At 36.6% G+C, this 54,571-nt stretch overlaps 2 protein-coding genes across 2 annotated transcripts; one reads left to right on the forward strand and one right to left on the reverse strand.

The window, feature by feature from the left end:
* Window positions 1-2,757: 2,757 nt before the first annotated feature.
* On the forward strand, window positions 2,758-20,273 carry LOC121426655 (polypeptide N-acetylgalactosaminyltransferase 1-like). The gene is made up of 10 exons (XM_041623026.1): window positions 2,758-3,364; window positions 5,891-6,068; window positions 8,066-8,232; window positions 9,752-9,968; window positions 11,834-11,912; window positions 13,074-13,286; window positions 15,412-15,723; window positions 16,335-16,424; window positions 18,498-18,629; window positions 20,065-20,273. Exons 1-10 carry the CDS (start codon window positions 2,758-2,760, stop codon window positions 20,221-20,223), a joined length of 2,154 nt encoding a protein of 717 aa, XP_041478960.1. The 3' UTR covers window positions 20,224-20,273.
* Window positions 20,274-21,411: 1,138 nt separating this feature from the next.
* Window positions 21,412-30,498, reverse strand: LOC121426715 (3-oxoacyl-[acyl-carrier-protein] reductase FabG-like). Its single transcript, XM_041623089.1, has 9 exons — window positions 30,317-30,498; window positions 27,796-27,935; window positions 27,143-27,235; window positions 26,593-26,731; window positions 25,917-25,957; window positions 25,456-25,525; window positions 24,757-24,793; window positions 24,123-24,171; window positions 21,412-23,052 (listed from the first exon to the last, which is right to left on the reverse strand). The coding sequence occupies exons 1-9, from the start codon at window positions 30,354-30,356 to the stop codon at window positions 22,891-22,893; spliced, it is 771 nt and encodes a 256-aa protein (XP_041479023.1). The 5' UTR covers window positions 30,357-30,498; the 3' UTR covers window positions 21,412-22,890.
* Between the last annotated feature and the right edge of the window lie 24,073 nt (window positions 30,499-54,571).

The raw sequence follows: 54,571 nt of genomic DNA on the forward strand, positions 1-54,571 counted from the left end.
TAGTTGGAGTTCTCCCATTGTAATGGTTCCAAAGCCAGACGGCTCTCAGAGATTTTGCATTGATTACCGGAAGGTAAATGCAGTAACTAAGACTGACTCGTATCCAATTCCTAGGTTAGAAGATTGTATTGATAGGGTTGGAAATTCTGCCTATATCACAAAGATAGACTTGCTTAAAGGATATTGGCAAGTGCCACTGACTGACCGAGCCAAAGAGATATCAGCCTTTGTCACACCTGAAGGCTTATTTCAATGCAAAGTCATGCCTTTTGGAATGAAAAATGCACCAGCAACCTTCCAAAGGTTGACAAATCAAGTGATTGCCGGACTTGACAATTGTGTCGTATACATTGACGACATCCTAGTATACAGTGATACTTGGAATGATCATCTGAATCATTTGCGAGCACTGTTTGACAGGCTGGACAAAGCCAATCTAGTAGTGAATCTGATAAAGAGTGAATTTGCCAAGGCAAAGGTCACATATCTTGGTCATGTGGTTGGTCAAGGGCAAGTGCTACCAAGAGAAGCCAAGATACAAGCTATCTTAGACTTCCCAATTCCCACAACTAAGAAAGAATTGCTCAGATTCTTAGGTATGAGTGGCTTCTACAGGAAATTTGTTCCAAATTACAGTACTGTGGTTAGTCCTCTGACAAACCTGCTGAAGGCAAAAGTGAAGTATGTTTGGTCTGACGAATGTCAAAGATCGTTTGAGAAATTAAAGGCCATTTTGGTGAATGAGCCTATTTTGGCAGCTCCAAACTTCACAAAGCCATTCAAAGTAGCAATTGATGCATGTGATGTTGGAGTAGGAGCAGTATTGCTCCAAGAAGATGAAAAAGGCATCGAAAAACCAGTGTGCTACTTCTCTAAGAAACTCAATCAATTTCAGAAGAAGTACTCAACTATTGAAAAAGAGGCCTTGAGTCTCGTACTAGCCCTTCAGCAGTTTGAGGTGTATCTAACCAATGGAGAGATTACAGTCTATACAGACCACAATCCTCTTGTGTTTTTGGAGAAATTCAAAACAAAGAATCAAAGACTGTACAGATGGAGCCTAATGCTCCAACCATTCCCTTTGAAAATTGTACACATAAAGGGAAAGAATAATGTAATTGCTGATGCTCTATCAAGAGTATAAAAAGTGAAATTATTCATGATTTTGACCAAGTGTGTCATTTGAAGAAAACATCTTTGATGTTCATTTATTTTAACATGTTCTTTAAGTACTATATCTTTGTACACGATAAATGTAAATGATTTATCAAGATGACTTTGAACAGTTAAAAGAAAAAATAATCATAAAGAAACCTTTACTACGGTAAAGCTTTCTTTTCCCCGGTGGGGGAGGTGTTACATATATGAATAATTGTAGAAGAATTTTGAAAGCAGTTACATTAATCTATTAGTTATTTCCTCTTTAAGAATAGCCTAGAATGATCAAGTACATTCCACAGCATGTTTGTAAGAACTTTCCAGATGTCTTTTTATTATGCAGGCCTTGCCTATTTAAAGGCCAAGGAGTTTTATTGTTGAATAAGGAAAAGCCAAACAATAGAATTGTATTGGTAGTGGAAATGAATAGGCTTAGGTATTTTGTTTACACTGTTGATTTCAATGAGGTCATTCAAGAGTGTTCTGGATTTTGACTGCTCCTGAAAGGAGAAAGTTCTTTTGGAAGACAATTCTAGAAGCTTCTAGATTAGTTGAAACTTAGTATATATAGCTGCAGTTTCTTTAAGGACATCATCACATCATCACATCATATTAGATCACACCATCACATCATATGAGATCACTTCACCAGATCAGATCAGAGCAGTTTATGCATCAAAGAACTGTTTGCAGTTATTTTGAGAGAGAAATTATCAGTTCTCATCGAGATCATCAACATCATCAACCTGTTCAATGAACACGCTTCAACCCATGGATTGCTGAAATTGACTGTTAATCATCATCAACATCGTCTTCACGGACATTTCAACTCGTTGCAGTGACTCTTATTATTCATCGGACTTCAACATCAGTTTCATCATCGCCATCATTGTGAATTTTCGCCAGTCAACTGGGATTTTATCATTTGGATTATTACTTGGATATAGTATCATCACTTCGGGATTTTACATCGGACACTTCAAGAGATTTATGTAAGATCATTATTTGTTTTATTTATGTATAATTATTTCCTGTAATAAAAAAAAAAGGAAATTAAACACAAAGAAGAAATTAAACACTTGTTATTTGTTGCAGTATCGTAACAGTACCATGTTTAAAGCCATGTTCAAGTCTAGCCATCAATCAATGTCATCTGATAGTGATTTGGCGTTGATATAATATGATAATGAGCTAACGCTATAGCATGATGCATATTACATGTATTAGGCATCTAACGACGGGCTGCGTGCTTGCTTGTGCGTTGGGTTCGGTTTGGCGGCAATTTATGATGAAAAAACTCATCGCATACTCGTCAATCGATCCGTTGTGAATTAAACAGGTGGAGATACGAACAAATTAGTGAAAGATAATAGTGTGTAATAAATGTATAGTATTTTCAAAGCAAACCAGGAAGGGTTAGCCAATGTGTGTAAATACTAATACGTTTTTACTATATTGTGACTTATCTTTATCGTGATAAGCGCTGCGAATTAAGGATTAACCTCTTGTGTCGAATTGGATTTAGTATATAACAGAATGATAATGAGGAAGCTTCGCCTGCGGAAATTGTTCAACTACGGTGTGTTTGCAATATTAATAATGTTCGTAGTATCGCTCTATACCGTTGGAAGAGAGTTGCTAAAGAGGAATGGCGTTGATGATGGGGACGCTGACATGGGTTTCGAGCATGAGCTCGACGACTTCAGAAGACAAGACACGCTGCTCGGTAACCATGGCAACGTCGAGCGACTCGTAAACAAGGCACCTCGCCACAATGCGGAGGACCTAGAAATGAAGCCGAACGTGCTCGACGAACACATGGGTCGACTTCACGAGATGCGTGCTATCAAAGACGATATGAATCCCAAGGAAGGGGGGATGGACGACCCCTTGATTGATGAACAGTTGATGTTACTTAACAATCCACCAAAAGTTGCTAAGCATGATGAATTAGTGAGAGTTGAGCTGAAGGAAAAGGCAAAGTCTGGTGTCAACCCGCAGTCACCTGACAATCGACCAGGTGATGTCGTCCGTTTGAACATCACCAATGTTATGGATGCGGAAAAGCAAAGTCTTCGCAAGCATCTAGCTCCAGACCTTCTCAAACCTCCAGGAAAGAACATATCAGTTCAGGATCAGAATGGGAAAGACTCAACAGAGATTGTTATTATAATGGTTGATCACGATAAGTTTAAATCTGAAATAGGTAAATGGCAGATAACAAAAATTAAAAATACGATACTCGGGGTTTTTTTTCAGGGATCGAAAAGGCACATTTTTTATGTGCTGTGATGGATCCCCCCCGCGCGCCATGATTTTTAAGTAATCGAAAGCATGGGATGAGAACAAAGGCGAAAAATAGACAAATGTGACGAAATAAGTGGGATGATGTGTACCTATATACACACTGGAATACAGATGGGGCCCATGCCTCCACCTTAATTTTCAAGACCAAGAAAAAGTAAAAGAGAAAAGGGTGCAATATGATATATTTTTTTGAATAGTATGCCAAAATCTATCACAAAACCAGAGTTTTGTCTTAAAAATGTCTAAAATGTTGCTCGCTCGCGGCTTTTCAAAATGTTGCCCCATTCGCCATGTCCGACCCCCTTTTTTTTGGCTCAGTAAGCCACTTTTTACACATAACCCCTAATGTTTTTTATTTGAAGAAGAACAAAAAATTGTCACATTAAGTTCACCTTGCGCCCCCCCCCCATAATACTCTAGAACCATTTCGTCGAGCTATGCGAGGTATTAATATCATTTAAGTATGATTACTTAGTGAATTATTTATCAACTATGGTGGAGACAGATTGTAAAAGAATTTCATATGTGATGTACGACAAAATAACGATGAATCGAATGAGGGGACTGGGGTAAAAAACACAACTCATTTTATATATAGTGTGCATGTGTTAATTTTGTTTATTACAATGGGGCGGAAGTAATCTCTAATGTAAATGATAAAAAAGGGCTTTCACCTCTAAACCCTTTGAAATCCTCTTTTCTCCCCGATCTTTTGATCTGCACTTTTCATAGCTCTCACCTCATTTACATGGAGATGCAGCAGAGCCATAATTCTCTGTCTTTTATAAGAACGGAAAACAATTAAGGCGACGCTGCACAACAGGGCTTTATTCTTTATTATATCCATTTTAACTGTAGTTCTATTTAGGAGTGCCTCACTGCAACTAGATGATATTCCCAATACCATCTATACCATTTATACATAATTAATCATATTGGCTTTATTTGGTTGCCATGGCAATACGTGAATAATGGACACGCCGAAACGACCTATACACATGTATGTGCAATGCAAACAAATCTATAGGCCATTGTTAGCAAAAGGTTCGGGGAAATCATAAAGCACTAAAATGCTAGCAGACAATAATACTTAGTACACGTGAAAGTGGTTTTGGCGATAAAACGTACATGTGGTGTATTATCCATTCTAAACCCCCAAAATTCAATTTCATTCTTTTTTATCAAATTTAGACGCAGACAAAAGATTATGATCTGAATTAACAACAGTTAAATAAATGGGATGTAATATATTCTAGTCTAATAATTTTTAGTTGACCATGCATGCATGACGGTCTTTATGATCGGATAGGTTTGAATGGGCGGCGGCCTCTGAAAAACAAGATCATTCCAACATGATAAATAAACCACTTCACAACAAAAAAAAATAGATCAAATTATATAGAGGACTCTTGATAGTGTGTTGGGGGAGGGTGGGGAGGATGTGCATTTATGTGTGTGTGTGTAATTGAGTTTTTTTCAGACGGATCGTATCAATCAGATATATTTTTTAACGTCAGGGGCCGCCTTTTAAAGTCACTATTAGAAAGACATGACAAGGGCTTGGACCTCGAACCTCTGCATCAATTTGTAACTTCCCCTCATAGCTTGTATTACTGACAGGCGCACGCCATAACGCGTTGCAACATCCAGCTCATAGAAATATTTTTTCGACATGTTCGAGGCCCTACTCAGTTCAAGATATTTTACTCATAATACTGACAGGTATTTTCATGCCAGTTGTCTGAAAAAAAGTTATGTTACCGTCTGCATATCGTATGTGTATAGAATTTGTCCTTTGTCCATCATGTCCATATGGTTTATATCAACGCAGTCGATAATTCGTGGCCCAACGTTTTCGAGAGATTTGATATTTATTTTGTAAAGTTCATTGCTTCTCCTTTTTAGTGCTGTACAAACGTTCTTCTCAAATGTTTATTCCCTCAGTTCCCCATATTTTAAAGTGTCTGTATAATTATTTGTTTAATGAAAGAAAAATGCAAATATTTCAGGCGAAACTGTTTTTTTTCGCCCCTTTTTTGAAAAAAGAAATCGGGAAAATTATGATGATGAACAAATAGAATGGGTGGTATTGGTCTTGCACTAATTAACCATTGAATAAAGAATTATAAAAATACTTTTTAAGAAATCAGTTAATATTATGGTGGCCCCAAAACAGATCGTCTAGAGAGAGCTTTGATCCCGCCAATCCTCCAGGCGAGACCTGAGTAAATTCATTCTAAAAGACGATAATAATCCTTTTTAAAACTCATGTAATATTATGTTTTGGCCCCAAAACAGACCGTCTATGGAGATCTTTGATCCCGCCAATCCTCCGGGCGAGACCTGAATAAATTCATTCTAAAAAATGATAATATAAATAACTCCCTTTTTAAAATTCATGTAGTTATTTTTCGCCCCAAAACAGATCGTCCAGAGAGAGCGTTCGACCCCGCCAACCCGCTTGGTGAGATGGGTAAACCTGTCGTGTTTGAAGGAGAGATGAAGAAACTAGCTGATGTACTCTACCCTCGTAATGCATTCAATCTCTTAGCCAGCGATAGGATTGCATTCAACAGGACACTGCCTGACGTCAGACCTAAACAGTAAGTTTGAATCGGAATTGGATTTGATTTCAACGATATTTTTAAATCAAGTTCCGATAAAAAATTTATGTTTTATGCGGTCTCCATAACTGTATAATGATTCACCTTCATCGAATTTAAGAAGTATAAAAAGAAATGGATAAAGAAATGAATAATAGATAAAAGATGTAGAAATTAAAGGGATGGTCCAGGCTGCAGATATCTATATCTCAATAAATATAGTAAAATTCACAAAGCAAAATTCTAAAAATTTTGCATTTTTCCAGTGAAACAGTTCGAGGCATGTATTTATGAATATTCATTAGGTGGGTTGATAATGTCATATCCCCGCATGTTCTTTTGTATTTATTATATGAAATTAGGTTTATTCAAAAATTTTCTACCAAGAACTAAAACAATCGGATTTACAACTGATAAAATGAATTAGATATCTATTGCCGCAACTTATTTCATCATAATGGAGACACATCATTTACACATGTATGAAAAATGAAACATTCATAATTCCATGTAATAACATAAGAAAGGATGACATCATCAACCCATCTAATGAATATTCTTGACGATGTGCACATAACTGTTTTCACAAAATATTGGTAAATTCAATAACATCGTTATTTGTTGTCCGATTTTGATGAAATTTTCAGCATTTTGCTATGAATTTTACCCTATTTATTGAAATAAAAATATCTTCAGCTCGGACCATCCTTTTAATGAAAATAATATGAATTAAAACAGTAAAACCCAAAATGTGAAAATAAATATTATAAAAATAGAATGTATCGAGAGAGAATATATTTACATAGAGAAGAAGAAGAAACAAAAGAAGGAGAAGAAGGACAAAGAGAAGAAGAAAGAGGAGAAGAAAACAGAATAAGAAGAAGGAAGGAAAGAAAGAAAGAAAAAAAGAGAGAAAGAAAGAAAGAAAAAGAAGGAGGAGGAATAGGAGGAGAAGAGAATAGGAGTAGTGTACGCTGTGGTGCAAATAAGACCAGAATCGAGTAATTAATCGATTAGAAAGTTTCCTGTAATATTTAGAGTAAACTGTTAGGTCCTATGGATCAAATATTTAAACCATCTGTTTATTCCATTGATTATGTCTAATGGTGACGTGACAAGCTGATTGCTGGCGAATACAAATAAAAACCCTTTTTCCAATGTGACACCAACGACATGTTTCCAAAGGTGAATACCCAATCACCCCCAAAATATTCTAAATGTATTAATCTATATATTTGTTTATTCATTCATTTCAAAATCTGTATTTGAATTCAAGTAAACTGAGCTAAACATGAATTGAATCACAAACTATAAAAAGCAGAATATATATTTATTATTGATATCACCGATCTCTGCCATTGATGATGGTTGGATGGAGTTAGAAGAGGGGCGAAACATCGGAATTATGTCCGCGGGCATTTTGGGTGTTGTCGAAACTGCAACGGGGCGGATTCAAGAACACAGTAAAGGTATTGAAAATTCCCGTCAAACGACAAAGAACAGCTAGGAGGTCTTTGTCAAAAGTTGGTGAACCGGAACATCGGTTACGTCCCAGATTTCTGAGTTACACGAAACATTGTAAATATAATCATTTGTCCGGCGTCCAGGGGGCGTTTCATGAAAGGACTTGTCGGACGTTTTATCCGACAAGTCCCATTTTATCTGACAGTTACCATAGTAACAGCACCTCTCAGCCAATCACCATCAGAGGAAGATGTCAGATCTGAAAATTTATCGGATGAAAATGTTGATGAAACGCTCCCCTGGACTTGGGCAAAACTGCTGTTTTGATTCACCTTTTTTCTACAAAGACTTCTTAAGGTTGCTCTTTGTCTTGAACTTATGCATTTTGCAATAGATTTTCTATGTTCTGAAATCCGTCATGCCTCCTGGAAGCAAAAAATTCTTTCATGAGTGACCCAGAGGGTGTTTATGTGTTTGCATTAAAATAGGGTGGAAATACACGTTTTTTCTTCTCCATTTATCTCTTCTTTCAGATGCAAGTCTGTTGTGTTCCCCGATGGTCTACCGACGACCAGCGTTATCATCATCTTCCATAACGAAGCATTCAGTGCGTTACTCCGTACAGTTCACAGCGTTGTCAACCGGTCACCAAGGCATCTTCTCAAGGAGGTCATTCTGGTCGATGATGCCAGCACTCAGGGTAATAAGGAGTTTTAAAAACACGATGAGAGACAGAGTGGACGGAAGGTTCAGATAAAAGTCGATCTGCGCATGCCCGAACATTAATTTAAGAGGGTTGAGCATGCGCACAGAGATTTGATTGTATCCCCGTCCTCTTTTTGTTCCGTCAATGTTTTGAAAGGATTGAAAGGTCCAGTCAAGACCTTTTTCAGCCGCAAGAGATTTTTTTAAAGATGTGTATCTTAAAAAATGGCATTAGTACATTTTGAAGGTCTTATTCGATATAAATAATCTGTAGAAACCAGGGCCCCCTTATTGTTAAAAAAATAATATTTTTATTTTTGTTAATATATTAAATCTCCAATGCTATTTGTGACCCGTTTAAAGTTTTTCATTCAGTGACGACAAGTTATAAGAAATCAGGACCCGCTCTGAATGAAGGGTTGTTATTACATTGGCAGGGTTGATGGACACCCGGCGTTTAAGAGAAGGCAACCTTCTAGAGGATGGTTAGGAGACCAAACATTCATCAACCCAACAGAATACCCTAGAACGCTTCCGCACTCCTTGTTCCTGGTGTTTCATGACATGTTTTATATAACGTTGGTTCTGTTAAAAATTGCCTTGGATCTTTTAGTTCAAGAGTATGCAATCTCCTCGAGAGCTGTTAAGGAAACAATGAAAATGTGCATCCATCCTACGGAAGAACGCTACCACACTCCGTGTTCTTGGTTTTCAAAACATTGTTTAAAAGGAAATACTGTCTGTTGGTTCTGTAGACAGAACATGATGATGCAGGGCAAGTGCATTGAATATTTTCGTAGAATGTGAGCAAAGGGAAAAATCAAGCTGCATTCATTTGACTTCATGTTTGAAGCCGGGGACGAGTAATGAGCTAAAATAAACCTACATCTGTTAACCAGCTGGTCAAATAGTAGAACACATGAATCCTAAGTGTTCGAAGCTCTAATATCATTATAGCATCGTAGGTCGGCAACTGTTCGCTGTCCCTTTTAATGATTTTTCATCGATTGCCAAATGTGCAGTGCCTTTCATGATCAAACACAAGCTTTTGTCATTTAATTTCCTTTTAACTACAAAAACAAAAATCTCGCGAAAAAAATGTACGTGTCCCTACGCAATACATTTTGGAGAAAAATGTACAGAAGTGATCAAAACAGACTAAAATATTGATTTTTTTTATTGTAAATTGTATGTAATAGAACACTGAAGATTTTTTTTTTTAATTAAACACTATGGAAGTGCAATAATATTTTGAACCAGGGTCCATGGAATGAAAGATTCATACAATTTAATATTCAGTGTTCTATTCCTAACAACAACAAATACATGAAATGAGCTTTATAATTATATTGTAACAAATAACGGGCCGTTGTACTGTTTTGAAAAGGGGAAAGTGATACAAAAAAGTTAACGGGCTGCAGAAATCACAATCAGATGTTAAGTTTTTGCCCACATGTACGAAAAAATGGAGTCTGAAAGTAAAATGAGCATACTATATTCATCCTTATTTGCAGATCATTTAAAAAGGAAACTTGATGATTACCTTTCGCGCCATTTTCGATCGTCTGCTCTGGTACGTTTGGAACGATTACCGATACGCTCGGGGTTAATAAGAGCGCGTATACACGGTGCATTGGCTGCCACTGGTGATGTGCTGACTTTTCTTGACTCTCATTGTGAAACTACGGATGGATGGCTAGAACCTCTTCTAGCTGTAATCGCTAAAGACAGGTTCGTTTTGGGTATTTTAAACAGCATTTTAACATCTATTTTAGGTCTGACCAAAAAGAAATTATTCAAACGGTCAAACATTTAATTTTGTCTGAAGAAGACAGCAATATATAGACATTCTACTTTGATCGATGAACAGGCTTAGTCCTACGACATCGTTGGAGTAAACTAAACCAAACTAAACTATTTACATTACATTGCAATCAATATTGTTGTTTCCAAAGTGGTATGAATCTTTATCATTCACAAGTAATATATCTTTATGATGATTTCCTTCGGTTAGAATGAAGCAATTTAATGCTAGGTTTTGAAATAAAGGCAATCAAGTCTTCTTTGTTCAATATTAGTTTACTACTTTGAATGTTGATCACTCATCTTCTTTACGTGCGAGAGATTAGCATATTTAATGTACCTCCGTGAATATATAATAGCAAACAGAAACATCAGGAAGAATTTGTTTCTATTTTACTATGTTTTCTTCAAACTGCAAAATACTGCCGCTCGCATCGTTTCTCTATCCACCAGGCGCACTCGCATTACTCCTATTTTAAGATCCTTACATTGGCTCCCTGTAAAACTGCGTATTATGTTCATATTTTGTTGTTAACTTTCCACTGCGTTCATGGCTCATCTCCCCAGTACCTTATTTCACTGATCAAAAGTTATACCCCTTCAAGATCCTTACGTTCCTTCTTTTTTAATTCTCTTGTTACCCCCAAACTTTCCAAACCTCGGGTGAAAGATCATTTGTTTACTCATCCTCTAAGCTATGGAATAGCCTCCCTCAAAACATCAAACAGTGCTTGACCTCTGAAACTTTCAAACATTAGGGGAAGGCGGGGTAAGTTGAGCATAGGGGCAAGTTGAGCCACCAGCCCCAGGCCAATAATGAATGAGTCAGACATTGTGGTGGTGTCATGTATTGATGACCCATAGCATAACCCCTAACCCCACCACATTGTTTTCAACTTTGAAACAAAAAGTAGCTTTTTAGAGGGAAAAACATGAATTTCAGCCAAAAAAGTAAAAAAGAGTGTGAAATAGATAAGTGCTTTATAAACACATTTGTCTTTAAATATAATAAAGACATGATAACAACATTATTAGTCCAGGTATGGATCTTCATTCGTGTCATAGTCTTTTATATGATGGATGCATAATAAATGTGTGGATTCAAAATTATCGCACTAAGTTCGGACTGGGGTAAGTTGAGCCAAACAGCATGGGGCAAGTTGAGCCATGGTAATTCCTATGGTAATGTATCTTAAAAAACAAACAAACCATAAAAATCGATTGAAATGCTGGCTGAAAGGAGCAAATTTACATGACTGCTCTTTTCCTTTTAAAGGATGTTAGTATTTATAGATAATTAGCAAGTGAAAAGACTTTAAACAAAAAATTAACATGCTGGTTCTCCCCTCATACATTTTGTACATAGTTTTTGTGGCTCAACTTACCCCAGAAGGTGGCTCAAACTTACCCCATATATGGGGCAAGTTGAGCCATTTGACATCGTTTTTTCAAAGGTCACGATGACTTTCAGTGTGGGGATAGAAAGTTATATATAGGTGGAAAATATTTCAGAAGAATTAAATTTCAAGGCAAGGTACTTATTTCGACAAGATTATTAATCATATCAATTCGAACATGCAAAAAGCAAAAACAGTCACAACTTACCCCGCCTTCCCCTACCTCAAAACATTTCTGTTCAATTCTTCTTAATTTCCTAAAAAGCGCATTGAGCACTCTACGGTGTGGATTTGGCGCGATATTAGTCTAATTATTATATTTACTATTATTTTCAATATTCATGTTCACCATGTATATACATTGTAAAGATCTTCTGTTATCCTTGTTGTTTATAGGAGAAACGTTGTGACCCCTACAATAGATGTTATAAACGACAGGGACTTTGCATTTCAAGGACATGACGATCTTCCTTATGTAAGATATTCTTTCTTTCACTTAGATAAAATGTATGAAATAAACTTGGATATAGCCTTCCTGCGTAACTTTACTAAAAAAAAAGATTTATGAAACACCCACACCAGGGGAGCGTTTCATCAATATTTTCATCTGACAAGTTGTCAGATCTGACATCCTTCCATGATTTTGATTGGCTGAGAGGCACTCTTCCTATGGTAACTGTCGGATAAATGGGACTTGTCGGATAAAACGTCCGACAAGTCCTTTCATGAAACGCCCCCCTGGGTTCCTTTGTTTCCATAGGACTGTCTACCCTATCTACACCCCCCCCCGGGGGAGTCCCCCCCCCATATCTCAGTAATGTCACACCATTATATCTACCTCTCTTCCCCTCTATGTATCTCACTTTCTCTCCCACTCCCCCCCCCCCCCTCCCCGTTCTTTGTATCTGTTGTTTTGCTTCCCCTCTGCCTCCTGTTTTACTATTTTCATGCTGTCATGTTGTTTTTTTTTCATTGCAAATTCAGTTTAGTCTTTTTCTCTGTCTCGTATTCTCTACCCCATATTCCCCCTTTTTAAAGTTGCCTCATTCCTATGCAGCGCATCCCCCGACAAAAGTCCCTCTTATACGCAGCTAAATTACTTCAAAAAATGAAAAATTTTCCCTTGTAGAGTTCCTTTTTTCGCAAGATGTACTTGTGTATTCCCCCTTTAATTTTCAGCTTATTTTCTCATCCATCATTCACATTTTCTTTCCTAGTTGGTGCTATGATTCTCCATATCAATCATAAAACAGACTTAATTTTTTTATGTTACTTGTCCTTCTGAATATGCCCAAGTTTATGATTTGATGAGCCTGCATATGACTAGAAAAATGTCCCTGCTCAGATCCTGGATGAGCAGAAATTCACCACTGTTACGTAAGAGAGTGTGTATTCAAAACCGCTAAAGCACGACTAATGAAATTTTCATAGAAGTTAGATGATGAAATGAGCTTTTTACTCATGAACATTTATTTGAGAAAACTACCACATTTTATAATTGATTCAGATATATGTCAGAGGGACAATTTGGGGGGACTCGCTATATATTCTTCACTGTTTGCACTTCTCTCAAAATTTTATTGCTTTACAAGTCAGGTATCCAAAATGATGTACTCTCTATTTCATTTTTATCAAGGTGGGCAGTTTCGATTGGTCGATGTATTTCCGATGGACTCCGATACAAAGAATGGATTTAGAACAAGCGAAGCAAGACCCAACCCTGCCCATCAGAACGCCGACAATGGCGGGGGGACTGTTTTCGATTGATAAGGGATACTTCATGGATATAGGCATGTATGATCCGGGACTGCAGACATGGGGCGCCGAGAACTTGGAACTTTCTTTCAAGGTAATCCTCTTTCTCTTAAAACATCTAGGCCCGTATTCTGAAGTCAGGTTTAACTTAAACTCAGGTTTAAAGTTGTTGTTTATGTATGGGAAGCCAAAAGTATCAATTTTTTTATGAAGTTGTATGTTTCTTATGTTTACTGTGCTCTTTCCTGATTTATCGATGGTGAAGACAATCATCTATTTATACTTCCTAGACAATTATGAATGATTTGAGAGCCAAATGAGCTGAAGTATGATATATCTATACTGTTAGTGATTTATGTAACAATTGGCTATCCATACTTACACCACAACTTTAAACCTGATTTTAAGTTAACCTGCTATCAGAATATGGGCCTTATACTCTAGTTGATGAATTCATTTGTGAGTGTTGGCAAGGCAAGAATGATCTTTTGAGGTTCTTGTCCTCCGCTCGCTGCCGTTCTTAAATCTCAAAACCGATCAATGACAATGTAGGTAGCATATATAATTAGTGTTACTTAATTGCAACTATACATAATGAAAATGTAAAGCGTTTGTTTGTTTGTTTTGTATTGTATGTTGTGTATTTCCCCGAATGAAATAATGATGATAATAATATGAATAATGTTGATAATATTAATAATAATAAAGTAAAATAAAGTTTTTAGTTGCACTTGAATTTACTTGGTGCTTTGTGTTCGAGCAAGGTAACTCAAGGAAATAATTGGATTTGATCCTGGTCAGAGGAATAATAATTGTAGCAGTAATAATGATAATGATCATGATGATGATAATGATGATTAGCGTAATGATAATAGCGAAAATGATGATGAGAATAATGATCATGATAAAAATGATGATGGTGATAATGATAATAACAATGATGATAATAATAACAATTGTGATGATGATGATGGTGATAATGATGATGATGATGATGGTGATGATGATGATGGTGATGATGATGATGATGATGGTGATGATGGTGATGATGATGGTGATGATGATGATGATGATGAGAATAATGATCATAATAAAATGATGATGATGATAATAATAATAACAATGATGAAAATAATAACAATTATGATGATGATGATGGTGATGATGATGATGATGGTGATGATGATGGTGATGATGATGATGATGATAATGATGATGATGATGATCAAGATGGTAAGGCTGAAGGTTAAAACAATAAGTCATAAGATAAGATGTTTGGGGGAGGATTTCCTCTTTTCTCTGGATGCAAGAAAAATACCCAATCTAAGTTAGATATGAACAGACTGCAATCACTGTGTGACTATAGAACCGTTTTGGAAGTGTAGCTGGACGGCTAACCATACATAAATCAAAATAGGTTGGTATTGGCTATGTTTTTGTACATTTTTTTAACAAGTGCACACCTAGTTACCAATAATGCATATAGCATTCCTATTTATTTGAAAGCAGGATAAAAGAGCATTACAGATTAAGTGCCTTGCTCACGTGCATACGAGATGAGGATGATGATGAAGAAGAAGATGATGAAGATGGTAATGATGGTAAAACAACAAGACATAAGATTTGATATTAGTACTGAAGAAATGTGGACTGACGCCCCCTACCCACCCACCCCACCCCAGTTGTGCAGAGTCCTATACGACGTAAATAGACCTACCGACATACCACCGGGACGTGATAAATACTGATTATGCACGAACTAGGATCGTTATTTCAGTTCAACATAATGCAGATTATTCCTCGATCAAAGATGTGTTTTGTGATTTTTGAGGACACGGGGGAGGGGGTAAATTACTTATGGAAACTTATACTCTAATAATGTTGGCCTAATGAAATTTGAAGAGTATACCTGTTAGATGGACACTAAAATATTTTTGGGGAGGCAGGGCAAAGTATGCATATTATTGGCATGAAATGAAAATTCTAGTTCGTGCATATAAAAGGATTGTACATAGTAAAACATTCATCCCGTCTTCGCGCCTGCCTGTATTATAATCATTTTACATCTACTTTAGATTGCCGTACATTATATATTCACAGGGAAAGGGGCGCTGTTAGAGTTCTCTCCGTCTTTTATATACATGTATCAGTTTGGTGTCGTGGGGTTATACTCGTATACACTGAATTAATTTCACAATTTTATTGTTGTGTAAACACAGACGTGGATGTGCGGTGGGTCGTTATACACCATGTCCTGTTCACACGTGGGTCATATCTTCCGGAAGTACGCCCCCTACACCCACGCCTCGGGTCATTTAAATCGCAACACCAAGCGCATCGTGGAAGTCTGGCTAGATGGAGCAAGGCCTCTTTTTTACAAGTTGAATCCAGGCGTTGCGAGCGTGGACGCTGGGGACATTCGGGAGCAGATCGGTCTCCGCAAGAAATTGGAATGCAAATCGTTTCAATGGTACCTGGACAATGTCTTCCCCGAGTCACCGTGGCCGAGAGAGGGCAGTATATTTGGTTTTGTAAGTACTTGCCCCCCCCCCTCCCCCACCCCAAAGAAATTGCAGATTGTTTTGAATGCTATACAGTCATACCAACGATACCGACCGAAGATCTGCCATTCGAAAGTTTCGGTGATGTGACTGTTTCATAAAGCAGTAGTCTAACTTGAAATTGATATAGATTGCATGTAGAAAAGAGGAAATTAAGCAAATTAGATTGTCATTGAAATTCGATGGAAATAACAGATTATAAAGATGTAATTTAAATTGAACTTAAGATACATTGTCCGACGTCACGGTTCTTTAGTAATGTATTATGGAATTGCAATAATTCTTTGCAATGTCCTTTTCAAATGGAAAAAACAGGGTTGACTTAACAACTTGGCTGTCGCTTATCTTATTCTTCAATTTGAGGTTTTTCTTGTATCCTACCGAAAATGATTTAATTCATTTTTTCTCTCTTGCTCAGTTTGCAATCAGAAACGTCATTAATCTATTGCTATTGTTATTTATGATATCTTTTCTTTTTTTAAGGTTTTGTGCAAGTTTTAGAAATGGCTTATTTAACTTTGTCAGTCCATAACGCATTGCATATAATCTCCAATTTTATGTTATTTTTTCTGTATTTACAGATTCGGAATCCAGACCATAAAGTTTGTCTTAAAAGCCAACAGGATAAGAAAGTCGTAGCAAAACCATGTGGACAAATTAATCAAATGCGAGTGGGTAGAAAAAATTCCTTTACCACTTTCTTTTAATAGATAATGTAATTTTGTATTATTGCCATCTCTATCATCACCGTTTGTTACTGCTAGTATCGTTATTATTACTATCACGATTGTCCGTCGTGAAATTATCACAATCGTCATAGTTGTTATCATCATTATCATAACCATCGTCATCACCATTCAAAGAAAGCCCTTTTGAGATCACCATAATGGGTATGGAAGTGTTTTGTTTTTATACCGCAATGTGAACTTGGTAACCGTTTTTACTCATTTGATTTATTTTTTGATCACTGTCAATTTCATCATCATTTTAACCTCAAAAATATTGTTTTCAATTCTAGTATTATCATCAGTAGTATTAATAGTAGTGGTTTATTATTGCATTTGTTGTGGAAGGCATATAATAGAAGTAGTAGTAGTAGTAGTAGAAGCAGCAGCAGCAGAAATAGCAGTAGTAGTAGTAGTAGTAGTAGTAGTAGTAGTAGTAGTAGTAGTAGTAGTAGTAGTAGTAGTAGTAGTAGTAGTAGTAGTAGTAGTAGTAGTAGTAGTAGTAGTAGTAGTAGTAGTAGTAGTAGTAGTAGTTGTAGCAGTAGTGATAGTGGTAGTGGTAGTAGTAGTAGTAGTAGTAGTAGTGGTAGTGGTAGTGGAAGTGATAGTGGTAGTATTAGTAGTAGTAGTAGTAGAAGTAGTAGTAGTAGTAGTAGTAGTAGTAGTAGTAGTAGTAGTAGTAGTAGTAGTAGTAGTAGTAGTAGTAGTAGTAGTAGTAGTAGTAGTATAGTAGTAGAAGTAGTAGTAGTTGATGTTGTTTCTGCCACTGTAGTAGTAGTATAGTAAGTACTAATTAGTAATAGCAGAAGTAGTAGTATAGTAGTGGCAGTAGTAGTAGTAGTAGTCGTAGCAGTAGTGATAGTGGTAGTGATAGTAGTAGTAGTAGTGGTAGTGGTAGTGGAAGTGATAGTGGTAGTATTAGTAGTAGTAGTAGTAGTAGTAGTAGAAGTAGTAGTAGTAGTAGTAGTTGTAGTTGTAGCAGTAGTGATAGTGGTAGTGGTAGTAGTAGTAGTGGTAGTGGTAGTGGTAGTGGTAGTGGAAGTATAGTCTAGTATTATCATCAGTAGTATTAATAGTAGTGGTTTATTATTGCATTTGTTGTGGAAGGCATATAATAGAAGTAGTAGTAGTAGTAGTAGAAGCAGCAGCAGCAGAAATAGCAGCAGTAGTAGTAGTAGTAGTAGTAGTAGTAGTAGTAGTAGTAGTAGTAGTAGTAGTAGTAGTAGTAGTAGTAGTAGTAGTAGTAGTATAGTAGTAGAAGTAGTAGTAGTTGATGTTGTTTCTGCCACTGTAGTAGTAGTATAGTAAGTACTAATTAGTAATAGCAGAAGTAGTAGTATAGTAGTGGCAGTAGTAGTAGTAGTAGTCGTAGCAGTAGTGATAGTGGTAGTGATAGTAGTAGTAGTAGTAGTAGTAGTAGTAGTAGTAGTAGTAGTAGTAGTAGTAGTAGTAGTAGTAGTAGTAGTAGTAGTAGTAGTAGTAGTAGTAGTATAGTAGTAGAAGTAGTAGTAGTTGATGTTGTTTCTGCCACTGTAGTAGTAGTATAGTAAGTACTAATTAGTAATAGCAGAAGTAGTAGTATAGTAGTGGCAGTAGTAGTAGTAGTAGTCGTAGCAGTAGTGATAGTGGTAGTGATAGTAGTAGTAGTAGTAGTGGTAGTGGTAGTGGAAGTGATAGTGGTAGTATTAGTAGTAGTAGTAGTAGTAGTAGTAGTAGTAGTAGTAGTAGTAGTAGTAGTAGTAGTAGTAGTAGTAGTAGTAGTAGTAGTAGAGGTAGTAGAAGTAGTAGTAGTTGATGTTGTTTCTGCCACTGCTGCTGTAGATGCTGCTGTCGTTGTTTTTTTTTTGGGGGGGGGTGCGTGTATGGTAATAAATGCAGTCATAATCACTACTACCATTCTAATTTTCAATGTTATCTTTATTTCTGCATGTCTATCTGTAATTCAGTCCATGTATTTTGTGAGTTATTCATTTCAAAATATGAAAGTGGATTTTAACAATATGTTCACTTCTGTCGCAGCTATGGGAGTACACAAAGCTGAATGAGATAAGACAAGATGTACAGTGCCTCGACTTTACGGGACAGGGTGAATTAGCTTTATATGGATGTCATAGAGGACAGGGTAATCAATTATGGAACTGGAACAATTCGGTAAGTTGTCTGCATTTTTCTTTTCTTAAATGTATTTAATGTTTTATTGATTTCCATTTTTCATTGTATTAAATAATTATGTATTTTCTCTTTATTTATTCATTTATTTATTCATTCATTTCTAAATAACTCTATTCATATATTCATTCATAGTTTATTTTATCTGTATATCTATCCATCCATCCATCTATCCATCCATCTACCTACCTACCTATCTATCTATCTTTCTATCTATCTATCTATCTATCTTTCTATCTATCTATCTATTGATCGATCGGATCGTTATCTATCTCTTTATTCATCCAATCATTCATATTTCATTGATTTAATGTATGTATATTTTTTATTGATTTATTCATACATTCAGGTTCACATTTACTCATTTATTTATATATTTTCTGATTTATTTATGAACACGTGTTCATCTATTTATTTATTTATTATTAATTATTTTTTTTTTAATTTAATTTATTAACCCATTCTTTTTTATTCATTCATAAATACATGTATGTAGGGCATACATACATATATATTATGTACTTATTTAATTCTTTTATGTATTTATTCATACATATTTCTTATAAAGCAAAGAAGGTAGTCCCATTCAAGCCATATGCTCGCTTTTATAATGGAGTTTAACAATGCTGCCCCTTTTATGTCTCTGTTTTGTTTCTCAAGTTCACTTGATAGCCCATACATGTGTTATTACTCCAAACGTTAATCGTCTAATTTGATTTTGTTGGTAGTTGATATTTTACTCTTACCAAGTTTGTATTTGATCATTGACCTGCATGTTGAACATTGAAAAATTAATGACATGAATCTATAAAAAAAATCTACAGAATTAGATTTGTATATGATTTATTTATTTTCAACCACTTATGGAAAAAGTGAACAACATACACATTTATCATATTTATTGTGATAATATTATTAATTTCGTTATTGTTATTAATATTACTAATTTGTTTTCTGATCGTTATTATTATTCTAATACCACCACATTATCATTATACCGCCATCACCACCACTACCACTACCATCCTCATCAACCATTCCACCAACATCGCCACCATCATCATCACCACTACCATTACCAAGATCATTTACCATCACCATATCAATATCATCATCATCATCATCATCAACCATCACATCATCATCATCACCACCATCATCCTCATCATCGTATACCATCACATCACCATCATCACTCTCATCACCATCATCTTCAATATCATCATCATCATTATCATCATCATTATCATCATCATCATCATCATCACCATCATCATCATTATCATCATTAACATCACAACTATCATCATCACCAACAACCATAATCATCATCATCATCACATGATCACCATAATTTTTATCATCATCATTAGTTGGTCCTATTTTATTTCACTCTTCATTTTTCTTTGACCAACAGACGAAACAAATATCCCACGGTCTTCATGGAAAATGTCTTAGTATAGCTTCAACCGATAATAAGGGTACCACGAGTCTGGAGATGGCTCCTTGCTTAGATTCAAATCCCAACCAGCGTTGGGAAATGCCTCCACCATACAACCCAAAATTATGGGGTTAACAGCTAAAAAAAATGGTGCATTAAGCGAAGAACTAGGCCCAATAGCTATGCCCCCCCCCCATGAAAATAGATGAATAATAATGATAACAATTAAAGGAGAATGAAACCTTTGGAACAAGATAGCTTGTGTGAAAACAGAAAAATCAAAGAAACAGATCAACGAAAGTTGAGAAAATCGGACAAATAATGAGAAAGTTATGAACATTTGAATATTATGATCACTTACGCTATGGAGATCCTCAAATTGGAAATGTGACAAAGATGTGTCACTTGTGAACTACTCTACCCATTTACTTTAGTACATATTTCACTTAAATTGCCTCTTTTGTGTTCTTTTGTAAAGTAGGACATGTAATACAGATTTTTAAAGAATGCATCATGGATAAAGAGTTTGTTTCACCATCAGAAAAAGCAAACAAGAGACATTTTGAGGGTATTTCATAGTCCATCAAAGGGAAAGTTGTTCACATGTGACATCACACATCCTTGTCGCATTGCCAATGGGAGGATCTCCATAGCATTAGTGATTGCAATATTCAAATGCCATAAATTTCTCACTGTTTGTCCGATTTTTCTCAAACTTTCTTTGTTCTTATTCTTTGATTTTTCTGTTTCGACACAAGCCTATACTTGTTCCAAAGGTTTCATTCCCCTTTAATTAAAGTAATAATAGTAATAATAGTAAAGGAGGCGCGATAGCTCAGTCGGTAGAGCGGGGGATTCGTATTCCGGTGACCCTGGTTCGATTCCCACTTGGTGCGCTAGTAGTGCCCTTTGGTAAGGCATTAATCCTCAGTACCAGGTCCTTCGGAGGGGACCTTAAGCCGTCGGTCCTCTGGTTGCTTGCTCACAATCATTCATGCTTTCTTAGCAATCAGGTAAAAAATCACCACCAATCAATCAATCATAATGATTGATATGGGACTGCTTGCATTGACTAAACATGCAATCAATAGTAACAAAATCATTGTAGGCATAAGATCAATCACTGAACTTTTTGTAATGGGATCATTGCAATTTTTTTCGCTTTTATCAGAGCGATAGTGAGTATGAACTATGAAAGGTGGGTTCTATAATTGTCAACTTAACAAAAAATTGTTCAATTGAATTCAACACCATTTAATAATTCTAAATTTTCTCTTAGTTGATAAGAAACATGATAATAATATACCTTGTAATAAAAAGCATGTACGCCTCCGCCATCCTTTTCAAATTGCTTCTTCATAAATAGTCATGATAGTTATAATATTATAACAATGATATTGATAATGATTTATGCATGCACTACTGCTTGGCTTGTGCATGGTGACTCAAAGTTTGAAACAAGATTAAAACGTTAAAAACCCTTGTATTCAGAAACGATTCTTTTTTCCCCAAAAAAATGAAAGTAAAGAGGCTATACATTGTATTTTTAAGTGATTTTATTCTAAAATTCAACATAAAATGTAACCAAATATAGCGGTTCATTGTGTTCTTGAGAATATTCTCTTTCCGAATTCTGATCTGAAATATTAGTATATTATTTGCAAGCGACAGATTTACAATGTCACATTAGACATTTATAGTTGACGTATCTTTAAAACTAGTTTAATATCTTATATTCTTCAAAGTGCATATGGTAATGATCTATTATGTCTGAGTGCAATATTTGTTTGTGGAAATGAATGAAGAACATATTTTTGAACTTTTAGTCTATCAAATAAGTCAATGAAGATGATGTTAATGTGCCCCAACTGGCAAATTTCAATAGTTTTATTAAATATATTTCAAAATTCTCTATTCATCAATCATTTACAGAGGCGGTTTCCACAGTGGATATTCAACTATATTTCCATTTTATATGTCATTCTGTTATATTACATATCGGTAGGTCTTGTCATAAGTTAACTCGGGTTTAAGTCCAGTCGTACAATAACATGATAATATTTCTATGGACTGTTGCCAGGGCAAATGGTGACACGATACTTGCTCCTGGGACGTTTGCTCCGGTCTTTATATCTCAGATGTCACACAGCAAAAACTCCGGTGTTGATTTAACACCAGCCCCGAATCTATCTATGTCCACACCAGAGAAGTATTGAAACAATACCAGTTTTGAATCAAACCGATGCTAACCGATACATTACTAAAGAACCGATAGCAATTGGTGTTGAATAAACACCTATCCGGTGTTAGACTAATACCAAAACTGGTGTTGTTTAACACTTCTGTGATAGATTCCGGGCTGGTGTTAAATCAACACCGGAGTTTTTGCAGTGCACAGTGTTAGAGTTTGATAAGATTGTAATATAGCTTTTTTTTGTTCAGAATAAAGTAAAGATAAGGATTATAAGCTTTATTTAATCGTGTAGGTTAGATTTTATGTTTGGCTTTACGTGTAGATTTTCCATTGGAGCAAATTCCATGGAACCTGACTAATATTCATGACAAAAAAATTAAATATCAATTTGTATTTCATTTCTTCTCCTTATCTGATTGACATCTTTCCAAATTAGTAAAAATTGAAATGTTATTTAATTTGTTTCTGCGCTGATCCAACAAAACATGGAACTTGTGCTACCGTGCCTATAGCATTTTAACATATTTTGTTGATGGTGTTAATGCTTCTTAATATGATTTAGCGTGATATCAGCATTGAACTTAAATTCAGCCTTGAATTGACCATCTCTAAATTGGCACCTTGGCGGTATGAAGACCATTATCCACACAGATAATCTCGCCTGTTATGAATCGACTCTCGTCAGATACGAGAAAGCTGATGGTTTTCAGCACGTCATCAACGGTAGGGGGAGGTTGATTGAGTGGTGCCTGCCGCGGTTCTTCGTATATCTGTTGAAATGAACGGTAAACAGATCGATAAGGCATAATCCTCGAATAGTCATATAACATGTATTCGAATAGTTGTGGATACTGTATTCAAATCGTTCGAATATTCGAATATCATAAGTGGCGCACGGGCTGAAAATGCCCCCCCCCCCCCGTGTCTGCAATGCTGTTGAATCTCATAGTTATTTAACAGTTTAAGAACGGTGCTTAGAATTATTGAGGACTGAGTATTTAAAATCATGTTGTTTAATATTTTAAACACTCACACACTCATACCCTTGTTTAAACTGATTAAATAACTACTGTAAAATTCATATATACCTCACTTACATTTGCCCTACTGCCCCGTACGGCGAGTCGAAAACAGCCGTTTTATTCATTTTTATTCAAACCACCTATATATAGCTATTACAAAAACAATGTTAAAACGGCTGTTTTCGAATCGCCGTACGGCCACCGAAGAGTAAATGTGACCGAGGTAATAGTAAACAATGTTGTATAAAAAATTAAACGGCGTTTTTACTGTTTATTTCGTGCTACAGTGCCAATGAAATGGCAATTCCAATTATCGAAGATGATAAACCCATGATGCTAGATCATGTCTTTAGAGATTTCTGTAAAATTTACATTATATGACACGTTTTGCCATGGCAATTGACAGATCAAAAGTTAGCCTGTATTGCTTTGGGACTATGAAAAATACTATGTTTTCACTTTGGGACGAATATTTGAATATTGGGTGTAAATTTTATTTTTTGTATTTGTGCTACCCCACACCCCCCCCCCCCCGTTTCCTTGAGAAATAGATGTGTTTGAAATTACTGAAATAGAACTTAGATAGAAGAGTTGAGAAATAAAATGAATGATTAAATTTCTAAAGAAAAAAAAGAGAATCAATGGTGGTCGTTTCATTCATTGATGTGTGTTTCGTCACTAATACCGTATAATGATAAAAAAATCACCAAGATTCGTAGGTTTTTGTTTAAAAAATAATTATTATTCTGTCTATATCAGCCTATATATATATATATATATTTGTCATAAGAGCAGATTGACAAGACGGTAGCTCTTACCTCAGTTGGTGGAGGCTCCAAAAGACTCTCAAAAACATTAAATGACGGACTGTAAAAAGAAAAAATGTGTCACAAAAATTATTTCTTAAAAAAATGCACTGCAGACAAAATATTACGTTCATTGCAGAGTTTACTCGTTTTAATGTGACTTTTTTAACGTATACATTAATCTGCTATTGTTAGGTTTACTTTGTGTATACCTAATTTACTTTTGTTGTAATTGTATGTGATTTTTATATGTAATTTTTTTATATCATCACTCATAGGCCTTCTTAGGCCGGCCGTCGGCTGACAGGTGTGATTTTTTTAAATAAAGAATGAACTACTACTACTGCTACTACTACTATGCATGCCAAGCTACACTTTATAAAGAATCAAGACTTTTTATAGCTTATTATAAAGAGAACGTTATGTACATACTATATTATTTATAATTATGAAGAGTTCTCATCTGATATTAGATTTCCGTTACAACCAATCAGCCTCTCCATCACTCACTTCCTCCTGCCCCTCCCCCATCGCTCTATCAATTTTCTGTCCCCCCCCCCCCTTCTGTACATCTTTATCATAAATATACTATCTTTCTTCATAATTCTATTTCCATCTACATTTTTTTTAATAGAATATCACTTACCTTACAGCATTGACACGTACTCCCTTTGGAGCAAGTTCTATAAAAAAAAAATAGGATGTACATAAAGGGGGATCCATTCTGACGTCAAGATGGATTTGATTAAATCGAAGAACGCGGAACTACTAATGAATTAAGGTTCGGTGAAATCAATCGATTAAAGGACAAGAATGTTTTGATTTTTAAGATGATTTTTCCTCACTTACTACATTTCCTATACGCGTATACAAAATTAAGTATATACACCTATCATAAATTCAATAGAACTCCATACATTTTTATGATCTACATTAACGGTAAATGAAAATTATCTTTTATAAAAGGGTACTTGTGAAATAAATTGCCCAATTTTATATCAAATTCATAGTTGAAACCAGTTCAAATTTGAATTTATAGAAGCTTAGGTGACCTGACAAAAAGGAAATCGATCTTTGTTATTTTTATATGGATTATGAACAAAATTTAATTGATTCATATAAAAAATTTTCTTGCCATTTTTTGGTTCTTCACAGCATCAGGGTTTATCAAATTTGTAATTTTTTATCAAAGGACAACGTTCTTACAAATCCACCCCTCCCGCTTCTCTCCGTAATAGGAAAGAAACAGGTCATCAATTGATTGCCACATTTTGATCTGCATTCTTTAAAACACTGCTACAAACTTTAGAATCCTACAGGCCCTGTTTTAAATTTGAATACTTACCTAGAGCTGTTGACTGTGTGAAGTAGTTTATTGAAGACATGGCCATGCCAAAGGCTACGAGACTCGGTGACTGTGTTATAGGAATCAATTAGTGAGTGCTGATAATCATGACGTAAATCTATCCAACTTGTACATGCAAGTCAACCCCCCCCCCCCCCCCCCCGATTAAAAAGTGTAGCCCCCTTATGTTTTGGTCAGGTGAATAATTGATGTTTTAATGGAAAATAGACATGGGGAAAAGACTTCTTTTGCAAAATAAATTGTGCTACTAAAAAATATCTAAAACTAAAAATCAAACGATCCAAAAATAAGTATTCATCCTATCCCCTCCCCCTCCCTTGCTCTCACTCTCACACTTGTTCCTCTCACGCTCTGTCACTTTTTACTCCCCCCCCCCCCCTCCCTCTCTCATTCTTTCTGGCCTGCCTTCTCCCTCGTTTACAAGAAACTGTTTCACTTACCGTGCGATGCGCACAACTGCATGAAATATTGATGACCACTCCTGTATTGAAAACAATAATGATAATGGGTTCGGTTGGACAAAAGAGTTGGAATATTCAAGCAGGAAGTCCACGCATTATATATTAGGTGATTACGGATACTGAAGTTAAAAATGTCCAAATTACATACATGTTTATAAACTCGTGCTATATTCAGTCTCCACGAATTCATAATTATCTACCTGAATATACATTGCAATTGGTTATTTATTATGTTCAATATTATTTTCTCATTTATGATGACGTCGACAGTGATAGTGGCGGCGGCGGAGGTGGTGGTGGTGATGGTGATGGGGGTGGTTGTAATGATCACGATTGTGATGACGACGATGATGATGGTAGTGGTGGTGATGATGAGGATGATGATGAGAATGATGATGAGAATGTTGATGATGATGATGATGATGTTGATGATGATGATGATGACGATGATGGCGGTTTTGATGATGATGATGATGATTAAGATTTTCCAATGATGTGTTCTAATCGTGATACTCTGATGATAGTGATTGGTGGGATCGGTATTCTTTTTTTTTCAAGATGGTAACAAGGATCACAGCGAATCACAATTAATGATTATAACAAATCGTGAGCAATGCACATCTATTTAGATCATACAGCAATATAATTTGTTTACCCTCCGTTTTCTCCAAGTATGATACTGCTGCTTTCGTTGCCATGGCAGTGGTCATGGTATTGACTTGCATCGCATCAATGACCGCAGAGGGCGCCAACTCGGATAATCGTCCATAAGATATTTCAACTGCACAGTTCACCTGGAGTTGGGTAGTAACAAGACAGTGTTGAGTCGTACAAACGAAGACAATTTCGGCTATTTCAGTATCTTTTCTCGTCGTTTCCCTTTATTCCAGAAATCGAAATACTTTTATTTTACCATAATTCTTTTTAAATCTTTGGCATCAGAAGGTTGTGATAAAAAAAAAGCTCAACTGACCATATTCTATCATGTATAGATAAATTCAATTAAATGATAGTTATTTATTTTTCAACATTAATAACTATTTATGAAGTTCTGTGAAAGATTTGGCCATTTGGGGCAACCATGGCAATATGGAATGACTCATGTTGGACAGTAATAAATCGGGTAAGCTTGCATTCCGAAACTTCAAGTTAAAGTCTATTGAGGCCTAGTTCGTTACTTCTCTACCAAACAAAAGTAAACTTACCAGTATGTGCATTGGTCCCAATTTGTCCGAAATCTGAGAAAGTGCATTCTCAACATCAGATTCTACTTGTAGATTACACTCGACTGCCAAGACCTGTGACAAAATTGATTCAGAAATGCTCTACCTTTCAAAATTAATGTAAACTTCCAATTATTTTACAGTAGGCCTCTTAAAACACAAAAGGCAGAAAGGGTGGGAAAAGAGGAGTAAAAACTTTTCCACCCTTACTCAAAGGTGATTAACCCCTTCAACCCATTTCATGTCTTAGATTGTATCCAAACCTATTTCAAAATAATAGGCTTATCTTTGTTTGATCCATAACCATGCAAGGGGGTATTTTCCATTTATTTTTAATCCGAATTTTGACTTAAAGATATTCTGTTATGATATTCTATGGTTAAATTATAAAAAAACACCCTTGCTCTCAGCAAGTTTTTATTTTACCATATTTCAATCACCATGCCCATTTCTCTGTCAGTTTTATTGTGAAGTCAACGAGCACTTATGTACTTTCGCACCAACAACTCTGACTAATTACACCAATTCCTCTAAAGGCCTTGATGGTTTTTTTTCCATTTCTGTTTTATTTTCTTTAGTTAGGCCTATATATTTATCATTTTAAGGACTCCAAAGCCAAAGAATGTACATCAAACCTGTTTAGAATCAAGTCCATGTCTGATACATTCCCGGGTAATTTCATCAAGCTTTTCCTGGTTCTTCCCAAGAACAGCCACTGAACATCCATGTGAAGCAAAGTGAACGGCCACCGCTTTACCTAGGCCGCCCTCTACGCCTGAAATGACCAGAATTGATTTCCATGAACGATTGACTTGTCAAGAATGAATAAAATGATATTGGTAAGGGTATTCCGTGCCCGTGGAAGCAACGTCATAACTTTCCTTTCATCGCCTTTCTTAATTTCTTAAAGGGATCCTCTAGGCTGAAAATAATATAGTTTGAACAGATAAAGTAAAATCAGACAAACAAAACACTGAAAATTTCATGTTGGCTCAGTGGTTGAGCGTCCGCCTCATGAACGGGAGGTCGTGGGTTCGATCCCTGGCCGAGTCATACCAAAGACTTATAAAAATGGGACCTTCTGCCTTCTTGCTTGGCGCTCAGCATTCAGACTGGAGAAGGGTAATAATAACATATTATGTTATGCAGGGCCCGCTGGAAGAGCAGTCTTATGATTGAAGTGGCTACCCTGGGTAAATAAAACGTTATTATTATTATTATTATCAAAATTGGAGAGAAAATCCTAACAGGGTAATGACTTTAAAGATTTGCATTGCTAAACTTAAGAATTCAAAATAACTTCGTTTTTTGTTTTCAGATTTTTGTGAAAATTTCAGCATTTTGGTCGGTGAATTTTGCTCTATTATTTTCAGTAGTAGTAGTAGTAGTATTATAGTAATAGAAGTACGCTCTAAATTACAGGGATTTAAAATAAGTCCACATGGACTGTAGTTAGGGACCAATCGAATTCCGGATTTAGTTTGAATCCTTAAGATTCATTTTTAAATCTCGAAAGATCTAAATTCAAATCATTTGAGATTTAAGTCTTTAGGATTAAAGCTAAATCCAGAAATCGATTGGTCCCTAACTACAGTCCATCTGGACTTATTTCAAATCCCTGTAATTTAGAGTGTAGTAGAAGTAGTAGTGGCAGTAGCAGTAGTAGTAGTAGTAGTAGTAGTAGTAGTAGTAGTAGTAGTAGTAGTAGTAGTAGTAGTAGTAGCAGTAGTAGTAGTAGCAGCAGTAGCAGCAGTAGCAGCAGTAGTAGCAGTAGTAGTAGTAGTAGTAGTAGTAGTAGTAGTAGTAGTAGTAGTAGTAGTAGTAGTAGTAGTAGTAGTAGTAGTAGTAGTAGTAGTAGTAGTAGTAGTAGTAGTAGTAGTATAGTAGTAGTAGTAGTAGTAGTAGTAGTAGTAGTAGTAGTAGTAGTAGTAGTAGTAGTAGTAGTAGTAGTAGTAGTAGTAGTAGTAGTGTAGTATAGTAGTAGTAGTAGTAGTAGTAGTAGTAGTAGTAGTAGTAGTAGTAGTAGTAGTAGTAGTAGTAGTAGTAGTAGTAGTAGTAGTAGTAGTAGTAGTAGTAGTAGTAGTAGTAGTAGTAGTAGTAGTAGTAGTAGTAGTAGTAGTAGTAGTAGTAGTAGTAGTAGTAGTAGTAGTAGTAGTAGTAGTAGTAGTAGTAGTAGTAGTAGTAGTAGTAGTAGTAGTAGTAGTAGTAGTAGAGCAGTAGTGTCATTATAAAAAAAGGTTTCGTGAAACATGGGCTTAGCATACTGTGAACTATTTAAAATCTCTGATCGAGTCAGGTTGTGATATAAAAAGAAATTACAAATTCCAAATGACTTTTTGATTTGGCCCGTGATTTGGAAACCTTGTCATTGAAAACATATTTAGTGTGATTAACGGTGGATTCTTTAGAAAACATAAATCATATACAAACCAGTTCCCTGTCATGAAAGTTTATACTTTACTTTATTCGCGCAAAGGATTTGCCCAAAAAGCGCACTTGGCATGAAACACAGATTGACTTATATATTCGTCTACTCTTGCCAACTTTTTTCTTTCTTTCATACCAAAGAGTAGTTTGTATGTATTGCAGGCCTATATTTCTTTAGATTGGAATGGCTTTTCGTGGACGGTATGGGCAAATCTCCTTAAGAAAGTAAATGCCAGACATTTTTTTAATAGGCCAAGTTATTTTGAGACCATTTCATTTATTTCCGCTTTGATTGATCAAGTTGATCATAAGAAGACAGATATGTAATAAACGCATTCTAAATAACAAAAGCTAGTAAATACTGCTATCGTCACTTTATCAAGAAATTCACACCGTATTCCAAAAATGTAATTTTATAAAACAAATGCATGTATATTCCATTGACAAAATGTAATTAAAAACATTATTCACTACAAAGGGTGTAAGCCTACCTATAATATTATCCTTCCCTAGATTCAAATATTCAGGTATAAAATTCTTTCTTTAGTTTAATCTTGTTGAGCCCCTGTGTTGAGCATTTTGGCCGATAAAAGATATTCCTGTGTATTTTGATATATTGAATAATTGAAATAACATGGCCGAAATGTGTTTTCTTTTTTGATGTTGTCGGTTTTTTTAACTCGAGTTAAATTGAAGCATACATGGGTGAAAGGAAAAGAGTTATCTTACCCACTACGACTGCGGTTTTCCCTTGCAAGTTCACATTCATTATCCTTCCGAGTAAGTTCACCACATTCCACAGCAGAGAGTGAGTAGTGGAATGATATAGTCAACCACTCATAGAGTATCCGATTTATCAAATGAGGCTGGTAGTATTTTTCTCCATGCACGCTTCTCATGAGTAGAATATGCTGGTAGAGCGGGCGTTATAGATTATATTCCAATGTGATGGTGGATTTTTAGACCCTAACTGATAATTATACACTGTATTTCAATTTCAACTTGATATATACATCGTCTCTCCTTGAAGCTCGGAACGTAATCTTGAAGCTATATGATTCTCCCGGGGGGGCCACTTCCATTCACGAGTGGATACCATGCGCGACCATGGGGTCTCGAAAAGCACCCTAAACACGTAATTTCCATTTTCTGAAAATGCACCCCTTAACAAGTATTGGCGTTTGAAACCCTACCCTTTACAAGTATTGGAAACAAAACGATACTCTTGGCAAATGTTCCCTGAAATGAACCCCTAAACAAGTAAAGGAATGTTTTATTGTTACGGGTCCTTCGGTCGTCGGCTTGACCTTATTTGGTTTAGAACGACCCCACCTTCGATCTACACCTCGCGCAAATCGGACCCTAAACACGAAGTGTTGGGGCAAAAAAGACATCCTTTATAAAACATTCTATCTTTGTTTTATCATCCCCGCAAATTCGACCCTAAACACGTAATTTTCCTTGCGAAATAGATACCCTTTTTTCATTATTTTTGTGTTTTTGACACCCTTATCACGTTACGTACGTAACGTGCCCTATCGTGAAAAAGACATCCTTTTTACGTGTTTTTTTGGTCGCGCATGGTATCCACTCGTCAATGTAAGTGGCCCCCCCCCCGGGATAATTCTCTCTAAAACAATACTCGAATTTGAATGATGGTGGTGATGAGGATGATGCTGCTGCTAGCTACTGCTGCTGATGATGATGATAGTAATAATAACATAATAATGATAATAATAACAATGATAATAATGATAATAAAGACAATAATAATGATAATAATAACGATTATGAATTAAATGCAACGTTTATGGATATTTTTCAAGCTTGTATGTCGTTTAATTACCTTTAAAAATAATAAATAGTGAGACTATTTTACAAGTAGGATTTTTCTTCAAATTCGTCTGTTTGTTGTTTTCCCTTTTTAGAGAGGTAAAAAGTCAAAGTTTGTTTCTTGAATATTTCAAGCTATTAAATATTTTTTTAAAACATCAGGTAAACAACAAAGGCTGATTCTAAAACAATAAATTGAATGGTTATGTCATAAATAAATCTATTCGTATTTCTCTATATGAAAATTTTAACATTCCAATACCCAGGCCGGTGGAAATACAGAGGCTAAGAGCCGATGGGAGCAGGCAAGGGGGGGGGAGGGGTAAAGGGAACTTGGTCAGCATATATGTTCCCATATTTTAGGACAGATGCTAAACTCTACTTTCCTGTTACAACTATGGCTCTTTGTTTGCCCCACCCTCGATCTTTTTGTGAATAAGAATAGAATTGCGTTCTTTCTTGCGCGAACCATTTGAAAAGAATAATTAAGTATTTTGGTACTTCCACTTTTCATCTAGGCTGTTGTTAATGTAAAAACCATTTCATTTAAAATTGATCCATTAATTCATATCAAATCAAACACGAACACTAACCCACATATTCGCCAAGGAGCTAAAAATCCAGGATGGGGGAGGGGGAGTAGGGGGTGATATGCGACCAACGTGACCCGAAAAGGGTTTTGAAATAAAGGTGGGGGGGGGAACAATATTTAAAAAGAAATCTATAAACATGGCAGCCCATTTTCTGCGTCTCCTTTTTAACAGAATAATTTAATTGGGTAGTGAGCATATCCCCCCAAATATTATGTGCCTTAACTATATGGCCTAAATCCCATTTCTTGAGATTCGACTCATGTGAAATGCAGGGGCAGTGCAACGGTTTTCAAAGGTGGGGGGAGGTGCTGACCATGCAAGAAATCTTAATCATAATTTATGGTCATTTTTCCGCTTTTGTTCACGGTTTTGGAAAAAGGGGAGGGGATGGGACTGAAGCCCCCCCCCCCCCGCTTCCGCGGCCCCTGAAATGGATCTCCGATTTTCCGAGAAATGCAGTCCAAAGCTGAAATTCCCCTAAATATAGGTCAGAATGTTCACAGTCTGCACCCCATATCTGGGAAATAATTATATATATAGTAATGATTCCCCCTCCCCTCGCCCCACGAAATCCTGCAAAGTCGATCCCAAAGGCGCCCCATCACCCCCACTTTTTTTTTTTTGCTGGGTGTCCACGGTGACCTGACATTTGATCAGACTAGAGCGGTCATTTTTAGATTCAAATCGATGGTTTGTCAGAAGTCTATTCATTTCAAAACAAAAAGGAAAAAAAAAGATACCGGTATATGAATTAATACAAAATATTGGACAAATCTCGATTGATCACGCCCTTTTTACGGGCTGTTTTTTTTTTCTCGTAGAGGGCTCACCAAATATTGAATTCGTACTTTTTAGCCATATGTTGTACTTTCCGTATACTGATTGAGTCAGTACGTGACATTTCATATCAATAGTACGTGAAATTAAGCCACTGAGAGCTAGTTTCGATCAGTTCGATCAACACAGCATCACACCAAGTATCTGCAATTTTCGTTGATGATGCCGAGATGGATCTGAAAATATACCGTTCCCAAGTTTAAATGTGTTTAATTATTGTTTCTGCTATCCTGTGGTTGCCTAGATCATACGTTGGCGTAAATTCTGCATTAGGTAAGCTAACATGATGTCTTGATGAGTGTTTGAGAGTAGAGATCCTCGTCACAAAGACTCGGCCAAGAACTTATAGTGGCACACGCAATTCTTCTACACATATATCCAATAGGAATACCACGAGTCCGTGTTGAATGAATTGATCTCAAATTGAACGTGAATCTTTTTTACATGTAGACTGTTGTTGATTGTTCGGTGCTACTGCTAGACTCTAATCATGCCTGGTGGTATACCCAGTTGTTGTGTGTCCGGGCCGGATGGGTTACTTGTGTGTCCGTACGATCAGTTTAGAAAGTCATTTGGAAAAATTTACAAGCCAAGTTTGAGCAATTTTTGGGTACAAAATGTTAGGAAACATTATAAAATAGAAGATGATTACAAATATTGAATTCATATTTTTACTTAGGGTAATGATTGTAATCCAAAGACAAAAAAAGAACGCTTCAAAAATATAAAGTGTCCGGACACCCCATCCCCCATCCTACCTAATTTCTCATTAAAAAATTAAAGTAAATAGGGCCTAGGATTTTCTTGAAAAACCTCAAGCAGTCATTTTCAGATTGAAAAAAAAATGGTACCCCATTAAGCCTGAGTCGAATCGATTTTAAAATCGGTGTTCGATCGATGTCATCGAACACCGGTGCAGATTTTGCAAAATCGGTGCATCGAAAAAAAAAAAAAACGTCGGCCGGCCGATTCGTTTGGTTTACACAATCAATCATCAAAATATCAGTAATGTCCAACTTTACTACTATACTTACTGGATTTCTATTGCCCCCAAAATGAAACCGATTGAGTAATTATGATGCTATTCACCATTAATTTGAAGTTTATTTCGATCATAGTTCGAGTCTTACTCGTCTGCTCGTGCCGAGATAATTTATGCACGATGAATTCATGAATGGAAGTCATGGCCATCGATCGTGCATGCGCAGTACTGTTCTTTAATCAAACCAGAAAATGGCCGGAAATTGACGCCATCAACGTAAAATAAATCTCGCTTTCATGAACAATATTAATATCATGACCATAGAACATTATTTAATCGTAGTATTTAACAATAATTTACTATGATAATCATTTATATGAATTTAGAGCTTGATGCGAAACGTTTGTATTTCGTTTCAATTTTCAATGGCGGACATCTCTTCTTCTTCCAGGCTGGTACAGTCCGCCACTGGCGTATTATCGTACCTTGTGTTTGTCAAGTGTTGAGTGTACAGTGCAAGTAAAAACAAATTCTACAATGGACTATATCATGTCTATGTGCAGCTAAAAAACCAGACTGAAGCTTGACACACTGCACCTCCAGCTTGAAAGGCTCCAATGAAGTGCAGTTGACAGCTACAGGTGGTAATGAATTCCACAGCCTGATAGCGTCTTGATAAAAAGATGTTTGGAGAAATCGTGTCCTTGCATAGGGAACCAGGAGTTTTTGTGGGTTTCCCCGAGTGCGTGGGGCTGTTACTGGAATGAGATTGGCGGACGGAAGATCAACCAAGCCATGGAGTATGCTGTATATCATATAAACTTTCTGCTGAGCTCTCCTCTCTTGAAGACTTGGCCACTGAAGCTGATGAAGCATAGATGTTACGCTGCTTGTGCGGCGGTAGTCATCTATGACAAAACGGACAGAACGCCTCTGTACCATTTCTAACTTTCTGATGTTCTCCTGTGTGGATGGGTCCCAAACTACCGCAGCATACTCCAAGACAGGGAGTATCAGAGTCTTGTAAAGTAACACCTTTGTCTTTGGTGGACAGGCCCTCATGTTCCTCTGCAGAAAGCCCCGTACAGAGTTAGCCTTCTTGGTGATTGCATCCACATGATGATTCCATTTCAAGTTGCTCTGCAGATTAACTCCCAAATACTTGGTGGAGTCCGTTACCTGTAAGCGCTCCCCATGAATGTCATAAGGAAAGGACACTATGGATGTTTGTCTCTTATTTGAGACATGCATGACGATCGACTTGACTTCTTGAGTCGAGCTAGTGCACTTGTATAAAAAAAATAATCATCACGTCAGGATTGATTCTCGAACATTGTCTACATGCAAAAATCTGTTCAAGTTCGTAATATCACCATATAATAACATTTTACATGACAAAACAGAGAAAATGGCGTTTGATTTTTTTACCCATCAATTTGAAACTAGTTTGTGCCCAACTTTGGGCTCTGATTTCATGAATGGGAAAATATGTCATACGTCATCGAACACGCATGCGCATTGTGCTTATTTTCTCGGAGCTTGGAGGAGACGTCCAGAGATGGAATAACAATAGAAATAATCCCAGTATTAATTCTTCCATATGAACATAACATACTTTGCTGACATCGTCAATATTCTTAGTATGACCATAAAATCTTGTTAAATCGTAATAATTTAGATGAATTTAGGGCTCGATTCGAACCATTCGTATTTATTTTGATTGCATGATCAATTACGTCTAAGAAACTGGATTGTCATTATCAGGATTAATTCTCGAACATCGTCATAACTCATATTCCACAATCTTTCCTCACAATCGTTATATCAGCATTGAATAGCAATTCAAATGACCATCCAGAGAAAATTACGTATTTATTCCCATAAATTTATTTGGAGCTCATTTTGGATCCAACTACACAATCTCAGGCAAGTTACAGCGCTCTCCGTTAATTGCACTTGTTTGCTGGCGCTGACGTCAAGCACGCCTGTCGTTTCGGGAGAGTGAGTGTACGGAGCTGGTGAATGGACTGCGAATGCTAGTCGACCGAAAATCATTCGGATCGACTCTGCGTGATTCATGTCTTTATTATTGTTTCATTTTGAACTTATATGTTGTCATCTGCAAATATCATTGTTGAAGATATTTTGGGAAGAATTCTGCTTTGGTCCCCGGCCTTTTTGTGTGTTTTGTGATCATGGAAAATACAAACGAACTTTGCTCTGTCATCTGCTTGTGCAACGCTCACCCGGCCAACGCCAGCGCATACCGTCAGTGCGTAGTGCATATGCAAAGCGCATCGACGCAAAAACAAAAGACTACATTTTCCCCGCCTTCAATATTCGATGCATCGATGTTCGATCGAATTAGAGCTGTCGAACACCGGTTTTCAAAATAATCGATATGACTCAGGCTTATACCCCATGTCTGCGCACTCATTCACTTTGCACATGCATGATTCAGGGATTTTGATGAGAAAGGCTGCATTTTGAGGCCGTCACATGAAATGCCAGCTAAATTCATTATTTTTTCACCATTTTGAGTCGGATTTTTCTATCTGTCTATCACTCTATGTATTGCATGTGTAAAGTTTGTGCTCGTGTGTATCTTCTTTTACTAGAATCCTGCAGATACGCATGTGCGCAGACAAGGGGGATTGTGCAGAATTGGCCTGGGGAACTTGCCATAACATGATAAAGGAAATTCTCTCGTCAAAGTCGGCCGGTGCGAAAGTTGACTACCATTGTTTGTACCAATAATTAGTTACCATGGCATGACTAGATCTAGTCTACGGTACTGCAGCTGCTTCTTCAAGGCCCTAGACCTGGATCTAGTCGTAGAGGGTCTACAGTAAGACCGAAGCCAAGTGGATCTCTCTGCCTATTGGCAGTTGCGAAGGGATGCGATGTCTGAATGAGAATTCGACCCAGATCCAACCAAAATACAGCTGTTTCAGATATTTTCAGAAAATTGGTGGGCATATATTGACCTTGAAATGTGATCGAGAGACTTGCTATGACATTTGCGAACAATTCCTGGTGATGAAATGCTCTCGATGTCGGCTGGTGCAAAACTGCATTAGCACCTTATTGTTCCTACTCATCCCAGACTGCCCAAACTAAAAGAAGAATAAAAATTGGAGCAAAATTTCTAATCCAAACCAAAAAGCAAGGGCCCTCCCCCCCCCATGAAACCATGACAATATCCTGTCATGTCTGTCTGTCAAGAAGGAAAAAAAAATAGTGATGATGTTGCTCCATGTGTGTGTTTGTGTGTGTATGAGGGATTTAGATCAATCTTTTTACTGCTCATTTACGACTGGGACTGATCACTAATGTAGTGAATCACATGGATGTGTAATTTTTTCATGACTGGGGTTCTCTTCTAGGCTGAGGCTATAATTCCTGGGTCTAATTCCCCCATCCAAGAGATGTGACCAGGGCTGTTTGATAAATTATCAACATACATTAGCTAGTCTGCAGGTACAGACCAGGTACAGACCCTGATTGGAACTTTGATCAACAAGTGTGCCTCCACGCAAAGACTAGCACATACAAAAATTGTTGTTCCAATACATAGCAAAATTTGTGCCCAACTTCCAAAGATGAAGCAGACCCTGAGCAAGAGAGCCTTCAGTACTCAAGGCATGAGTAGGCTGCACAATCAGACCCTTATCTCGGGTAAAGGGTTTGTCCAGCAGACTAAGCGCTAGCCTCATTTCCTAACCCTAGTCCCTAAAATAGGACGAACTCACATCAGTTTTTGATTCTTAAAGGTTTTAAAGTCCACCCCAGAAAAATGTTGATTTGAATATAAAATTATAGAGAAAAATCAAAGTACATGTACATGTAATGCTATAAACTTCATCGAAATTGGATGTAAAATAAGAAAGCATATGACATTTTAAAGTTTCACTTATTATTTTTCACAATTCAGTAACATGCAGATGATGTCTTTCACTTTATTTGGTTTTTTATTGTTTGAATTATATACAATGTTTTTTATATTTTCTTTTTACATATTTGACAATAAGGACCAACTTGACTGAACAAAACAATGCTAATTCCAGATGTTCAGGGAGGAATTGTTGTTTCACTCGACAATGAGGAGAAAATTATATGTAAATGTAGTATCTCATATTTCATACAATAAAATGCAAAAGAAATACATGTAGTGAGTGGATGATGTCATCAATCACCTCATTTGCATACCGACGAGGATGTACATTTAGCCTGACTGTTTTGTAAAATTAATGAAATGTTAAATGCCTTGTAGCTTTCTTATTTTACATCTGATTTTGATGAAATTTTCAGTGTTATGCTTGTTGGATTTTTTCTCTTTTTATGCAAATCTACTTTTTGTTGGGGTGGACTTGTCCTTTAAAGGAATTTCCTGAAGTAGTCATTTTAATGTGTCAATAGGAAAGCAGTAATATCAAGCCAGCGTTGAAAGTCAAGTATATAACCAAGAAAGAGTGAAGCAACTTTTTTTCATCAGCTCAGGCTACTAGGTTGTTTGCCTTTACATGTAATTGATAGGTCTCACACCCACTTGTTTTTCCTTGATCATGCAATTAGGTTTATTGACTATTAAATGAACATAGAGCTCAAAGCTGAAGTTGTTCATGAATTGTAATAAAGAAAATATGTTAATTTACAATAAAATTTACACAGGCATGAAAGAAAGACACATTGATACATGCAATGTAAAAAAAAAACACAGTAAAAACAGCATAGTTTAAAGAGAAATTCCAGTAGTTGCAGTAAACACTGATTTCATGAGAAAGTCTGTAAAACCAGGCTTAACTGTCAGAATATCATCGAGGATCTAGATCTTGTACAGTTACATAAACTGAACTTTGTGAAATCTTGAAATCTACGCTGAAAAACGTTCACACTGAAGATCACCAACACAGATAGGCACACGTGGGACAGTGTATTATTATTGCTGGAATAAAGACCCGACGGAAGTGACCGAATCCGCGCTTATTTTGCTTATTTCTCAGCAATTACACAATTTCTCCCAGAATCCTTTGGCACATATTTTTTATTCATACAAACAGACACTTGGGTGGTCATTATATTAGATTCTGTAAAAAGTCATTTTGAGATCGTTACCAAAACTGGAATTTATATTTAATAATTTAGCATATATATATACAACGTTCTCGCCAGGTTCACTCTGACGGTTGTCGGCGCGAAGCGACGAAAGCCGCGCAGGGGCCTCGGTGCGTGCGAAGCACGCACGGGGGAGGGTTCGGGAGGGGGGTGTCCCCCTCCCGCGCGAAGCGCGGTAGCTATCGAAAATATCAATATCGACGAGCTTAGATTGCTGCTAAATGCACCACATTTTATGTCTGTTTAATGCTTCTCCGGCCACACAGCCGTAACAGTTGCGCGAATTGCGATTGAAGCAGAAAGGCAATTACCGGTACTGATAACTTAAAAAGGTGAAAGGAAATGTCAATCTCATTTTATACTTACAGTTCATTGATTTATTCACATTGATGGCATCGATAAATTAAGTCCATTATTTCAATGTTTAGATCGCTACATCCTTGTAAAAGTGCGATTAATTTTGTGAATGCGTGTTGCTTATTATGTCAATGACCGACTACATCTACGGACCGCATGCGTAGCCCTTTGAGCTTGCGCCGCGTCACGCCCTTACGAAATCCAAAGATTGTTCCAACTTTATTTGGAAGCCTCGGAAGATTTCTTCCGAGGCTTCCAAATAATGGACATCGGTATTCATGAGACGGGGTCCCCAATTAACTAATATAATTTGCACGAATTTTTGTTTTGTAAATTCAGATACTCACTGAAACTAACTCTCATAAGATTTCTGTTGATGATGTTTACTCTTATAATCTTTTATCAAGATTATTTTATCACTGTCAATTATTGCTGTGTTTGTTCGTTACTCACCTATAAAATAATGAATGTGCTCATCACGAGCGTGAGAAATATTTTTAGTCATTCATAAAACTTTAGTATTACGATTTTGTTATTAATTGCGATTTATAATGTTTTGAAAGTATAGGTTAATTGATAGGAAAAATATTTTTAGGTAATACAATATGTAGGCCTACAAATACAGCGTATGTGAAAGAGAGAGGAAGAGGGGGGGGGGGGGGGTTGTAGATGTTCGACGGGAGAGAGCGATAGGGGAGGGGTCGTGGCCTGGACAATGACAAGGGGATGTTGAGATCGTGTGTGTGGGATTGGTGAAGAAGTCAATATTCAAAGCGAATATATTTTTTAGAATTCTACTGATGATGATGGCTGAATAATCTTTCTTTACATGTATATTTTGGTGATTTTAAATTCTAAAAATATTTTCTTGCATCATGAGTGGGAAGATCGAGGTACGTGATTCAATAAATTGCATCACAATATCACTTTAGGTGTAGTTTTAAATTTACAGAAATTCACGTTTTAACAGTATTAAAATAAGATTTTCTTAATTGTATAGCACTCATCCAGCGTAAACAACATGAAGAATATTTGAGGTCATGAAATCAGCTGATTCGCACTCAAATAACAGGTTAAAAGGTCACACACGTGGCACACATTCCAGGGTGGGAAATCGGGAAACCCGTTCAAGCACAATGATTGGCTCAAGCCCAAGATAATGAATACTAATTAGATCACGTGCCATCGGCTTTGGGGCGTCTCGTTCACATTCCAACTCATTTCATGAATATCATCCACAGTAATTAGGCTAATGATGTTGTAAAGCTAACTGCACAATGCCGATAGAAAACATAACATCAGTGAAATTGAAAAATTCATCCAACGATATTCAAATTATACTAGCAACTCATTGTGGGCGTAAACAACGAAATACATATCCTCTAAAACGTTCACACAATTCGTACTTAAAATGAATATCTGTGAATGAATTGTCAATCCACTTTGTTGAATGTGTGTACTTCTATCGAAATCTATTGAATCACGTACATGTACCCCTCCCGACCCAAGGTGGATTTTCAATCGCCATAAAGATTATGCAGCCACAATGATCAATCACAGTAGACACATCCGTAAATGAATAGTAATTTCATTCGCTCCGAACATTGACTTCTTTTCGCCAATCCCTCCGACCCCCATAAAGTCACAAACATCCCATAATTTTCATCTACATTGCCCACGACCACCCCCCTTTATTCTTTCTTTCTCCTTCACACAAATCATTTTTTTCAAATAATATTTTATTTTAAATCGTAGTTGTTAAGCAATTGTACAACAAATTCATAAAGCATTCACCGTGATGATAAAAAAAAAACATTTCTCAGGACCGTGACAGGTGCGCTCATTATTCAATTGGCAGGCCATGAGCAATAAAGAACAATACAAATGAAAATACACTGTATATACGTATAAGTCACATTAAAAAGATGAGTTGTAATGAAAACAAATGTGAATGATATTAATAAAGATAATTACTTATGAAAATTGTAACAGATTCAATGAATATCTGAAAAAAAAACATTCGAACTGAATTAGTTTTGGATCCCATAGGAAGACTCGGATCCCCAGATCAAGGATTTTGATGCCATGTGCGATTTGTTTCCTGAATCGTTGCGAGCGCTAGTGCGGTGATACAGAACTTGGTAGACACACCGTCACGAAATTAATCAACACTTTCAAAAGATCGATGTAGAGATCAAGACTTTGGAAATTATGGAGTAAAATCGGAATATAAATGTGAATAAATCATTATGCTGTAAGTAAATGAGTTGGACATTATGTCAATCCATTCCTTTGGCTTTGTCATTATCAACGTGATCTTTGAATAATTTTCTTAATTCGCTCGATCTACGGGAGTGTCATACGAAAAGCATTCAATGAATTCAAGTAGTCGATGTAGCCCCGATGTAGCAAAGGCTGGGACGAGATGAAATTAAAATCCGATCGAATTTTGATGTTATTTTTGACACTTTATTTTTGAAAAAGATAAGTGATAATATCAACTGAAAACTGAAATTCGTAATAATCTAATAATTACATTGCCTAACCCAGTAACCTACGGTACCCCTCTCAACTCACTTTATTTTTTTCCGTATTTACTACCATTTTAAAGACGTAAATAATGTGAGCAATGCGATACGCAAGCGAGGTAAGCATCTTCGCGCTTCCAACAAAAGAGATTGGCCTCGAGTCGGGGTCGTATCGTATACAGCGTAGTGAGTGAGTCAAAGAAATCCCGGGAAGAAATCTTGGACGAAATAATCGTCAAGTTTATTTTAGGATCTGAAAAGCAGATTGTGTTATTTAATATATTCATTTTTTGTAGATCTATTCCTGTTTTACAGTTGTCGGCCACGGTTGTCGGGGAAGTTCACGGTTGTCGGATTTCCTCTGAAAATTTTCAGGGTTGTCGGCGCCCGACAACCGTGACGCGTGGTAGCGAGAACGTTGTTTATATATATGTATATATATATATATATATATACAGTAAAAGATTGGAAAAGGTAAAACACCTGAATTTAAATGCTAGCAAAGATAATGCAATTAAACAGGTTTGAGTCATTTGAAAAGAAAGCAAATCCCAAAGATCATACAGGTGTTTGGATCAGGTACATGTACATGTACATGTATGCTACATTGAATTTTAAAGGGAAACATAACAACCAATAAAAATATGCAACATCGAGTATGTGAGTACTTTCCAAATGTAAACAAAGAACATTTGAAATGCAATGATAGGAAAAGGATATATGTAGCACAAGGAAAACAGAAAGATGAAAAATATAATAGGATTTGAATATGTACCATCAACAGTGACAGTGTGCATATTTGTAACTTGATGAATTTGACGATAGTTTTAAAACAGTAACAAAGAGAGAGAGAGTACATCTTTAATTGTCTGTATTAAAAGAATTTTTAACAAAATAAATCTCATTAATAGGCGGTTTCAAACCGCCTCGATCACAAGAATCCCCGTTAAATTACGGGAACTGTTTTCGGCTAAAAAATACCCGTTAATTATTCCTGCATTCACACCGCCCCGAAACACATCCTTCGGGATAAGTTCCCGAAGTTACGAGCATGCGCATTATGGTCTGATAAGCAGGCAAGGTGCGAAATTCAAAATCACTAGCCCAGCAGCCACCCACGCCGCCGCGCCCAACGACACGCTGGGCTAAAAGTTCCCGTAATTTGCTTTCACATCGCCAAAATACCTGCGACCTTGGAAAAATCCCCACGAAAGTTCTCGTAATTTCGCCAAGTACCTACTATTTAGCGGGTATTTTCTTTCGGGGAAATTACGCGTAGTTTGCTTTCACATTACCAAAATACCTGGTATTTTCTGATCGGGGTAAATTTCCCGATCAGAGAATACCTGGAACTGGTGAACTTCGAGGCGGTCTGAAACCACCTAGTGTATCACTGGTGTGGAATAATGGCGATCCTTAGAATTCAATGTGAAGATTGGCAGAAAGCCAGTCTAGAGTACAATTCAGGAAATATATTGAACTCTTGTTCTTCTGATTATTATTGTTGGGAAATCTTAGCAGGAAGTATGTTATTCACATTTCAAGTTCAGCATTCACTTTTTGAATAGTCAATATTAAAGAGTTTATATGCATGTGTGTATCCCAAATTTACTATTGAATTTTGAATGTTGAAGACATTGATAACGTTTGGTCTTTTTTTTAAACATCCTAAACTTTGATGTGCATTGTTGTTGTACAAGTATTTGATATGGATTTAAAAATAACATTGAAGAAAAAAAGTCAAATTTGTGCAGATAATTTTCAAGATAACTGAAGTACTTCTTAATAATTATTCAGTTATAATGCCAGGAGGGCGTATGACTATTAAGAGTGAAGTACATGTATGACTTTGCAGAGATTTGCTTGAATGCTGACCCCCAAATGATAAGTAACGGGCCATCTTATTCTTATTGATTAATATGCAGTAATGTTCATCCTCTTTATGATTTGATCAAAGTGATCATGCCTTTTGTACTGCACGTGTGACTCTGATGCCATCTTCATGCTGGTTTTCAAATTTATCCCGGTGCTGTCGCGGGACGGTGACACCAATGCATGCACATTACATTAGAAAAGTTACCCCGGCACAGTCCTGGTCCTCCCGGGATAACTTTCATGTACCTGTTAACACTGAAGCAGGTGGTTTTTATGACCTGCATGCGTGTACGTAACAAAACTCAAATACACCGGAAATACTTGAGGGCATGGTTGCTTAAAATCCTCTGCCCATTTGTGATAATACATGACCCATTACTTCTGCAATTATGGAGCTGTCTACTCTTTTAATAAGTTTTGCTATTACTTTCATTATCTTTCAGTTGCAGAGAACAAATTGTTATTTATTACTTTAATATGTCAAAGAGCAGGACTCGTTTCGTGAGAAAATGAAAGAAGTTTTCTCCATGGACATTATGTAGAAATGCATTGGTTTAAAGTAAACTAATCACATCCTGCCGTTGTAGCAGCGTCCCTTCACACTGAAGGTACACTGTGACAATCACGCTGCTATTACTTTTAAAAAAATTATTCTTGAATATTTAAACAGGGTGGCCTGGTCAGCATAAAAAACATATTAACAGGACATTATGAGATACAGAAAAAAGAACAAATAAAAAGTAAAAATACGAGAATAACAAGATAGAAATAGCAAGATAAATAATATAAATATGCGAAACACAATATTAAAAGCTGGTCTTCCTCAGGGCTCTGTCATTATTATAAAAGAAAACATTAAAAAAGATGAATGATTGTTAAAATATAAAGGAAACGTAATACACAGTACTAATAAAGTTAATTTTGGAATAAAAAACCAAGCAGAAGAGATATCGCATCATTTGGTCATTTCATCACTAATTACATCAAGATAAAACAAAACAAAACAAAAGAAAAAAATACAAAAACACAACACATTTTACTATTTAAATATATGGAATAAAGTGTGAGGGAATAACAGAAAGACAAGAAAAGAATAGGAATCGACATGAAGTGTATTTTAGGAATGGCACGGACTGTTGTTTGAGAGAAAAAATTGGTTGCGGAGTTAAAGCAAGGCGAGTTTTAATATTCCGGAATAGTTTATTGCCAGTCCGAGAATTCACAATTTGAAGGCAACACCGCTACAGTCTGAGGGATAGTCCAGATTGGACCTTGTTGTTTGGAAGTGCCCTTTCCCAAAAGCTAACATAGAGGGCACATGTCTCCCAATCTCTAATCAGCGCCAATCCACTCATCTTCGCTCCCCACGGGGAGCGAAGATGAGTGGATTGGCGCTGATTAGAGATTGGGAGACATGTGCCCTCTATGTTAGCTTTTGGGAAAGGGCACTTCCAAACAACAAGGTCCAATCTGGACTATCTGAGGGACAGTCCCGGGACTGTAGCGGTGTTTGAGGCCAGTGTGAAGACGGTATTAATCACACTTTATGAAGCGCCTCACAGTGATTCTGATTATTTTCAGGGCTTTATTGAAAAAAAACACACACTAAGACATGGGTAACAAATAGGAACTTTCAGCATAGATTTTGGAAAGTCAAGTCAAAGTTAAAGCCATCACATGTTTATTGTGTACATCAAAATAATAGATAGTCACAATGAATTTCGTAGTCATACATTCTTTTAAAAATTGTACATGTTAATGCAATGCACAGTGTAATAATCTGTAACAACATGAACGACAGTACAATATAAAGAGTAGTCATGTGGACATAATGTAACAAGTATTATACACACTTACACAGCAACCTTCATACATGTACATACTCTATACAATATTCAAATATATATGTAAAATGAAAAAAGCAACAATTGCTTTCTTTACCTTTTGTTTTTCCTTCCTTCCTTTTTTTGTCTTTCATTCATTCATTCATTCATTCATTCATGCCCTCATTTTTTTTTTGAGGGGGGGGGGAACAAGAAAGGACAGCAAAATAAACTTGTGCCTTTTTTAAAATGTTTTCTTTATTTTTTGGGACCAGTAGATTTCAGGTTCGTACCAGTAAAAAAATGGAAAAACTGGGTATCTACTGGTCCGACATGAATAGGTTTATAGACCATTATAAAAAAAGGGTTAGTGTGGAGCCCTGAATATAGTCTCCAATATTTTTATAGTGAAACTAAATTTGTATGATGTGATATAATTTGTAACATGTGACTTCTGTAATTATACATCACAGATTGATTTGAAGTTTTGTCTCAACTGCATAGCAGAGTGAGACTATACATACAACATGTTTGCGCCACTTTTCCGCTTTTTGAAATGTCATCATAACTTAGAAATTATATAGACCTAGTTCATGAAACTTGGATATACATGTAAGGTTAATCAAGTATTACTGAACATCCTGACTGAGTGTCAGGTCACATGAACAAGGTCAAAGGTCATTTAAGGTCAATGAACTTTGGCCAAGTTGGGCGTCTTTATTGAATTACCCTTATAACTATAAAAGTTTATGGATCTGATTAATAAAATTGGACATAAAAAGAGTAATCAAGTATCCCTGAACATCTTGTGAGTTTCAGGTCACATGACCAAAGTCAAAGGTCATTTAAGGTCAATGAACTTTGGCTATTTTATAGTAGATTTGTAAGTCAGCATGTACATGTACTTGTATATTGAATCGCATAATGCAGGATGCTACATGTAGATGCGCTCTTGTATATTGAGAGTGAGCCACATTTTGTAATGTAATAATAATAATAGTAATAATAACAACAATGATAATAATAATAATACCCAGGGAAACCACTACAGTTCTGAAAACTGTTCTCCCAGCGGGCCCTGCTGTTATTATTGTAAAACCCGGCTTTAGCTGGGCTGCCTAGGCACTCAAAGCATTAAGAAAATTTCTTCCTACAGGGTACCCATCCACCTCACCTGGGTTGAGTGCAGCACAATGTGGATAAATTTCTTGCTGAAGGAAATTACGCCATGGCTGGGATTCGAACCCACGACCCTCTGTTTCAAAGTCAGAAGACTAATCCACTGGCCCACAACGAGAGGGGGGGAGGGATTTATTTCAATTTTGCCCAGCAAACTGTACAGGTGCATGTACTGTACATGTACACATTGTACAGTGCATCTAGAGTATTGTTCTTTCCTTATTAAAATTCACATGGGATCAACATACCTTTTTTAAGGTATTAAAATGCTAGTTTTGGTAACGATATCAAAATGAGTTCCTACAGAATCCAATTAAATGACCACCAAAGTGTCTGTTTGTATAAATAAAACGCATGTGCCAAATGATTCTGGAAGAAATTGTGTAATTGCTGAGAAAGCAGCAAATAAGCACAGGATTCGGGTAGAGCGCCGGGCCAGACGCTCTAAGCAATAATTATACATTGTCCCACGTGCACTTATCTGTGTTGGGGTTCTTCGGTGTGAACATTTTTCAGCGTAGATTTCAAGATTTCACAACGTTCAGTTAATGTAACTCTACCAGATCTAGATCCTCGATGATATACTGACAATTTAAGCCTTGTTTTACAGACTTTCTCATGAAATCGGTGTTTACTGCAACTACTGGAATTTCTCTTTAAATAGAAGCAGGCAGAAACCTCAATAGGCCCTGCATGCCTGTTAAAAGCAAAAGTGGGTGTGTCTAAGAATGGGATGACTTTCTTCTTACTGTGGCAAAAATGCTGTTAAAGCCTTTTGGCAGGAAGAGGAAATCTCGCCCGATCCCAGAGCGGAAGGCTGTATTATTCTGGACAAGTGCAACAGGGGAGTTGTGGAGGATCCAAATCTCAATTCTCTTTTAAAAGTCTCAATGGATGTATTCACACCAACCCTAGAGTAAAAATAGCATGATGGTTTTTCATGCATGACATTACGCACAACTGCACACGGCGGGTGTGTTTTATGCTATAATACAGTAAACGTAGGCCTACATGTACATGTACACATACATGGTTCTGCATGTCAGATTCTCAATACTAGTATTAAATTTGAAATCGTATTTTCAAAGATCAAGATTATTGAATTTGTGTCACCTTCAATATTTTGTCAAGGTTTGTTGAAAATGATAGAAATTTTACATTGCAAATTATCTTGTTCATGCAATTGTGAATGCACAGCCAGGTAACTACGGGGTAAAATGAGGCCTGAAAATGTTCTTATTGCATGTTGTCGGGTGTTTTTTTGACAGGGCAAGTGGAAATACATACCGGTACATGTAGTATGCTCGATGTGATCTGCTACATACATGTAGCCCCATTAGGGAGACTGAACTCTATACAGTAGATGCTTTTGCAAGTTCAATTGTATGTACATGTAAAACACCAATTTGGTAGAGAATGTTTCAGTTATTATTTTTTCAAAAGATATGGAATGTACATGTATACCCTGTATTTGAGGCTGAGCTGTTATTTTTGTGAACATAAATTTTTTGTGATCGGAAGATACACCAAACAGTTCCAAAGCATTTCAGAGCAGCAAAAATATTGCAAAAATATGCGACATAAAACCCCCATACTGACTTGTATTGAATGTCCATGGCAAAGATAATAAGTTATTGAATTTATTTGATTTAATTCATTCATTCATTCATATATTCATGTTATTACCATGTTATTACCATGCATTCATTCATTCATTCATTCATTCATGTTATTACCATGTTATTACCATTCATTCATTCATCTATTCAACCATCCACCCTCCGCCTTCGTGTACATGTAGGTACAATAGTACATGTACATGTAGGCTAGCGTGAGACGTGTGAAAGTAAAATTGAAAAGAATTTCCTTGTCATGGTCTATTTTTATACTGTATACATTTGTGTATCTATCCATGGCCAGATTTCATCATTTATAAACTATGAGTCGGTGATAATATTTCTGAGTATAATTCAAATAATACTACATGTACATGTACTACTACAGTTATACATGTGCAAAATGCAGGAATACTGTACACTCCTATTTTTGAAAGTGAGATTAAAGTATTGCATGTTGTGACTGCTCTTGGAGTATCACTCCTGCAGTACTCCTAATCTAATTCTACCACTGACTGACCTACATTACGTATCAAATGCTCTGCCCTCTCACTTGCACTTTAAAAATTCTGTAAATTCATAAACTGCAAGTAATCTGATTCCTGCTTTCCTTTCCTCCCCTCTGTTATCATTCACAGGGCTAGATACACTTCCTCGGTGATCATCAATCTATGGATAGTAATTAGCCGAGGTACACGCTGCATTCTCTACGCTGCGCTCGAGTGCTAGCTACCGTAGCTGCATGGGGCTGCCAAGCGAGGTGTTTATCTCTGCATACTTAAGAATGCAGTTTACGATCGAGGGAGAGTGGGCATCCTTTCGTTTTGACCATTCCACCGAATCCCGCCACCATGGCTTAATAGCCATCCTGCCCCGTTGATTCCGAAGGATCGAGGCATTTTTAAACAGGGAATAGGAATAACCCATTACCAATGCAATGTGGGGGTGAATCGACCATGAACTGATTAACATTTTTCTATCTGCTCCGATTCTCCACTGATGATGCTGTTTTGCTGGGGTTAGAAAGGGTTCTACTCCCCTAGACGGTTATTTCATCAGGTACTCTATACCTCACCTACATCATACATGTATGTGCTGTGTACGCATGTAACATTGGATAAATTTATTGCTACCCGTTGCCATCACATTCTACATCTTGGAGGATGGCGGCTTTCAACCCGAGACATGGATCCTCTCCTGAGGTAAGATTAGCAATGATTACCGTAAGTAACGGTGTATTAACCGCACCTTTTTCTCGGCGGGGCAGAAGCAAAAGTCGGGGGTGCGGTTTATACACGGTGACGGGTCTGAGCCAGCCCGCCGTAACCCCTCCCGTACATGTACGATGTCTGCCAGTTCACAACACATCGAGTGGCCGGGCTTTGCCGCCCAGGCAATGTCGTTTAGAGGGGTATGAGCGGCGGGTAATGGGAAGCGATTATTGCAATATTAATTAAATGTTGTCCATAACAAACGCACCCACCTTCATGACACTAATTTTGACTTTATTCTCGATTCAAAGTAGTGAAGTTCCCTGGCGAATTTAAAGAGACGCCAAGCATACTCGGTAATATTTTGTCACCGCTGAGCGAGAGTTGAGTGAGCTTAGAGATTGCGTTGTAATGTGGTTATAGTGCGACTTAAGCTGGCGCTATTCAAAGTCCCGTTTCGCGCCAGCTTGTTTTTTTCCTTCCTGTTTGCTTTTCACATGATACCATGTAAACCACGCACGAGAGAGACGGCAAGAAGCCGTAAAAAACAAATGGAAAAAATGCCAATTTCTTTGTTTCTTGAACCTTCCTATAATCCCGTATCCAAAATTCATGCTAAGACATCAAATTTCTGAAAGTGATTGTGAGATTGTGATGCAAGAAATGTGAATGTTTCTTCCTCATACGCTGGGCCTGGGAAAGACAAAGATCATAATTTGATAAGATGTACTGGCATGACTTGTACTGTATCGTAGTTTGCAATGTAATGGCAGTGCTGTGTGTGTACACTGTGACTGTGAGGTGAGCGAGTGTGTAAGTTGCCAATATTGTCGGGACCGTTCTTTCTTTCTAACATTTGTAGATGAATTGATCAAGAACAGCATATATCTGCATACCGGTAATCTCTTTGGATACTTTGAAATCTTAAAAAACTTAGATATTGTTTCTTTGTACCTCAAATATGCATGTAAATGTGAGAAGATTTTTTTTTTTTTTTTTAGTCCAAAGTTGGGGGTGCGGTTAATACACGGGTGCGGTTAATACACCGTTACTCACGGTATTCATTATTAAAAGAAATGATATGAAATTGATGATAAATCATAGAAAATAATAGTGATGGTAAAGGTCCACTGTCATATTGAGCTAAGAGATAGCTGTACATGTGTAGACATGGATCCTTACCTGAGGTAAGATTAGCAATGATTATTCATTATTAAAAGAAATGATATGAAATTGATGATAAATCATAGAAAATAATAGTGATGGTAAAGGTCCACTGTCATATTGAGCTAAGAGATAGCTGTACATGTGTAGACATGGATCCTTACCTGAGGTAGATTAGCAATGATTATTCATTATTAAAAGAAATGATATGAAATTGATGATAAATAATAGAAAATAATAATGATGGTAAAGGTCCACTGTCATATTGAGCTAAGAGATAGCTGTACATGTGTAGACATGGATCCTTACCTGAGGTAGATTAGCAATGATTATTCATTATGAAAAGAAATGATATGAAATTGATGATAAATCATAGAAAATAATAATGATGGTAAAGGTCCACTGTCGTGCAGATCAGTTTTGAAAGAATAGGTGTTTTGTCAATCCTCCGGGTTATGGCTAATCTCCCATTTTTCAAGCGATTCCTCTCTGCAAGGACTTTGCCACAGAAACTGCTGCATTGGTGTCGTTTGGTGATGGGAGGGACTGGTCTCAGTCCATCGAAGTGATAATTTCACCTCATATATATAATGAGCCTTGTAACTTAGCAACGGCCTCGGTGCGGTATAGCCATCACCCCTGTTATAAACACAGTTTCCAAACCCTATTGACTGGACAAGTAGCGGTCGAGGACTTGCCCAAAGGCTACAGGAAATATGTATCAGATTCCAGGGCACTTCTACATTACACATTTTTTATGTGCTTTGAAACATGATGCCACGAAGGAGACAGTGATTGGGTTAATAATTGTACTGAACATGTACGTCGTACTGGTGCAGGTCTGTGATACGTGTGTACATGTAACTGTAATAATATGTACATGTATGTAGGTCTACAAGACTCTAGGCAGCTTGATCATGACTACGTACATGTACATGTAAAGTGTATCTGTATTCAGTATTGGCCTACATGATTTATTATCATTCCTACAATGCAAAATTGTGTATTAAAGATCCAGGGCCTACATTATACTATATTGTACATGAGTTAAAGGTCAACCCTGACCAGGAATCTAGGCCTACAGTAATGATCGTGTACATAAAAATTATATCATTGCATAAATAATAGGCAGGAAAAGGAAGGGTGTTATGTTTCAATTAAGGAAGGATGGAACACTAACTTACTAAGTTACCACATGTGGAGGTAAAAACAGAGGCGTTGAATCTCTCGCAAATCCCTTTAAAAGCCATACATGTACTACTAACTTTCCCATAAAATGGTTCGAAGATTCCAACTGGTGGACCCAAATTTGAAGTTGACTTATCATTTACTGGCAATCGAAAGCTTACATACTTAGAAAACGCCGAAATAAAGGGTTAAGCCTTTTTTGACCTGTAACCAGTTGAGTATTTTGCTCAAGAATATAACACTGTTCTCATATGTTTTAAAACTAGTTTACTGGAAGTTGGTTCAGAAAACCAGTTTGGAAGATTTTGCTGAGTATTTCCCATTTGATCAGCCGAAAGTGGTTTTCAAAACCACTTCACATAAAGTGGCCTTCTTGCTACATGTATGGGAATGCTCTCAGTGCGTATGACATGTTTCGCACGAAATTTGAATCCGCAGCGTTGATATTCTATACAAGATGTGCGAAGATCTCTTCCCGAAAAATGGTTTTGTCGTCACTTTATAGGCTAAAACCAGTTTAACGGGGGAAAGGGATCTTGCAAACTACATGTACATTGCGAGGTGGTTTTTCTGAACTGGTTTGGAAGATCGCTTCCAAGACCGCTTCGACCGTTCTCATTATGCATTAAGCTAGTTTCCACTAAAGAAGTTTCCACTATTAGTTTTATGGTGGTAATAAGAACAGGGTCTTGTATCTCCCATTATGGACTTAGAAATTAATATTTGTCATGCTTTTTACTACTTGTAGTCTCAGAACTGTGATGTCATTCTGTTTGATAAAAGTGTTGTCCTTCCATAGATCTTTGTATAATACGCATTTCATTTTCTTCACTTTTTTCGTGCACTTGAACAGTTGAATGTAAATTCATGGGTACATGTATGTTGTACATAAGGTCTCCATCTACATGTATTTGAATTTGAAAACTAAATAATCTTTACGTCAGTGCCATTTTCCTCTGCATATTGAAAAAAAAATGAATTCATAAAAGTGGAAATAAAAAATATTGAATAAAGTGTGTCAGTAAAGGTCATCACAACCTTCCTGTCAAAAGGCGGTGCTGCACCAGCCCAAGTTTTCTCAATCTTGAGATTTTAGCCTAATCAGCCCTCTTCATGATTAATCTCTCCACCATCGCAAGAAGAGCGATTCCTACTCGAGCAAGGCATCAATGCACTGTGGTCTGAGGCTGTGCATCAATAATCCCGAGTGCGTCTGCACATGCGAATTAGCTGGATAATTTATAAAATACATGTAGGGTGCTACACATGTATTGTGCAGTAATCCCAAAATACTTGAGATTGCAATCTCGAGATTAATCTTTACGAACTAGCACGATAATTTTGTCTTCGATACAAATAGTCTAGAGATTGTTCAGATCGGGATAATTTGCCGGATCTGAAATAGTGCGCTGATGCCTGATTTAAAAACTCGGGATGGTGCAGACGGCCCTTAAATGTGTGACATCACGTAATTTAAGCTGTTATTGAAGAAGCCTATTACCTATTGTCAATCCCAGAGTTTTGATGCTCAGCTGTCAAGCAACATTTAAGTCTACATGTATGCAATAAAGAAAACAAATCACTGCTTAAAAATGCAAATTGACAACTTAAAAAGACAAATGCCAGTAATTGCAGTAAACACTGATTTAATGAGAAAGTCTGTACAACCAGGCTTAAAGAGAAATTCCAGTAGTTGCAGTAAACACTGATTTCATGAGAAAGTCTGTAACACCAGGCTTAATTGTCAGAATATCATCGAGGATCTAGATCTGGTACAGTTACATAAACTGAACTTTGTGAAATCTTGAAATCTACGCTGAAAAACGTTCACACTGAAGATCACCAACACAGATAGGCACACGTGGGACAGTGTATTATTATTGCTGGAATAAAGACCCGACGGAAGTGACCGAATCCGCGCTTATTTTGCTTATTTCTCAGCAATTACACAATTTCTTCCAGAATCCTTTGGCACATATTTTTTATTCATACAAACAGACACTTGGGTGGTCATTATACTAGATTCTGTAAAAAGTCATTTTGAGATCGTTACCAGAACTGGAATTTATCTTTAATTGTCAGTATATCATCGAGGATCTAGATCTGGTACAGTTACATAAACTGAATTTTGTGAAATCTTGAAATCTATGCTGAAAAATGTTCACACTGAAGATCACCAACACAGATAGGCACAAGTAGGACAGTATATTATTATTGCTGGAATAAAGACCCGACGGAAGTGACCGAATCCGCGCTTATTTTGCTTATTTCTCAGCAATTACACAATTTCTTCCAGAATCCTTTGGCACATATTTTTTATTCATACAAACAGACACTTGGGTGGTCATTATAATAGATTCTGTAAAAAATCATTTTGAGATCGTTACCAGAACTGGAATTTACCTTTAAATCACTAATTTCAACTTATCAATACATACAACATGGGCCTATTTATATAGGCCTGTTTCATTCTGTAAAACAATTTAGCCAAAAAGTGTATTATTTGTAAAATGAAAAGATACTTGTATTACGGTACCTACATATAAATACACTATGTAATCCACCAAAGGTTTCATTCTCCTTTAAAAGATATGAATGAAATGCACATGTACATGTATGATTGCACAACCATATTTCCAAGGGGATCAGTTTGAACTAGAAATGTTGAGGCACTTCAGATCAG

This window comes from Lytechinus variegatus, chromosome 13 (genome assembly GCF_018143015.1).
Source record: "Lytechinus variegatus isolate NC3 chromosome 13, Lvar_3.0, whole genome shotgun sequence".
In the NCBI taxonomy this organism is placed as follows: Eukaryota; Metazoa; Echinodermata; class Echinoidea; order Temnopleuroida; family Toxopneustidae; genus Lytechinus; species Lytechinus variegatus.

Coding starts and splice junctions, on each gene's coding strand:
- LOC121426655 (XM_041623026.1), top strand. CDS start 2,758: ATGTTCGTAGTATCGCTCTATACCGTTGGAAGAGAGTTGCTAAAGAGG. Junction 8,233..9,751: donor CGATGATGCCAGCACTCAGG/GTAATAAGGAGT, acceptor CCTTATTTGCAG/ATCATTTAAAAAGGAAACTT. Junction 9,969..11,833: donor GCTGTAATCGCTAAAGACAG/GTTCGTTTTGGG, acceptor TGTTGTTTATAG/GAGAAACGTTGTGACCCCTA.
- LOC121426715 (XM_041623089.1), bottom strand. CDS start 30,356: ATGAATGTGAACTTGCAAGGGAAAACCGCAGTCGTAGTGG. Junction 27,236..27,795: donor ATGGACTTGATTCTAAACAG/GTTTGATGTACA, acceptor ATTTTGTCACAG/GTCTTGGCAGTCGAGTGTAA. Junction 26,732..27,142: donor TGGGACCAATGCACATACTG/GTAAGTTTACTT, acceptor ACCCAACTCCAG/GTGAACTGTGCAGTTGAAAT.